Genomic DNA, 72,089 nt, shown 5'->3' on the forward strand with positions numbered 1-72,089 from the left:
TTGAGCTTTAATGCTGAATTAAAGAGCTGCCAGGTTTCCCCCATGGGGCTTTTACAGTCCGGGTTTTATGAATTCATTAAAATGCACACACAAACTTTTAGGGAAATAGCATTACACTGTAATAAGAGCTACAAATCGACCATATTCCTCAGAGAGATAAGTCTAATTTGAGTTGCCTAGTTGGCAAAATTGTTTTCCATCGTTTTGCATTTATTAGCAGAGGGTGTCATATTTTCCCTTGTTTCCATTTTGCTTTCTTGCTGTTGCTCGGCAAGGGACAGCATCGTGTTCAGAAATACCAAGGGGAAATGCAATTTTTTGGAAAGCAGGTGCCCTCTTGGGAAGATGTTGCATCACAGGGCTCTCCAAGGCAAGCTGGGATGCTTGGGCTGGAAGTCTGAAAGGCTCAGCAGATGCTTCTAGAACTTCAGGACCGATGGTCTCTGCCAACTTTAGTTGGAATCATCGCCAGATGAAAGAGAAGAGTGGGATAACCTAAATGACACCTGTGCAAAAAGAAGATTCTGGCTTCTTGGGAAGGATTGAAGGTAGCTGAGTGGTGGTATTGGCAATGGCTGGAAAACTGGAGGGGAAACCCTAGAAGCCATGCCCACAGTAAGGAAGTTTGTACAGGTCAGTGCCATCTGATTGCCTCTGTGTTGTACCACTGTATACATAGCAGTGATCTGTCTGATAATGAATGTTCACAGGCTTTTATTAAGTATGCTCTCTAATTGCTTTGATGACCCCAGTGACTGGAGGTCTTGACCTATCCATAAAACAAGAGGGATTCAAAGCCCGACTCCTCTGTGTTGCTTCCTAGCATGGCTTGGCTCTGCCTTCTGATGGATGAGGGAGTCTCTAGGGCATCTACAGGGAAGGCACAGTGGATGTCATTTGGGAAGCTGATTTTTTGCAATGGGGACACGAATGCCTGTGCAGGGAGACTCTACGGACAAATCTGACAGGGAGCCAACCCTCTGTCGAGTGGTAATACATAACAGCTGCTGCCAGCTCCCATTTCCAGGCTAACTTAGTGATGTGGAATGACTCCATATGCTCTTAACAGACCTGATCTCCCACTCTGATGGGTCAGGAGGACCTAAACAAGCAGAGGAAAGGGGGCACAAAGGGACCCACCCACAGCCCTTTGCTCACAAGGATGAAGAGCTTCCAGCACTTCCTCCTTTGTCGTCTGTACATTGGGCCTTCCTCCATGCAAACGTGGCCACTCTGGCCCTAGTGACAGCACACAACTTGTAGAGTAGCTTAAGGAAACGCAGATTTATGCCAAAGGCATGTGCGTTTGATGGCCTTTCTCATTTGGTTCTCTTGATGCTGAAGCAGCCAACACACCTCAGTGTTACTGCCTTGGGAAGGGCAGTGTAATAAGGATTCGTTTGTGCCATTTCCTTGGGGTTTTGCAGGGACTAAGATTTCTGTAGCTTTTCACGGAAGGTTGTGAAAAAGAACCTAGAAGATTAGTTCAACAATTACGTCAATGCATTAGATAATATATTTTCCTTTTTTTTTTTTCTTCTTCTTCTCAAATACATTTTCCTTTTCCCCAGTGGAGGTTTACATACCACCAGGAATAAAAGAAAAAGAAATAATTCAGATCTGCTGATGAGTCAGCTAAGATATTAGAAGGAGCGGGGCTCCTCTCATCCTTCTTTTCCTTTTCAGTGGATCATGCTGAGGCTTTCTAGATGAAAAGAAGGCAAGCTATCATCTCTTCACGCTTAAAGAGCTTCCAGAAGCAAAGGGAGATCAAGAGATCAAGACTAAGCACTCTTACAGTGAATCTTGGTGGACTGCAAGCCAAGAAGGAAGCATATCCTTCACCTGTATCCCAAACACTGTGAACATCCAAGTGGAAAGCTACACCCAAGCTGTCTGGAGACCCATCAGCAGCAGGACTGGGATCCATTCTTTTTAACCTGTAAATTGACACAAATGGGCAAATTACAGCCCCAGCAGGAGGGATTATGCCTGAGGCATGCAAGATGCCACTCAGGCAGAAAAAACAGAAAGAAGGGGAAGGCTCAGTGCCTCTGTTCTTTGCCCAATTCTTCCTTCCCAGGTCAAGAGTCAAAACCCATTTGATGTCGTATTTGCCTCAGCAGGGCACAACCCTTGCATCCAGCCAAGTCTTGCGGACGATGGCAGGAGCTGCACGCTGAATCAGTTTTCCTGATTCCTGATGCCAGGAGCTGCCAGCTCCAAATGTAAGGTTTTCAAGCTAGAAAATCTTAGATGCTTAACAGAGTTTTTGTATAAACAGAAAATGCCTGGTCTCTGGGGAGACCTGATAGTGGCCTTTCAGTATCTAAAGGGGGCTATAAGGAAGAAGGGGACAGACTCTTTAACAGCATCTGTTGTGATAGGACAAGAGGAAATGGTTTCAGACTAAATGAGGGGAGACTTAGATTGGATATAAGGAAGAAGAAGACAGACTGCTAGATAAACCTCAATAAGAATTGTTCTTGAAACCACACGTTCCAAAAACCCAGTCCAAAATAGAGAAATTGTGTGGGTCTAAGAAGGAAAGAAGCAAACCAACAATCTCCTCATTAATATTAACTCCTCCCCGTTAAAAGACACGTGAAAACAAAGGCTAGAAGATGTAAGAAATGCAAATGTTAGTAATGCAGATCACTGTAAACCTCCGTTTGTCTGATCCTCCTCTCAGTTCTCCTCCTCCCCCCACACACACGCACACCCCCAGACCCGCTTGTGGCTGCACTGGAGCGTAGTAATTCCTCTCCTGGGAGACTTTCTCATGGATGGGGAAGGAAAGAACAGGTGGAAAAACTTGGCAGCGTCCTAGCTATCAAAAACGCCGTGAAAAAGGGGTTGCGATTCCTGGCCGGCAGCGCTTTCTTGTTCCGGAGCGCACACCGCAGAGCACAGCCGCTCTGCCCCGGCGGTGGGACGCGGGTGACACCGTGTGGCCGCTGTGCCCGGACCGACGGCTGCAGCCACCCCCGAGGCTCTGGAGGTGGGACCTCAGTCTGCGCCCTGCGCCAATAATCGCTTTTGCCCTCCCGTCGGTGGTGCTTTCAGGAGCTCCGGGCTGGCTAACGCAGCCCAGTTAATATTAACACCAGAGGATATCATTGCTGGTGAGGCTGCCAGCTGTGTTCGGAGGGCTGAATGGTTTGGGTGAACTCTGAGGAGTCACCTTGAACTTTCCTGAGCCACCACAAAGTGCAGGAGAACCAGTTGGCTTCTAATCCAAACCCAGACTTTCGGAGCCGTTTTATTGTAGCTCGTTATGTGTAGTGAAAGCAGTGTGATAGAGATCCCAGGTCACTAATCCAAAGCACTCCAAGGCTCACCAGCAGCCAGACCTGCATGCAGAAGTTTGGATGGAGGGCTCCCTCATCTTAAACCCAAGCCCCAACTGTGTATCTCACCATGAAATCATACCTGGATTTATGGCTTTATTATCATCTTTTTTATCACAAGGTCATGATGCAATGGTATCTGATTCCCTACACAGAGGCTGCCACTGCTTAATTCTAAGGGAGCAGAGCATCTTGGTTTGCTGCTAAGAGAAGGAATATCTCATACAGGAGGAAGAGAAACCCCACACTGTGATCACATAGTTGCCGTTCTACTTGTCTGGATCAAGCATTGTTTTGTTCGAAATGTCAAATTCTGGGTGTCTGTGTTTCAGCAATCCAGAGAGGAGTTTGCTTGAAAATCATCCTTCTGTCACTGAATTTCCAAATTACAAGCGAAAAAAGCAAGTGAAAGGAGCTCTGCCATTAGGTTTGCAACCTCCTTCCCTTTCAGCAGCAGATCACAAGTTTCACTGCCCCCAGGCCAATTAGGTATCTAGGATTTTAGGCTTTTCTGTGGTAGGAGAGAGAAAGTGATGAATCCTTCTGTTAGTGATGGGTGGGAGGAGAGATTGCAGTGTGTGTCCATTCAACTGAATTCCCAGACTTTGGGGTCCCTGGATCTCCTGCTGCTCTCACAGCTTTGCTTTCTATTGGTAATTTTAGATCTTTGCATGCCTGCTAATATCCTCAGCAAAAGAAGGTGGGGGGAAATTTAGATTGCAAATTTGCATGAATTTACATATGTTTACATATATATCTGCAAATTCCTTTAGACCTACAAGCCCTCCCATTAGTAAGTGGTAGTCCAACAAAAGCAAAATGCTACCACCTTCCTGTATTTACCAATGAATGTATTTAGCAGTCCATATCCACAGCCCAGCATCTCAGTAGTGGAGCAGGTTAGCTTGAAACACAGCTTCTGAATTAATGTCATATCCCTCTGCTCTTATCTATCATAGAATCATAGAATGGCCTGGGTTGAAAAGGACCACAATGACCATCTAGTTTCAACCCCCCTGCTATGTGCAGGGTCACCAGCCACCAGACCAGGCTGCCCAGAGCCACATCCAGCCTGGCCTCGAATGCCTCCAGGGATGGGACAACAACATAGCATGTCCTAGCATAGCAAAAGCAGAGTTCTGCTGTAGGTAGTCCCAAATGAGCACTCATCCTTCTCCAACCAGATCAGTGTCTGCTGGTCCATCCGAGCTCTATGCGGATTTCCTGAACTACCACAACTCCACTTCTCATTATGTAAATGTGAGAATATGAACATGAAACCACCAGTTGGAAGCTTCAATAATCACACGTAAACCCAACCACCCAAAAAACGTGGCTCTACCGAATTCCAGTGCAATATCCCAATTCAATCATTCTCTAGCTTGAGAGTAAAGACAAATTGCACTTTTAGGGTCCAATCCTAAGTTCAGCATTGATCTTGAAGCGTGATGGATCAAGTTCTCATTTTCTATGGAGTCAGAAGGCCTGTCCTTCTCAACAGAAAATAAACCAACACACCACCTTTCTAACTCTTCAAGATGTTAAAATTGCTTTCTGAATGTAAATAGCTTCAGTAATTAAGATTGTTGAATATACAGTGCTGGGGAATGTGTGGTTCATGATTTTTTCAATGAGGACATATTAAATTATGCTTTTTGATATCTCTTTCCATAATGCAGAATTATCAAATTTTCATGTGCTGGCTGTGTGTGCTGACTCTGTCCATACATAGCAAATGCACTTAAAATAGTAACGTTTCCTCATAATAGCTCAATTGATGAGATTTTGCTTTAAAAAGGGGGAAGAAGAGGGAAATCAGATAAAAGAAGTTGGCTTGGAGACTTTTGAGAGGAATATTTGTGAGCCTCTATTCACTCAGCTTCCAAATGATCCAGAAAATGATTGAGTGCTTTCTGAGCAATCAAGAAATAAAACTTGTTGCTGTGGGGATGTCTTTCACCTGTTGTAAAGTGCCACAGTTGCAACAACTTGAGTGAAACCGCTGCTTTACAACAGGTGAGATTTAAGCCCTGTGTTAAGAAAGGCAGGAACAGAGGAAGCAGAGGTCCCCGTAATTCCTCTGTGCTCAGCTTCAGATCCATCATCCTTCAGCCATGAACAGCCAGAGGGAGGCAGGCAGATCTCTGCTTTGCAACAGGGGCTGGAAGATGAGCCAAGCCATCCCAAGCATAAATCCAGCACCGCCACGTCTTTCCCTGCAGCTATGTGCTGTCTCCCACGTGATTTTAGGCAGCGTTTTCCAATCCACTGTCTGAAATACCGCCATCTAGTAGCACTTAGGACACTGTCCCAGTAATAACCCACACAAAACCCCTCTTCCTGCAATTAAGTGTTTCCTTCCACCAAGAGAGCTACCAGGTTGTGGGCACATCTGCTGGCTTGTTTGTGCTTTAATGTCATCCAAGTAATAAGAGCATCAGGAAAAAGAAAACAAAATGCAGAAAACCCTCTGGTGGGGTTGGTGCTGCCATGTGTGCCTATGGAAACTACTGTGAGCATTAAGATGAAGCACTTCAAGCATGAATAATAATTAAAAAAAAAAAAAATCTAGGAGATAGATTAAAGCACTCCAGCACTTTGTAATAGTATTTGTAATGCAGATAAAGCATTGTACTCTGATTTCAGCACCACCAATGAAATAAGTAAGTATGCTTGGATTGCATTTTTCTTTCAAAAACGGTTCTAAAAATTATTCATATTGAAGGAAAACAACTTAAACTGGATTTAGAAACACAATGCAAGCAGGAAAGTTAGGTGCTGTTATCAGCATGACAAGTGCAACCTGTTCCTTTGATAAATGGTGCTGGAAGAAAGACACAAAGCTCGTCTGCTCGTGATCATTGTGTTTTAAGTTTAATTAGGTAGCGCAATAACATTTGCAAAACGCTTTGAGATCCTTCAGCAGACATTGCTCATATGAGAGCAAACTGCTCTCAGCATGAAATGCATTTGTGGAACTGAACCAACCTGTTCTAGTCTGAGAGTCAGACCTGCAGACTGCAGGGGTCTGGGAGAAGCTCCCTGCTGACTTCAAGTTTGTGAGATCGAGCCTGCAGGACACAAGTCCTGACCAATCCAATTCCCACTGAAGCATACTGGAACACTCCCACACTTGGAGCCAGGAATGTAGTTAAGGAGCTTGCTTTAGAGCATGTATTTTCGACTGCAAGTTCATGTGAAGCCTAGTGTCCTATGGGCCTCCCAGCTTCTTTAAGGCCAGGAGGATACGAGGAATCTACCATTCTTTGAAGCAGTGCTTAATCAACTTCAGATTTTTAAATGTGAACCTTTTTTCCTTATTCCTCACTTGAATTGATCTGGCCTCATCCCCCGGCCTTTGGATCCCACTGTGCTGTTCTATACCTGGAACACACTCAGAGAAGGGCAATGGAGTCGTGAGGGGTCTGGAGGGGTCTGGAGGGGTCTGGAGCATGAGCCTTATGGGGAGCAGCTGAGGGAACTGGGCTGGTTCAGTCTGGAGAAGAGGAGGCTCAGGGGAGACCTTGTTGTTCACTGAAAGGAGATAGTGGTATGGTGGGGATCAGCCTCTGCTCTTGGTTAAGAGCAATAGGACAAGAGGTGTTGACCTTAAGTTGTGCCAAGACAGGTTCAGGTTGGATATCAGGAAACATTTCTTCTCTGAAAGTGATAAGGCACTGGCACAGGCTGCTCAGGGAGGTGATGGAGTCATCATCCCTGGAGATGTTCAAGACATGTGGACATGGCATTAAGTGATGTGGTCACTGAGCATGGTGAGGATGGGTTGGGTTGGATTTGGTGATCCCAGAAGTCTTTTCCAACCTTAATGATTTTATGATTCTGTGGAAGAACCCTTTACCAAGCAGAGGATTTTCTGCAGCATCACTCACTATATAACATTACAAAGGCTTGGGGTGAAAGATCACTGCTTGGGATCTGAATGGAATTGAAAAAAAAATAACATTATTCTACAGGACTCCCAGTGCATTAGCTCTGGTACAGAGATTTCTTCTGTGCTCCAGAGATTTAACAGCATAGGAAGATAAAACCAGTTAAGTGAAGGAAGAGTAAGTCTAGAGACATGACATTGAGCAAGCATCTCCTTAGTTCTGTTTTGTTGCCATTTATTTGCACAGAGAATTCTACATCTACCTCCTTTTCTGGCCATTCATAGCCCATGCCTTGGCAACACCCAGCTCCCAGCAGGTGCAGAATAAGGACTCTTTCATGGCAGCAAATCTGGACCCCAGCAAGGCCGAAATTCCACCAGATTTCCCAGCCAGCACAGAAGTGATCCATGGAGACATGGACAATTCTGGGCCAGCTTGGCTGTAGGACTCCTACCAGAGGAACTTGCAGGCGAAGGAGACGAGAACTGCATTTGGCCCATCATGCTGGCAGGCAGATGAAGCACATTGTGGGGACCTGTTGGAAGTGAGGAGCTGGATACAAACCCAAACCTCTAAACTGAACACACTCAGAAAGCCATATGCCGCCAACCCAGGCAGTACAGAGAAGCCGTCTGTTTGCTCAGAGCCCAGTGCAACTCCCACACGTGGCAACAGGGATGCAGCGAGATTGGGCCCCTAGAAAGTAGCTCGTTTTTTATTTTATGATCATCTCTGGGTTCTCCTCATAAAGCCTCCAGTTCAAAAGAGCAGAGAGGCAGTGAAGAGCCAGGAGACCGCACAGCATCCAACATTCTTGTGTTCAGGATGCAGAGCTGCTCCACATCTCATCAGCAGCATCGCCCAGCCCCGGCGCCAGGGCTTCGTTTGCTTTCCTGTTGGCTTGGTAACAGCTGCTGTTACTGTTCGGGGTGGCGGGAGGGCAAGAAAGTGCTTATTGCTTCAGAGCTCTTCAGGAAAGCCTCGTGGCATCTTTGGCAGAGTGTAATAGCAGGCACTCCCCGGGGCAGCCTCCCAGCGATGCACTCGGGTGATGCTCTGTGTGCCCCTGCAACCTCTGCACAACGCCAGGGCCAGAGGGCAGGGACCAGGGCCAGGCTACGGCTCAGACAGCAGCCTCTGGGAACAGACAAATCCTGACACTTTAATTGTACATAGCAGCACAGCAACACGCAGCTCCGCCACATCCTGACCTGCAAGCAGTAGGGATGAAGCAGGCATTGCTCCAGCAGTTCCTGGAAAAAAGTCTCTGGGGCTTTCTGCACTCCAGTGAGGCAGGTGATAGGAGACCCATCCCAAGTGCCTCTGCCTTCCCTCTCAGCTCATCAGCCAGAAGGAATGTCTGGAAGGAAATCTGGGCTCCACCTTCTGATTTCACCGCAGCTCTGTGTAATGCAGTGTGTAATGCAATTTACTGCCCACGTTTTAAAAATGTTTTAACATGAGGGGTGTGAGTTGTAATAAATTCCGGTCTGAGTCCTGCTTTTACTTAGTTTTGGACTCTTTTTACCTGCAGTTGTCAATGGTGTAGTGGAGAGAGTGGACACAAAACCCTGCTGCAGAGTTGCAGGGCTTCTTGGTTGGGTGTCAGTCCAAAGCACCATGGACTTTCATGAGGTAAATGTGATGGAAGCTGGTGATTTTGGATGGAAGAGCTGGGCAGAGCCCTAGGCCTAAGCAGCACAGTGAAAACTGCAAAATGCAGGTGGCCAGAGCTGCCATGGCACATATCTCAGTGGCAGATGAGGACGAAGGACAGTTTAGGACACATTAGGAAATGCAAAATTAAAACAGCTGGAAATCCAAGATGCTTAGCTACGTTTACCCCCAGGTTCCTAATGGTGATGAGCCACAAAAATGCTCCACAGGATGGAACACCTCTCTACGAGAACAGGCTGAGAGAGCTGGGGCTGTTCTGCATGGAGGAGAGAAGGCTCTGGGGAGACCTGAGGGCAGCCTTTCAGTATCTATATGGGGGCTGTAAGAAACAAATTGTTTTCCACTTACAGGGAAGAGTTAGACTAGATATAAGGAAGAAGTTTTTTACAATAAGGGCAGTGAGGCACTGGCACAGGCTGCTCAGAGAGGTGGTGGTGCCCCATCCCTGCAGACAGCCAAGGTCAGGCTGGATGGGCTCTGAGCACCTGATGGACTGTGGGTGTCCCTCTTCATTGCAGGCGGTTGGACCAGATGGCTTCAAAGGTCTCTTCCAACTCAAACAATTCCACAATTCTATGATTCTAAGCCAGAGCTCACTGTCTTCGAGTTCCTAAACTACCTGGAGCTCTGACAAACCTTTGAGGAGAAGTTCTCTGCACAGAACACTGTAGGACAGGAACAGGCAGAAACTCAATGACAAGTTCATAAAGATGCAAGAGCTGCTGAACATCACCTTTCTGCCCGTGATGGTAGGAGAAGATGGAGCTATATCTTCAACCACATCTGAAAGTCTTGAACCTCAGCCTTGCAAAACCACATTCGGTTCAGCTGACACAAATACTCCAAAAAGAGAAATCTATTTTTTTTTTTCTGAGCAAGGGCTTTTTAACGCCCTTACTGCTTGCTTCCATCAGGACACTGCCAACATTTCCAGACTATTATTTTAAATTTTCTTCTCTCTTCCCTCTGGCTCTCCAGCTCCCTTGACCTGCTACCATGATGCGCTCGTGGGGAGAAGCAGTTGTGGGAACTCTCGGCCTCTCTGCATTGTGAGGGACAGGGCTATCTGCGGGCTGCCATTCATTCCATCAGCCACCGCTCGGGGAAAGCACAATTTGCTGCAAGCTGATAGCAGCACGCTGACACTTAGCGGGACGGAAACGTGCTCCAGCCTGACAAGGAACAATCACACATTGCATTAAGGGAAGAAAGGGGACGGGGGGGAGAAGGGAAAAGAGGTAGAGGAGAGAAGGGGGGAACAAGAAAAAAGGAATGGTTAGCTATTCAGGAGATGCCCTGTAATTTGAGTGTCAGTAATAAAACGTTAGGTCAGATGTTTTGATTGGATGTCAGAAGGAATTGTATGCCGAGGAGTCATGCTCCCCACTTTACTGGCAGGGTGAACTAATGGGAAAATATTCCAGAGTGGCTGATTTTGGTGCCAAGACTTTCACTGACGTCTCAAGCACAGGAAATGCCACGGCATGCATACATATATTTTACCCATGTATTTAAATAAGTAAAAAGTAAACTCAAATTCAGCGAAAAGCACAGCCGAGTCCCTGCAGCCCACTGGCAAGAGCTGACAAGTCCATAAAAGAAGCAAATCCTTTATTTTTTTTAATTCTCCTAGTGAGATCAACTTGATCTTCCCTCTGCAGCCTGTGTGCCTTCAGAAGAACAGCGCTGCTAATTTGTTCTCTCACATGACTGGATGTAATACAGTTCTATAACCTTTTAACATTTTGCTGCTTGCATGGCATACCTGTGTCTTACTTATTGTTCATCAAATTATGCAGGGAAATCAAAGCCCTGCTAAGATGTTTTAAATACGTCTGCATCAAAAATACACTTCTATAATGCAGGCAGCACAAAATCATTATCACAGCCTCATCTGCATATTAGGATTCATTCTGTCAGCTTGAGAAGCTGGGACTGAAATAGCCAAGCGTAAAACAGAGGGAGAATTTTCCTCAGGTGGCGTCTTGTAAATCATCAGTTCCTAATTTATGGATTTTTTTTTTTTTCCTCTGGATCTCCATCTATTTATTTATTTATTGCTTTCCCAAATACAGAGTAATTAATATTATCTTCTCCTCAAGCAGGAAAATAATAGCAATAAAAGAAGATACACTGTTGAAGCTCCACACTGTGAGTTAGTGCAAATGGGGAGGGCTGTGGACCAGGATGATGTGGTTGAGGTGTTGGCCAAGGACCTGTGGGCACTGGACACAGCTCCTACCTCTGCTCCATGGGCCATGGGTGACATGGGAAAATCATCAGACTTTCAAGATACCTTGAATGCTGCTGGCTGTCATTGGGACTTATTCCACAACCTGGGCAATGGGAGCAGGGCTCCTAAATTTAGGTGGTTGGTTTGGAAGGCTTTGCTCACCTCTGAGTTCTCTCAGGGCATAGACAGTGTTCCTCACGATATGCCTGTGTGGTCTTACGATGACAGGCTTTCCATCAGAGCCAATAAATTTCACTGAATAAATAAAAGTAGGAGGCATGCAAGTTCAGAGTTTGGTAGCTGGAAGGAAACATTATTTTTCTCTCAACCCACTGATGTTTTTCAGTGCCTCTACATACGGGTATCCCACCTGAGACAAGTTAAAGTGACCCAATTTAGAGAGATTAGATTCTCAGCACTTTCAGTGTTGCTGAAGGCCAAAAAATCAGTGGTGGTGGTTGAAAATGTAAGCCAAAGCTTTTTTACTTGCAAATCTCCAGTTCAATTCTGGCTCAGGGAAGCAGGCACTGGAAGTTGTTCCTGTCTGACAGTTGCATGGATGGCATCTGGAAAATGAGCTGCTAACTTTCAGCTTAATTTCTAGTGAATACATTACTAAAAAACCATTCAGTGCAAACATCCTGGTACCTACCAAGCGCAATTGCCTATGAATCATCCAGGATGCATTTCTACAAATGAAGCCACCACAGAAACAAATGGTAGTGACTGAATCATTCTATATTCAGCACAGAAATCAGACACTAAATCAGAAAGGCCATTCTGCTTCTTGAGGCCAAGAGCACAGAAGGAGTGGAAACAGGCCCAAATTTTGGTATCCAGAGCCAGATAGGTTAGGGTAGCCTACAAGCTGCTCCTAAATATTGCTGCTAGATGTTTTGTGGGCTGACAGAGCAAACGGCCTCAGGGAGGGAAAGGAGAGCAAATTAATTACAGTGTCAGAGTTATCCTGCAACAAAAGCAAGAAGAGGGAGTCACAACTGTGCACCCAGTGAACCTCTCTAAAGCAGGAATTTTACAGCAATTAATAGGACTGTGCCCTGATAAAGGTTACCTTGTCACTGCTAACAGTATGTGATTTTCCCTCCATACCATATCTATATTGTTTGTCAGGAATGAACTTTAATAAGATTATGCTGTCAGAACTCATCACCAAAGTGACCACACACAGTAGATGCGGTGCAAAGATCCACTTTGATTTTGTCCTCTGAGGTACCAACCTTCTTTCAAATGTGTGTTAGAGCATCAAGAGAAGTCCTGCAACACCACACCAGGATGGTCTCTGGGCAGAACAAAATCAGTAGCCACACAGATGGTTATGGCATTGGAGTTGGCACTGGCATAGGCGTAGGCACAGGCACTGACATGACAAGTCTGCTCTGTTGCTCACTTCTTCTCCACTATAACCAGATTCCTAGGACCTCTTCCCACCTCCTCCTTCATGCATTCTGAGCTCCTGCAGGGAGGAGAGGACCAGCACTGAGTGCTCAGCACTTCAGTGACAAGAAGTTTTATGAGAATCAGGCATTGGAGCCTCCAAAGGATTTGTGCATTGCAGTGGCAGAGGAAGTGATAACATCATCTGGATGACACTTATTTGTTAACCATTTTGTAATCACAACACATGCAATTACAGTTTGACGTGGCACTACCAGTGTGACCAACATCTGGAAGCACACAGAGGTCTTCAAAATGTATAGTTTTATTTCCATTATTACTTGCTTCTGCTGAGAGTGGCAGTAAACTGTAGTTAATAAAGGAAAGCCAGCTTTTATGGGCTAGGAAGACAGTAAATATATGCAAAATGGTTTGTTGAATCTAGCAGTGGGGTGCCATAAGAGGCTTCATAAAGCAGAGACAGAGTTTAGCATCATTCTTCTAGGGCTGGGAGTAATACAAAATAAATCTTTCCTGAGTCTACGCACTGACTGGCCCAGTTCAGATCATGTATATGAAGTCAGTGCTTCTTCCTCTGCAGAGTTCCTGTTAATCATTGTTAATGCCAGTCATCAGATCACTAATCATTTGAAACAAGAAGCTGCAGATATTACAGATAGAGATTCGGGATGAGATAAATAGCACGAACTTCCCCAGGGGAGGAGGAAGGTCTGAGCCCCCCAGCCACCGACGCTGCCTGGCACAGCATGATCTTTTTGCCTTCCTAATCTTTATAATGTCAGGAGCTACTCCACCTTGACAAAGACAGAAATGCAGAAACCTTGAGTATCAGAACTGTAGGGTTTGGAAGGGACCTCTGGAGATCACCTAGTCCAACTCCCTGCTAAAGCAGGTTCCCTATAGTAGGTTACATAGGAAAGTGTCCAGGTGGGTCTTGAATATTTCCAGAGAATCCTTCATATGGACACAGGGATGGACATGGCCAGACCCTAACAATGCTCCTCTGCCCCATATGGGAAGTGAACAATAAGTAAGCCTGATGGCCATGCCCTGCCTGTCCTGAAGCACATGGGTACAGTACTAGTTTGATCACTGAGATACAAGTGCCCATAGCCACATACTGAATCATTTGAGCAGCTTCAGTGGGAAGCCAGGACTTCCCAAGTTGTTTATCACTCTTCTAGCCCAATCTGGTTCTTTCTACTCACTACACAAACATATGAGCTGAAACAACACCATTTTCTTTTGCCACTGGGGAGGGTTTAAGAGCACTGTGGTTCTGCTGATGGTCGATTCTGTCTGAGTTTACCATTTGCAGTCCTGGGAACATGCCCTGAGTTGTCTAAAACAATCCACTTTTTTTGCTCAGAGCAAAGGCAATGAAAAGGTTATGACACTGTGGTGCAAGTTTTCCTTGTAAATCTGATCCAGAAGTCAATGCCTGGCAGCCACTTTCTGTGATGTACTTAAGATCCTGAGCCAAAGGCATGTGCCTGCAGATGTCAGAGTGCGGATTTTACACGGCAAACTTGGATGTAGGTCTCTGGCTGAATTTGCATGTACTACCTATGTCAGCTTCATTTCATCTGATGATGGCATTCGGAATCCTTGGCAAAAGACATTTTACAATAAGGATATGCTATCTGAACACAGGCTCTCCTGGGTGGTTTGGGAGTGGGGCAGACAGCAGTATGATTTCAGTGCCCAGTGACTCTTCAGGGCAGGACTTCACTTGCAACAAGCAACAAAACTGGATGTGCAAGGGAGGAGGAGGGGAGGAAGGAGCATAGAGTCATGGCTTGATCTTGCCCAGAGCTGATTTCAACAGACTCCATGGGAGCTAGGACTATTCCTTACTTAACAGTGGGAGCTCAGGTAATTGTGAGATTGAATAGTATAGGAGACCACGGCTTGCCAAAAGGAAAGTCAAATAACATCAAAGCAATCAAAGGAATTCTTCAGGAATTACTGAGTGAAATACTCTGGCTCAAACAGGACTGCAGGCTAGGTTAATTACAATCGGCACATCTAGATCTAACATCTGTAAATATCACATATCATGTCCATTTCCATTTTGTTCTTGCTTCCACAACTTTACCTTAAGTAAAACAAACAACAAAGAAAGGAGGAAGATCATCATCAGGGGATTTTCAGGAGGGCTGCTGTAAGACAGAGGATGCAAATGTCTTTGAGTTAGGTGGGTGAAAACTAAGTGCTCCTTTTGTTCAGGCAATAAATGGGCACAGAAGCACGCAGTGCTGGGATGGTTCCATGAAGCCAGGGTGTAAATAACATTGGAGATACCTGTGTAAAACATCTGCTCAGGGAAATTCCTTAGCACAGCTCAGAGACCCAACAGAACCACCAGTGGGTCTGGTTCCAGACCAGTCTCTGCAACACCAACACAGTGACATCATTGTAATAAAACACTTATCTCACCGATCACACAACAACTGAGTTCCTCCTGGGTCTCACCATCAGATTACGCCCCAAGCAGGAGGCAGTTGAGAAATCCCACAGCACTGCAAGCATTTGTTTTCCTTGTAAGGAAGAAAGGTGGGCCCATCACAGGATCACTAAGGCTGGAAGAAAACACTAAGATCATCTAGTCTAACAGTTAACACAACCATGCCCACTCCTTACAAGACAGCAAGATTCAGATCTTGCCTTGAAGCATCAACCGCTTTTAAGTCCTATCAGAGCTGAGGAACCTCTGTTCTTGTTCCAGGGATCTCTTTGAGCTGTGTTGGTAAATGCTTCGTTGGATTGGTAATGATTCAATAAATTGTTTAATGTTCCTCAATCGATTCACAGAGAAAAGAATGAGACAGCTGATTCATTTTTTCTCTCCTTTATCTCTCAGTGTCTCTACAAGTCAGACTCTCTCTCTCCCCTCTACTCATCTGCAGGAGCAAGGTGTTAACAGCCTGCATGGTCTTGGTGAAGCTAATATGCACAGCTTGCATGTCTTTAGCTTACTGTGAACATTTTTACAACGAAATCCAAATGCATGCAAATAAGATAATCTGCATTTCTTCATTTCAGAAGCAGAAGGCTGAAGGAAGCTCTCTAAAGCCTCGCTTAGGAGCCTAATGAAGTGGTCTGACTTCCAGGAGTGCTGAGTACCTGGCATGTCTGATGTAAATCAAGAGCTAGAAATCACACTCATTAGATAGAGTATGATTCTTATAAGACCTATGAAGAGGATTATTCAGCCTGTCATGGCAATGGTGAAGCCAAATTTGCACTCCAAGCTTTGGCATAACATCAACATTGATTTCAACATCTTCATCAATGACCTTGATGAGGGGACAGTGGCCACCCTCAGCAAGTTTGCTGATGATACGAAGTTGGGAGGATTGGCTGACACGCCTGAAGGCTGTGCTGCCATTCAGCGAGACCTGGACCGGCTGGAGAGCTGGGCAGTAAGAAACCGGATGAGGTTCAACAAAAGCAAGTGTAGGGTCTTACACCTAGGGAGGAATAATTGCATGCACCAATACAGGCTGGGGGATGAGCTGCTGGAGAGGAGCTCTGCAGAGAGGGACCTGGGCGTCCTGGTGGACGACAGGTTGGCCATGAGCCAGCAGTGTGCCCTCGTGGCCAAAAAGGCCAATGGCATTCTGGGGTGCATTAAGAAGAGCGTGTCCAGCAGGTCGAGGGAGGTGATCCTCTCCCTCTACTCTGCCCTGGTAAGGCCTCATCTGGAGTACTGTGTCCAGTTCTGGGCTCCCCAGTACAAAAAAGACAGGGATCTCTTGGAAAGAGTCCAGCAGAGGGCCACAAAGATGGTGAAGGGCCTGGAGCATCTCCCCTATGAAGAAAGGCTAAGTGAACTGGGTCTGTTTAGCCTTGAGAAAAGACGACTGAGAGGGGACCTGATCCAGGTTTATAAATATCTGAGGTGTGGCGGCCATAGCGGTGAGGCCAGTCTCCTTTCAGTGGTACGTGGAGACAGGACGAGGGGAAACGGACATAAGCTGCAGCATAGGAAGTTTCGCACGAATGTGCGTAAGAACTTCTTCACGGTGAGGGTGACAGAGCACTGGAACAGGCTGCCCAGGGAGGTTGTGGAGTCTCCTTCTCTGGAGATATTCAAGTCTCGCCTGGACGCCTACCTGTGCGACCTGGTGTAGGGAACCTGCTTTGGCAGGGGGTTGGTCTCGATGATCTCTAGAGGTCCCTTCCAAGTCCCTTCCAACCCCTACAATTCTGTGATTCTGTGATTCTGTGATAACGCTTCCATGTGCCAACATTCACTCGTATCAGATCCACTGTTTAGACTTAGCCTTCTTCCAGAATCTACACACAAACATAACATCCGTAGGTAAATAAAGAAACAGTCTGCTGGGAAAATACTTATCATAATTTACTCTTCTAGGAGAGCAAAGAATTTTCCTTCAGCCTGAGCTATTAGAGAATTGGCCTAATGAAACTACTAATTAAGCTAGTCTTCTTTCTCTGAATCATCAGCTGTATTGTAATTGCTACCAGACAAAAGGGTCTTGTGGTTGATCTGGTGAGGCTAGAGAAAGGATATTGCAAATTATTGTTGTGATTTCATGACAGCCTCTATCCTCCATCCTGTTTGACCCCTTATATTCTCCCCGATTCCCTTCCTTCTTCTTCTATTTCACTTACAGATTCAAAGAGTGTTTCCCATCTTAAAGTTGTTTTCTGAAGAGGAAAGACTATGCTATAAGTAAAACAAGACATACAAAACTGAGGAATTATGCATATTAGAATTACCAGCACCATCATTGTAGAGGTTATTACAGTTGACTTGCATTACATATGTCCTCCTAGCATTTCCCCTCTGGTAGAACAAGCAAAGATTCTTTAGGTCCCCATCTTAGAGAGACACATAGCATATTTATGATGAATGAGCTTTCAAGAGCTCAGATATTTAATTTGCAGCTACCCGGGTTAGTGATGATTAAGTTCCTCTTGTTTTTACAGTGTTTCTTAAATAAAGTGTAAACACATCCTGTCCAATTCTGCTAAACAGTGAGACACATGGGAATGCTGATGGAATTGCTAAGATAATGAAACCGGCCATGCACAGGCATAAATACACATGATCACACACAGATACCACTATGCATGCAGCCGTACTTGTATATAAGAAAAAAAAAGCATGCTTACACAGATACAGATATAGAGAGATTTATATGTATTCCTTTTGTCAGGCGTTGATTGCAAGTAGGCTTAATGCCTAGGGATTTCCACTAAAACACCAGCTTGATTTCCCACCAGGAAACATGGGGAAATTAAATCAACCTGTCTGGGTACTCGGTGAATATAATTCCCTATTCACAATTGATGAATCAAACAGATAGGCCTAACCAAACAGTACTTGTGGAGATGTCACAAGAGAGAAGAGGAACTGAATAATAGGGAAGAAGAAACCCCAGTTCACAGATAACCCCTTCCCAACACATCCCCCCAAAGGGCCAGCTGGGTTTGCTCCTCCTGAAATTGCACTGCAGAGAACTTCTGTGAGCTGTGGGTGCTGTAGGTAAATCCCACTGCACTGAGGCTGAAGCAGGTGTCTTCCCATTTCCAGCTGTGAATCCAGTCATTGTGCCATCAGCCACTCCTTTTAGCTGTTTCCCCACCATTTCCATTCCTCAGGAGGAGCAGTGACGATGCTTATCAGAAATCTCAGAAGTTTACTATAATTGTGCTTTTCCTCCATCCTTGGCTTACGGCTTCTGTTGCCCAAGTTTGCAAGCTGCAGGATCACAGGAAGATTTCCCCAGGCTTTTCATAATGCAACTTTATATTCTGTATTGCCTTCACTGCACAACATGGTTGATTTTAGCAGAAATTGCCCCAAAATGTTGCAGACCATGAAATGTGAATTCACCCTGTGAAGTTACTTTCTATTCAGTCTCCTCACTTCTCACCAGACATTAAAGGATATTTTTACCCTTCTTGTTTTCTGCCCAAGTGCTCTCCAGATGCAGCTGATTTTTTCCTCTAGGCTTCAGTCCACCAGGCAAATATCTATATGTATTTACACACATACCCATATATGTATATACAGTTGTAAGAATTAGCAAATAACTAAATAAACAGAAAAACATGTTACACGCTACAACTGCTTCATGAATTTATAACATATGGTGGCAAAGCACTATAAAAACTGTAAACTATAAAGAGGGTTACACAGTCCCATTCATTTATCATGTTACAATGAGTAATTTGTGCACCAGGCAAGAAAGAGAAAACCCACATAGTTGGAGAGTGCATATGTATTTCTGAGGCTCACACTGGAGAGCCTTTTATAAAACATACACATGATTTGAATTCCAAAGCAAAAGCACTGATAGGTAGAGCATGGGCTAATATTGTTATAATGATGTGCACAGAGCTGAGAGGAAAGGGCAATGGCTGGCATCCTTCACTGATAAGAGGACTTCCAAACAGGCTGCATTTCTGCCTCTGTCCACTTAGGAGCTGAGTTCGTGGTAGGTGGACAGGTGGACTAGAGAATCCTAGAGGTCTTTTTTAACCTTAATGATTCGATGATTCCAGTCTACAGCTATAAAATCTCTCCTTAGTGCTGTTACAGAAGTGGCAGGGAGCTCTGGTGCATACAAAAGATAATATATCTGGCTGTTCCTCTGGTTTCACTCTGTTTTACCTCCTTCACTTGTCTGGTTTTACCTCCTTCACTTCAGTCTGATGCTGACCACATTCCAAGGTGGGTGCATGTTCTTACAGTCCATCTGCGTTACACACAAATCCACATACTATGTAGAGACAAAACAAGAAAGGTGGATGGCTTATGTTGGAGGGAGCATTAAGGATCATCTAGTTCCAACCCTCTTGCCATAAACTGGATTGCCAACCACCAGATCAGGCTGCCCAGGATCCTTTTCAAGGCCAGATTGGATGGGGCCCTGGGCAGCCTGATCTAGTGCCTGATGTATCAGCTGGCAATCCTGCTGATGGCAGGGGGTTGGAACTAGATGATCTTTAAGGTCCCTTCCAACATAAGCCACTCTGTGATTCTGTGATTTACATCCACTCTATATTTCTGTATAGAGTTTCTTGCCAGAGTAATGTCTCACAAAACATATTATTAAATCACCTGGATTCTCCAGTTTGCACAGAACCCCATCATTCACAACTACCTTCTCCTGATTTGACTTTCCTTTTTTTTTCCCAATTGACAAAGAGCTTTTATGAAACACATAGCACATGTCTCATGCTCTGTCCTGGAAATGGATTACTTTTCCCAAAGGAGAAAGCGAATGATGTAGGCTGCGTCCTGGTTGTCATGTCCCAGTGCAAATGGTTAAGATCTTCTTTTTGTCTCAGCAAATGCCCCGTGGAACGCTTGAGCTAGGTTTAGGCCCTTGGGTCATTGCTAAGCAGTTTCTCTTTCATCCTTTTTAGCACCAGCAGACGCAGCTTGAAACGTGTATACAAGATGCCGCTTTACAGCATCCCTTATTCACTGGTACCTTGGAGACTCCAGTTCATTGAAAGTAATAAAACCAGATCATCAAAAAGAATTCTTTTGAACAGGCTTTGGGCTCTGCTGTGCTACTTGGTTACGGATATTCATCTTCCTGGAAACTGAACTGTTTGATACAGCACAGAGGCATGAAAGCATCAGCTGCCTCCCCGGTGCATTAACCCCTCGAGTGTTGAAATCACAGTCCTTGAATAGCAAAGTAGCTATCACTCATAATTGCTTGAGGGAGGAAGCAGATATTATCCTCCCAGGTGCAGGGAAGGCAGCACGCTGGGGTCGGAGGGTTTCCTTGTCCTCATCCCACTCCAGTGATGGGCAAAGGAGAGGGAGAGATGAGGAGCAGCCTCTGCAGGTTACAGCTACAGATAGTCTGCAGGGTGACTCCTATATCAGGGGTGCCATAGCAGTTAATATGAAATGAAAACACAGATGTGCTGAAAGCACAGGCATTCTGGTACTTGGGGCTCTAACCGTCTGTTATCCTTAGTTATCTTGTTATTCTGTGTATGCTGTAGAGCCCTGTCTAGAGTCCTAGAGTCCTGAAAGTTAGGACTTTCACCCATTCCCTTTGACTTGCCAGGGGAGAGTTGTAGGTTGTGTCAGAGTTTGGTGATTTATTCATCACACCCAAACCCTCCTTTCTTCCATCGGTGTCAGGTAGAAAACATGAGAGCCAACATCAGCACCGTGAGTGTAGCCCTATAGTCCCAACTCTCATTTCTCTAAATGAGGACAAGAGTGGGGATGGTCCAGTGAGGCTGATTCCTCCAGAGTTTCCTGCTGGAGAGATCTGCATACTCTTTGCATGCTGGGTTTGTAGCATAGAGAAGATCACAGTGTCAACTTCTGGTCTCGTCTCACAGTGCCGCCCTAAGGTTGGTCTCCATAGCACTGCCCTAAGATATCCTTGTTTTTTTTCTAGCTTCACAACAGAGCAGCAAAGCTAGCATGCTTGCAGTAGTGCCCAGTATTAGCAAATACGCCTGTCTCAGGGCTGTGCCTTGAACTGCAGCTTGTCAGCTGCCAGACAGAAGTAGCAGAAAAGGCAACCATTCACCTGACTAGATGGATATCTGGTTGACCTCATATAGACATCCATACAGGTCCTCTGCAGAACAGCTCGTAAGCTCCTGCAGTGTTAGTTAAGCAAGTAACATTTCTTTATAAAATAAGCCCTACATCAAAAACAGTACACGCAAACGCTGAACCCTTTGGCTTCTGCAGGATTATGCAGTTGTGAAACATGTTATCCTTGCCCTGGTGAAACTCTTGTGCTCACTGAGGACAGGCGAAGAGATCATTACCCTCCTAAGACCTTGCTGCATATCCCTTCCCTTCCTCCGACAGCAAGAAAACATATGGTGAATTTTACTCACGGAAATTAAAGGAAAAGGATAAAAGAAAAGAAAGAGAGAATGATGAAGTACCCTTTTGATTCTCCCTCTCTGTTCCCTGTCTGATCCCAGGCCAAGTCTGCCCAGCTCCATGGCCCCACAGGGGCTGTCTCAGACTTTAGACCGAAGTGCACACCAACAGAGCCCATTCTGCTCCCAGGCTGTGCCAGGAACAATGCGAGAAGGAAAATGGCTGAAGTCTCAGATCAGCTGAGAAGGAATCAATGCAGGAGCCCCGGGAGGTCATTTTTACAGAATCGCTCTTTACGAGAATGGGAAGCAGAGGAGCAGGAGAGTAGTAGCTGGCATTGATCATACCTGATTACTATTAAAGGTTATCAGGAAAGATGGTGAAGGAAAAAAACAGGAGAAACATCTTTTATCACTCAACTAGAAGGGTTTGGGGGAGAAGGGAGAGGATAATGGTTCAAAATGGACTCCTACCACATTCTCTTACATTAGAACCTCATGTTTTTTCCTTGGATTTCATCACTAACGGAGGAATTCTGGACTAATTTGAATCTACCAGCTGAGAGAGCTCCAAAAAGTCAGGGTAGAAGGAATAATATTTTCATGAAGAGATTACATGAAGAGATACTGTAAAAAAAAAAAAAAAAAAAAAAAAAAGATTCAATTCAATTATATCCATACCTTTTTACCTGCACATTTCCATATAGGCACAAGGATCTTCATATGTACCTGAGGACAGGCAGTTGTCTCTGCATATACCAGCATGTGTTTGCACATATACATGGATTTGCCATTTCAAGGTATGGTCTACCTTCATATGATAGTTTAAGTATAGTAACTGCTTGTATGTTCTGGGGGCATGTCTGGCCTTAGGCCAGCATGTCTCCATCTATTCTACGCATGTGCATGTCCTAACAGCCCTCAGAGTAGTATGGGTTCATACACAGCCTAAAGGAAACAGGTCCTCTGCAGAACAGCTTGTAAGCTCCTGCAGTGTTAGTTAAGCAAGTAACATTTCTTTATAAAATAAGCCCTACATCAAAAACAGTACACGCAAACTCTGAACCCTTTGGCTTCTGCAGGATTATGCAGTTGTGAAACATGTTATCCTTGCCTATCTGCCTATGCTCATTCCAGAAGCCCAGACTCTCAACTACAGAGCTAAAAAGTTGAGCTTGCAGATTTTCCCAGAAAGGCAGCAAGTGGAGGTCCAAGTTCCTCCTGCAGAGAGAATCTGATGGGATTATATGAGATGCCTTGTTTGCCATAATAATGGCTCAGCAGAGAATTTGCTCCCTCAAAAACCACTGTTAGAGGAAGATCTACTGTGTTTGGTGGCAGGAAGAGAAAGAAAGCTAAGAATTACAGGACCCCTGTGGATGAGTCATTGCATTGCCAAAAAGGCACAGGGTGCTGACACCATCCATCAGAGGTCTAGCAGCAGAGATTACTTCTAAGCAATAAAAAAGCAAGATACACTAATTTCCAATAGCAGCCTATGGATGGATTAGCATCCATCCATAGCAGTCACATCAAATTCAGCCTCCAGTTGCTGTTTCTGGTGAGTCAATCAAGCTGCTAAATGGATCATCTTTTGGTTGTTATCTCTGGGACTCAGCAGGGATGAGAGAAGAGGGCCGGGCTGCTCCCTGGACAGCACTACGTTGCCATCACGCATCATCCTGCAGTGAGGTCATGGCAGAGAGGGGCTATGTGCAAAAACTCATCCATGGGATCACCTCTGCAAAGCGTGATGTTTGTGCCTCCATCTTTAGGCACTAACAGACCCAACCAACCCAATGTTCTGCCACATTGGCCCGTCCTTTCTGTCTTTATACATGGGTAGTCTTGGCTGTCCATCTATCTCCACCCCTATCTTGTATTCTTCCCAGCAATCTCTGGAAAGGGCTGAGATCTCCAGGGAAAATGAAGTGATGTGAATTAGCTTGTCGGCAGCTTAACCAAAGGAGAAGCCAAAGCAAAGCTGCCAGCACAGCTAATTTCACTTCACTTCACTGGGTGCTGGGTGCTCGAAGTGCAAGAAAATGGAAGTGTCCCGTGGGTCTCAGCAGCCAGTCTGTGGCTGACATTAGAGATGGTCGGAGTGTGCTGTGGTAAAAGGAGATTCAAAGTGACACCATCCCATAGATCCATCTTATGATAGATCCCAAATTCAGAGAATGAAGGTGTTGTGTTGTCCCCAGCAACCAGTCAGGATCCTCCAGACAGCATGAGAAAGCATGAGACAAAAATAAAACATTTTTCCATGGACAGTAATGATAATTACAGGGTTAAATTGCCAACCAGAGCAGTTGCTCACACCAGTGGCTTAGGTGGCTTTTTTCTTCTGTTGGCCACTCCTACACGTTTCCTGCAGCCTCTCCTAGGCCTTGTGTCACTACAAACCTGAAGGCCAACGTCCTTGGCGTGGGAACCAAGGAGTGCAACTACTGCTTTTAAAGAAGTGATGAAGTCCCTGGCCTCGTACAATATGCCTGCCGGTGCTTAGATGTCACTGTTGTTCCTTATGGGGTACAACTGCACTGCTTGCAGTCATTTTATACTTCTCTTGCTGGAGATTTACAGGAAAACCGCAGAGTCTGTGCTTATTGAGAAGCAATGGGAATGGCCTGAGTGCTTCCAGAGCTGAGAAGTTTGTGTTACCATGACTGTGCCTGTAAGCAAGTGCAGCTGACCACTATGACCCGTCTGTTCTGGTGACCTTGGGTTCAGCCTAACCAACGAGCCAGCTAATAAGTTTTAGCTAACATAAGCAGAGGCAGTGGTGGTGGCAGTCAGAAGAGACATCAGAAAAGAAACCTGAGAAAAGAAATTAGAGTGAGAGAATTCATTAATTTCCTCTTTGCAATGACACATGCTTTCTACCCACTTTTTTAAAATGACATTTTACCTGCTATTAGTTTACTGTGAGCATCTCCAGCGCTGCCTTCACTCCTCCGCAGCCAGTTCCCTCAAGAACAAAATTAAATTTAAGCTACTAAAGTCGGACCTTTCTGAAGCAAAAAGAATCTTTAAAAATGGATTTTTTTAAAGGTCATTTTGAACTTTATCTGAACACACATGGAGACACGGGCCATTCAGCTAAATAATGCCATCTGACCACCTCCTGTCACCGTTATGAGGAAAAGAACATCATTTATGTGAGGGGGAGAGATTTTCCACTTGTTCCTTTTATTCTTCTTCTAATTCTTGGAGATTTTAATGGTGCTCATTTTTATGGCTGCTTCTTCACTTCTCAAGTCTCTTGATAATCTATGAGAAAGGGCATGAAGCTGCACTGAATTTGGATGTCCTGCCTGTGACCCCAAACAGGTCAGACCAATTCCTTGCTCCCCAGAGATCAAACTGCATTTGCCAGGGCTCCTTACCTGTCATGTTAGCAGTTCATCAACAACCCAAAGCAATCTGTCCTCCTCTTAGGCTATCTTTTTCTCGCTCAGTAATCCAAGCTTTGCACTGTCAGCCCACAGTCTGAACAAACAAGGCCTCCTAAAGCCATGGACGCTGTTTCCAGTAGCATCAGATTCACTTTCCTGCCACCAGCTGAAGGCATGGGGTTTGCACACAGCTTGCTGTGCGCTGAGCCATGCTGCAAAGCACATTGCTGTGAAAGCACTGAGTGTTATTTACTGCATCCAGCCTCCTCAAGTCATGTCCTAAACTAGTCTGTATTCATTGAAAACAGTCTTAAGAAATGTCCCACTGAGTGCTTTGTGTAAGTGCGGACTTTCCTCAGATGAAATTTTAGCACTCCACCTCTTTCCATGACTGCATCTGTGTCCCAGTTCACAGCTGCCCGGTCTCCTTGAACAAGCTTCCCTTTAACAAAGCTCAAATATTTAATTTGCTGAGTGCCATGGGAATCCCAAAGGTTTGGAAGAACTATCTATTATAAATGACAAAACACGACATTATTGCAGGTAGCCTGCGTACTTGATATCATCTGTGTTCTACGCTGCTTCTTTAATGAGGCTGTCTTTCTGATCCTGTACGTAATAGGAAAATATCCCGTGGCTAGCACTTCCCAGGTATTCTAAAAATTAAAACAGTCAAGTCCTTATAGCATTAAAAAAGACTGCCTTCTAAGCCCTAAAGCCCTCATGCTCAGAGGAAGTGCTTTTAATATTCTGTTATTTAGCTGTGCAGGCGTTCGGACTGAGGCTACTCCCAGTCACCCGGATTAGCTCAGGAAATGTTCCCCTGAAACCTAACAACACACTGCCCTCTGCTGCATTTTTCTCTGACAGATTAAAAGGGGGGGAAAAAGCCCTGCTGTGCTTTTCAGCCTATCCTCTGGCTCCAATTGAGATAAGCAGATGGTTTGTTAGCACTTATCAATGACTCAGTAACATCCAAGGTACTACATAAAACACTCTAGCCAGAAAGAAGACAATGAAATGGATTCCATATGATGGAGAAGAAAAGCTATTGAAAAATCAAGGAGTGAGCGCAGAAGCACCCACAGCTCCACGCCCTTGCCTGGCTGTCCCTTCACTCCAAGCAGAGCTACAAAAGCAATTATTTAAGTTAAATAACTGGTTACTATTGTGCCTCCTTTGCTTCATCCTTCCCGTTGCCCTTAGCCAATCCACCACAGCCTCCTGTGACAAAACACTTGTAAGAACTACATAAACAGATCCAAGGATATCCAAGATTTTTTCACTGAGAGGGTGGTAAGGCACTGGCACAGGCTGCCCAGAGAAGCTGTTGGTGCCCCATCCCTGGAGCTGTTCAAGGCCAGGTTGGATGGGCCCCTGGGCAGCCTGATCCAGCGTCTGACTGAGTGGCTGGTAACCCTGCTTGTGGCAGGGAGTTGGAACCGGGTGATCTTTGAGGTGCCTTCCAACCCAAGCCTTTATGTGATTCTGTGAAGACGGGCAAGACCAAAGGCGTTGGTATCCATAGCATCCCAATGCTGCATTGCATGCAGTACCTAGAGCTGGCAAGCAGGCACTGCACAGGGAGAGCAATGGGCTTGGACAAAGTAATTTCTGTTCTACTCTTGACATTGACTGCAATGCTAGGTGTTGACATTCGAGGGGACAGGGATTTGTGGATTCCTGTAGAAGGACAAACACAAGGCAGCCTAGGGAAACTCCAAGGCCAACAGCAGCACTTCAGCAATTCTTACTTTGAGCTACTATCACTTTGGGTTCAGTTAATTAAAATCAATAAACGCATTTGCTCTGATTTGGATTTTAGACCTTCACTGAACAGCATTAAGGCTTTCCTCCACAGATTCACCAATCATAAAGTCAATAATTTAAAATTAGCTAGACAAACTGTGAATATTGTCTCAGCAAAGCAAGGTTCCTCTGAATACAGAGAGTCCAACGAGTGCACTGGCATTAGGATTTTAAAGTAGCACCCTGCTGGTAGCTGAAGCACAAAACGATTTTAGATACTTCAAAAGATAATATTCAGGTCTGGCACACATCAGAGTTTGGGCATGTTTTATTCTGGTTTCTGGGTTAAGCTGCTAGAAAAATAGGGACAATCCACAAACAGGATCAAGAGTCAATCAGATCACAGACTCTAACGAGTTGAGTGCTGAGCCTTGCCACCAAAGCACATAAAAATCATCAGTTTGGCTCTGAAACTGTGCCATTAAGAATTCTTTGCATAGTCAGAATGATCTTTGAGATGATCAAACCCATGTTTCCAAGCCATCATTTGCAACAAAAGCTAAAAGGAAGGTTGAGTTTCCCTTCCCATCACTGTTTTAAGCAAAACAAAATTTGAGAGAACTGTCTTAAAATGCAGACAATAGTCTGGTTTGTGTCTAGGTTTTGCTGTTATCTAGCAGAGCCATGAAAACTACTTCTGCAATTAGTTTTATTTCACCCTTCTCTGAAATTTGAGCTTCACCAGTCTATAAATCTTTGGCAAATGCAGGTTCTTCTACCTTTTTTTCTTTCCATAATACCTTCCCTTGTGCTGCCTGCACCTTCGTGGGCCCCAGACAGGCCTGGAAGCATCAAATAACCACAAGAAAGATTGCTGTTCGAGATCACCACCCAGGAGCAGAAAACATTAGGAGCCTCTTGGGCGGGACTGTATTGAAGGAACCGCCCTTAGCAAAGTGAAACCTTGAATAGATCAAAATTTAACCAATAGATTGTCCTCGTCAGCATTAGAATCATCTCATTGACTGTACATAAGGAAATTTTTTTTTTTACAGTAAGGACGGTGAGGCACTGGCACAGGCTGCCCAGAGAGGTGGTGGTGCCCCATCCCTGCAGACAGCCAAGGTCAAGCTGGACTGACTCTGAGCTCCTGATGGAGCTATGGGTGTCCCTCTTCATTGCAGGGGGGTTGGACCAGATGGCCTTTAAGGGTCCCTTCCAACTCAAACAATTCTATGGTTCCAATGAAGCAGAGGAAGTCCTAAAAGGATGGCTTTCAACAATAATCAAGAATGTGACAACCAACAACACCCTTCTGCACACTGGAAGAAAAAAACAACCAGAGAGCAACTACAAACTGGGTGGGAATCTGGATACAGAAGGAGATCTTTCTCTGATACAACTTCCCCAGGGGTGAAAAACTGGAAGAATCCTTACTCTCTGCAGCACAGTATTTAATTACCTAAAGGAAAAACCATGTAAATAGACTTTAAGAGACACACTTGATAATAAATCTATGACAAAAGGCAATGTAGAAATCTGTGCTTTTGAATTTATTATCTGACCTCCCTGCTGAGCATTCCTGTGCAGCTGCAGGATAAAATAAATTGATCTGGCTAAAGAGGTTGCAGGAAACATCTGAATATTCCCTGTTTTGAAATATTAACCTCTGATGCTTCTGACCATCTATTTCTCAAGTGCAGAATAGTGCAGTATCAGTGGGCAGCTCTAGATCCCAGAATTTGCACTGGAGGAATGCAGAGGGAAATGGATCTCCAGCCAAGATCCTTGCATTGCAAGTGCGAAAGAGCTGTCCTGCTAAAGCTGGCTAGAATTAAAAAAGAAAAAACCTTTCATTAAAATACTCTCCTGGGAAATGTGTAGCATGCAACTTCTTAAAGGAACTGGTTTTGCTTAGAAATACAGCCAAGTTTCCATATTTCTAAAAGATTAAAGACTTTTCTATCCCTTCTCTCTTCGTTTCTTTTCTTTTCCTTTTTCTTTTAAGAAGACCTTGTAAGAAATTTAGCACGGAGAGGTGACTTCGGTGCACAGGAGATGGACACCATGCTGTTCATTAAAGCAGGCAAATAAAGGGCGCAAAGTAGCTGAGCACTGACACTTTCTGTTAGCTCTAGAAAAGCTTTTGGCTTGCAGCATTAAACACAATTGAATGGTGGAAGCCATTTTTTCTGCAGGTTTAGATTCAGACTGAGTCTTTCTGACTTCATTAAAGCTTCAGCTGGCCAAAGGAAGAGCCTGGTCTGCATAAATCCTTGGAATTTGACAGCCTCGTTGTTTCCCCTTTTGCTGCAGCTACCCAAAGAAGAAAACCCGGCACTTGACATAAAGCTGTTTATTATAAAATATGTAACTCTTCATAAACTGTGCTCTTATGCCCTACACCTATGGGAGGAGACATTCCCTGAGCCAAAATACTGGCAATCTAATTACGATGCATTCAGAAAGTCTCGTGCTCACCTTAGTATATTATAAAAATGATGTTAATTGTTATCATTATTAATGAATGATTAATTGTTGTTCAAAGAACACTAGCCATGCATTTCAAGCTGATAGTGTGACAGATAAGATTAAATGTGATACGTTCAGCAGGGCCAAATTCTGAAACACAGGACCACCAGCGTAACATCTGCAGAGGAGCAGGAGCACAGCCACCTCTCATTTGCAGGTACAAACCAGCAGATAGTTTGAAAAATGAGGAAAGTAAACTTACAGAACCCACTGTGACTATTACAACTTTACAAGAATGAGCACTGCATGGAAAAAAATATGTATACATCATTAACGACTGCAGGTCCCAACACTTCCACCTCAATTATTTCATTTTAACTGCCTTGTTTCAGACATCCCTTGAAAAGGAGCACAAAGGCTTCTCACTGTCTGCTCAAGATCTTGATGAAAAATAATTCCTGGTGTGCCTTGAGCTCCCCCCATTGACTTGCCAATAGCAGTTAACATCCAGACCTCATTTCTATGCTCCACCACTGTCTCCAGGGTGGGATGTTGAATCTCTACAACAATGAAGATGTGATTGCCCTCTGCTGTGTCTAGCTCTCTGTATTTTAGTACTGCCGCTGCTCACAGAAGTTACTGCTATGCCCAGACCATCCTGGAGAGCGCTGATTCTCGGCTGAAGAGCTTATTTTCCTTTCTTCAGTGAAGGAAGAACAACCATTCCCCCTCCCTCTCTGGCTGAAGTCTCTTCTGATCCAAAGGTTCTCCCATCTCAGACTTGAAGAACAGGGTTATTACACAGCCTGTATTTTGTGCCCTCCAACCAGCCCTCCAACAGGCTGATGGTAATGTGCTTAATGGTGCCAAAATCCATGAATGCGCCAGAAGGCTTTTGACATCATTTGCCATCAACACTAATTCATAAATCCTGAGCTGCAGGCAATCTGCATGTCACCCAAGTGACTGGCTATCGAATCAGGTTTTCAGCAGCCTCCAGCATGGCTGAGTGTCTCCATTGTTAATGTTGACAAAGGGTGGAACCACGCTCGTGGCCAAGGATTTTGTCTGTCTCCTGGCTTAAGACTGATGTCTTTAGTAATGCTTGAAGCTCAAGGCAGATTTGGAGCTCCTTGTGCAAACCAGGAAATGTGGTTCTAAAATACAGTACATTTATTCTTGTCCTGGTGCAGAGGGTGAATTCCCAGGAGGTCAGAGAAGGCACTGGCATAATGTGAGAAAACATTAGACCATAGTTCAGGGCTTTTGTCACCCTCTTGATGTTAAGGCGCAGTCTCTATTCATTCTTAGCTGTGTTAGAGCATTCTGGGTATATTAGATAGGAAGCAACCTCAGTAAATATCATCTCATGGACAGATTCCCAGTGGAATATGAAGCTGGAGATAGGCCGTGATCTTTCCTTTTCTGTCCTGGCCAATGAGTATTGAATTGGAGAACAAAGAGGTGTGACTGGGAGCTCTCTGTCTGTTCTTCACTCTGTTCAGCAGCATAAAGACTCCTAGCTATTTGAATGTCCCTTAGGAACAGGAGCAAGCCCAGGTGACACATGAATTTCATTCTAGACAAAAGGGTGGCTAAAGCCTATCACACTGTTATGTTTCAAATAGTTCCCTGGTTCTTTTCTGCCAGCCATTTGTTTCTTCTCCAAATCTCTACTTGCAAACAAGTTCATTTGGAAATGCTTCCAATGTCTGCTGTCCTCATCAATTTGCCCTTTGGAGCCTTTTTATTGCTCTTACTCCATGTTTGCAAGAATGGTGTGTAAGTTTACACTTTTAAATATGAGATCAAACCCTTGGGATGCCAAGAGCTGTCTAGTCCTGTGCAAGTGATGTGGAAATTATGTCTCTTCCCTTCCCTTCTTAAATCTCTCCTGTGTGCATTTTGCATCAGTATCTTACCATGGCACATTATGCTACATTGTTAAGGACTATTTTACAGGGTTCAGCTTTTACTAATCCTCAGATTTAGATAAGTAATTCCATAAGAGAAGACTGTCTTAGTGAGACCAGTTCTTTTTACTCTATATGTTTATACTAGAGAAGACAGACCAAGGCCTTTCATGTGGAAGGTCAGGAAGTTTACTCTTACTCTTTAGGCTGTTTCTGTAATTGATGATGGGTCAGGAGGGAGCCAGAGTTCTTGTTGAATAGAATCACACACTCCTGTCTAAAACAATCTCTTGGTTCTTTCCAAGCCACACTCCCCTTCCTCAGAATCTCCTCTCCCTAACCACTTCATTTAGAAATGTTTACCTTTCCATTGCTTAAACATTTCAGCATTGTCTGCTAGTGAGTGTAACGTGTGTCCAAAGACTGCATGCCAGCTCTAGTTAACTCCTTACACTTACAGGGAGCCATCTAAAGGGTAAAATCCTGAGGGCTGAATTTTATCTCATATTCTAAGAAACAAAGCAGAGCACAAAATATGGGGCTACGGCTTATGCTGCTAACAGTAACTAGAGCTATCAAAAGCCACTGAGTTGCATGGACAGGACTAACAACATGGTGATTGCTGACTCTATTACCGAGAACTCTTCATCTCTTTTCTTTTTCTGGATATCAGTCCTTTCTTTTTCTTTCAATCACCAACAGCAGCTACCAGCAGGGGAAGGCCAGACCTCCCTGCTCACTCCTCCACTCCAGTACTGGGGAGAGATATCCGATTTTGTCTAGGTTAATTTTATTAGTAAGAGCTGGTATAGTGCTGTGTTTTGGATTTTTGATGAAAACAGCGTCGGTAACACATCAAGTTTTATTCATTGTCAAGAAATTCTCACATTGCCTGCCAGCGAGGAGGCTGGGTGTGCACGAGGAGGTGGGAGAGGACAGACCCAGGACAGCTGACTAAAACAGGCCGAAGGGAAATTCCACACATTATGAGACCATGCAGAAAAGTAAAACTCGGGGGGGGGGGGGAAGCTGCCTACGAGGGCTGCCAGCTTTCAGCCCTGAGAATAACGAAGGACACACATCAGCACCACACCACCCAGCACAGCTCCCGCCAACAGGGCACAGCGCCACCGCCCGCGCATGCGCCCTCTCGCCACCTTCCTCCGGGCTCACTCCATTCCTCCTCTCAGCGGGGATGTGCGTCTTTACAAGAGCAAGTTTACCCACTTTCTCCCATGTTACCTTTTGAGAAATTGTAATTCTTATTACCTCAAATGGGCATATGGATTATTTGGTGATGATTCTTAGTTAGTGCATTGAAATAAAAGGCGGAAAGCTCTCTTTGGCTTTTTTCTCACCCCCTCCCTCCGTACGAATAGTTCAGCCCATCCCGTCGCCTTCCCTGCTCCGGAAGGGGCGTGGCCGCGCCGGGGTCATTGCGGGCTTCGGGCACGCGCCGCCGCTGTTGGCTGAGCGGGGCGCGCGCGGGCGGTTTCACCTCAGCGCCGCTCGCCTCAGGACGGCCTCGCCATGCCGCCGCCAGGGCAGACGCAGCTCCCGGATTGGGACGGCCTGAAGCTCCGCGTGCGGACCCTGATCGCCACGCACCGCGTCATGATCTTCAGCAAGAGCTACTGCCCCTACTGCCACCGGGTGAGGAAACGCCGCGGGGCCTCGCTTCTCCTGGGCCCTACGCAGCCTCTTCCCTTCCTCGCGGGCTGGAGCAGGCCTGTGGTGCGGCCCCCGGGCGAGGCGGGAAACTCCGGGGCAGCGCACGTGGAAAGGGGCGAGAGACCCTGCGGCACTGCGCCGCGCTCTGCCGTGCCGCGTTCTTCCCGCCCATTGGAGCCCATAGTGTTGAAGTGATGCGAGGTCCCAGCTGGGTCCTCGGCGGTTTTTTTTTTTTTTTTTTTTTTTCCTCTTTCAGGACGGATGAGTGCGTGGGAAGCGTTGCATGGTGTTTTTTGGCTGTTTTTTTTTTTTTTTTTTTTTTTTTTTCCCTCTGCCGGGCTGTTAGCTGGAGGTCGGGGTGCTGGCTGTGTTCAACTTGAGCAGAGCTGCTGCTCAGAGGGTAGGCTGAGCTTTCTGCTGGTTTTGAAGTTGGAGGGAGAAAGCTGACTGTGTTGCAAGAGTGTAAGTTCCGAATTCCAGCCATAGTGTATGTTTTACCAAAGAAAAGCTCCTAGTGATGAGTTGTGATGATTGGAGAGAACAGAAATTTTTCTAGCCCTGTTATGTGTGAATCACGCATAGCTGTAGCTGGTGAGCAAAAGTTGTTAAAGAAAAGCAGCATCTTCATTAGAATCTTAGAATACCGTCAGGCTTCATTTATACCTCTCACAGAATCTGGGTGTTTGCAGGCACTGTGAATCATGAATGTTTACAAACATTGGGTTAAGAGATGTTTAAACCTAGTAGTACTGTGCCTGATGTGGATGTAGTGAGGGAAAAATGTGAGAGGAGGTGTGGGATTGAGCTTTGATGGTCTTCAGTGGAGCGGACAACCAGGAAAAGGACCCAGAAGCTGCACTCTTGTGTGTAGTTTGGGCTTAGTCACAGCAGCTCTTGCGAGAGAGGCTATGTTGTGAGCCTGCTGTAGGAGTAGATACTGAGTATATTCTGTCTCAACTTGCAACTTAATCGAGGTTTTGGGAAGGAAAGCTTCTGTGTGTAAAACAGCAGGACAAACAAATCAGTTTCTTCTCACCAAGAATGTTTTGGCAGAAAGTTAGCATAGTAAGCAGCTATCTCCTAATGAAACTTGTTTATCTTATCAGTGGAAGTTTGAGAAAATGACTTAATAGTTGGCTGGCTATCTTGCTTAAGTGCAGTCCATCTGGCTGAAATGGTATCTTCTTTTGAGGGGATCTGCTTGTTGACTTCAGTGCTATTCTTTGAGAAGTACTTAAAGTTGTCCCTGACTGTATTATTCTTTGTGCTTTCAGTGGTTCTGGCCAGTCAACTTTTGGCATGCATGGTTGCTCAGTCCAGTGTCTTTTGAGGTCATAAAATGGCACAGTAACTTCTTAAACCTTGAAACCTATTCATTCATCTCTTTTTGGCATTGTGTTGGGACTTGACTAATACAAGGAGCTAATGAGAAAAGTAGGCTTATTGCAGTCCAGTAGTTAAATTTCAGATTAATGTCCTTTCCTGCATTCGTATGAAATTTCTCCATCAGACAGCATTAATTGCTTCTGGGAAACAGTCAGATCTGGGGAATACTGTTGTTAGTGCCACAAGGCAGGGAACATGTATCTAGAATAGGGGGAGGCCTCTCTCATGGCCCTTCCTAGGCAGGAGAGTTAAAAGACCTTATATGAGTGTTAAGTAACAGGTAGTAAATTTGAAGGGCAGGATGTGAAGCAGAAAAGAGCTGATGATGGGTTTCCTTGGTTTATGCTCTTTTTTTGAAGAGAAGAGAAAGATAATATGATGAAGAAAGCCAGTAGAAATTGTTTGTATAGTGGAGGGATGATTGGAGGAAAACTTGTGGAGGGAGAAGCCACATGGGACATCATTTGGTAAAAGAAAGAAATATTTGCAATAATATGAGTATTATCATGTCCTCCCTATGAAGACTTATAAAACAGTGAAAGGAACAAGAGAACAATGGATGATGCAGTGTTTTAATCTAGTCTGTGCAATTAATGAAGTGGATATAATTTGGAAGAGTTGTTACAGCTTGGGTATTTAGCCTATAATCACATAGTTTCAGATTGCTAAAGACAGAGATATTAATACTATGCAATATGTCTCACCATGGATGGCCGTTAGCAGTGTGTTTTTGGTAGCATTAATTGAAACACTGATGATGTTCACTGCTAGTTCACAGTGCATTCATGTTCTAAAAGATACATGGGAAGAATTCTTTGTTTCAAACACCCCATTCCTGGAGACATTCAAGGCAAGGATGAGTGGGGCCCTGGGCAACCTGAGCTCCTTGGTGGTAACCCTGACTATGGCAGGGGTTTGAACCAGGTGGTCTGTAAGGTCCTTTCCAACCCAAGCTATGTATGATTATTTGTTTCAAATGGAAGTAGCCACGCTGGAATTTTAAAATCATACTTTCCTTCAGATCTGCAAATAAATCTCTAAATGAATTAATTAGGTAGCTGTGTTTGATTGGTTTAGCTAGCAGCATGACCAGGCAATTATGCAGTTTTCTGCAAGTGCAATTCATTGTTCAGTTGTTAAGTCAGGCAGAGATGGGAAAGGGGTGGTGTTAGGATGACTTCCTCATCATAACTGAATTTGACTGTTCTTTAACTTCTTACCTCTCTGGAAAGACTAATGCTAAATAAGATGTATAAAGAAAACAAAGGGTTTTTTTTTTTAGTGTGAGAAATTGCTGGATCTGAACACTGTGATACATTAGTAAATGTTTTAAGAGTAGCTAATGTAGCTGTATAAAAACTGCCAGTTATTCCAGTTACGTGTTATGCTATTACTAAAGATCATCTGTATCCACAGGACCATTGGGTCAATTTGGCTGTAGCTATTAAATACTAGTTGATACTTGAAATGGCAGGCATGCAACATACCATGTTGCTTGAATTTACTACATGTGAGACTTAACTCCTCTAATGACAAAAAGCATCTCCAGGATGAATTTTCTTGAGTGCTAGACTGATTTCTAAGCTTTGTGCAATCTATTTCTTTATTTAGTGCTACATAAAAAATTTTCTGGAGTCTTTTTTGAAAACCTGAGAAGGCTTTGTATTTTGTAACTTCAGTTGTGCTGCTTGCCGTGGAGAATCCTTAGTATTTACCAGAAATCATTTCCTGTTTCCTTTCTCTAGACAACTCTACTGTTACTTTTCTGTTCTTCCTCTTATTCTCTTTTCCAAAGCAAGATCTAGTCTCTCCTGCCTGTATTGAAGATTTCATAACTTTGAGCATATAGTTGTCACTCTTGTTTCTGCTTCATCACCACTAATATATGCGTGATCTATTCATATAATCTATAATAACTGCTTCTAATTAGGATCCTGATATTTGTCTGGTTCTTTTTCTCTACTCTGTATCTTCAATAGAGAATAAACATCACCTAAAGGCACTGCTTTAAATTTGTCTTTTTTTCAGTTTAATCCTTTCTTGTTCTAAAAATGTCCTCTGTCCTGTCCTCCCCCTGCTGTCTGTTGTTCCACTGTTCGAGATGCATTTTTTGTATGTATTTTTTAAAGCCACTAATGAAAACTTGCCTTTTGTGTCCTGCTGTTCTGTTGCAGACTAAAACAGCAGCCAAGTGGAAAACTTCCCTTCAGAGCTGTAGTATGCCACTTTGTAGCAGCAGTCTTTTTTAAGCTTTGCTTTTTTAGATGTTTCATGGCATTCAGCTGGGGCTTATAACAGCAATTGCAGAGCAGGAATAGTTTCGCTGCAGTTTCCCACTTATTCAAAAGCCCATAGCTGTGGTCACTCCAGTAAGCAAGCCTTAGGGTAACAATGAGTTTAGAAGGAAAGTTTTTAGGGCTGTGTAGATGGTTTTAGAAGTCTGGGACATGGGATGTCTTAAGAAGAAGTTGGTTTGTTTATCCTTAAGAAGAGGATAGGAGGGATTATATTGCTTAATCACCCCTTGGTACCTGATAGGGAGAACAGCCACACTCTTCTCAGTTCTAGAGTGAAAGAACAGAGGACAATATGCACACTGTTAAACAAGGGATATTGTAATGAGATGAAAGGGAAATTCTTCCCTGGCGGTGGTCAAACATGGGAACAGCCCAGAGATTTGTGTTATCTGTCCTTGTAGGTATTCAGAACCGACATGGACAGTACTTTGCCCAAGATGATCCAACTTCATGTGTGCTCCTGTCTGAGCAGGCAGTTGCATCTGGTAACCTCTGAAAAAGTCCACTCCAACTTCATTTATTTTGTAGGTGTAAAATTAATGCTGTCATCTATACAAGCAGGGTTTATTTTAGTATGTTACTGTTTCAATATGACGTAAGGAAACTTGTATCATTAATACATAATATAAAAGCTATATCTGTCTTAATAAAGTTGAAGCCATTAGAAAGCAGAGAGCAGTGAAATACTTGGTGCTTGGCACAGCGACCACATGGATCACAATGACACAAAAGGCTTTTATCACATTTAACATTTTAAAATTTATTAAATGTGATTCAACTTACTCTTAGTGTTGTCAGTAAGTATGAGGTTCATCAGAAAGCTGGTTGTTGAAGTATTTTTATTTTCTTTCTTGAATCAACAACAGAGCACGCAAAGCTGCCATTGAGAATCCAGGCTGGCAAGGAGCATGCAGAAATTTAGCTATAGCTTTTTGCTAGAGCTGTTCTTATATCAAGACAGTTAGGATGAAAAGCAGATATTTCACCCAATGCCTTACAACATCTCTTTGCAGAGGTAAGTCTGCCAAGATACATTCTGGGAGTAAATATGCCAGCTTTAACATTACCCGTGTTATGAGGTATGTCCTTGTCAAACTGTGAGAACAGTTCACACAATTTCCATTTTGCTAGTTTTACAAATAGATGTTGCAAATAAAAAAATCTCACTTCTAAATGGCTGCTTGATTTGAATCTGGTAGTAGTGCTCTGTCCATTCAGAACTATTAGAAGAGGAAATTTCCTCCCCATGGAGGAAAAAAATAGCTCAAGTTGTCGTGCAGGGTGGCTTTTTCCTTTTCAAGGCTCATATACAGAGGTGATTGATTGTTTCCATGCTGGCCCCTGAATACCTGAAACATTTAAGATATGAGTGATTTAGATGGAAACAAAAATAAAAGGCATATAAGTTAGAACTGCTCCTGTCTGATCCTGGAGGCTGAGGCAGATGTTAAACCAGAAACCCAAAATCAGAAATAGAAAAAAAATTCCAGTCTTGTCCCAAGGCTCAGAGTAGGAGACATGATAGTTCAAACACATTTGATGTGCTCTTTGAAGTCACTCACTGATCTGGATTGTATTCCACCTGGGCAGTGTGTTTCAGTGTCTTGCTGTCAGGAAAACCTTTTCCTGCAGTCTAATAATCTCTTGAAGCAGTTCAATCCCATCAGTTATTGCTTCCACCACCACTTTGCTTCTTCCTTACAGCAGTCAGTTAATTATTTAAACACAGCTGTTTTTCCACATCTTTTCTTTTAGTTAAACTCATTGACTGCTTAGATTAATTGTTCTCCACTTGTTCTAAATATTTTCTGAAATACAGTGACCAAAAGTGCAAGACTGATACAGGGCTGGTAAGCTTGAGCTGACCTTGCTCTGTGTGCTTAGAGATTACTCTTGTGGCTTTTTATAATGGTTTTTTTGCTTAACAGTGTTTGTTTTGCAAGTTATCTTTAATCCCCATTCTTCTTTCTTTCCTTAGCACTTGGAAAATCTGACTGCTGCATTATTTTTCATGATATTTTTCTACATAGCAATTACTGTCATTGTTTTTGCCTGTTCAGGGGATGTTGATCTGCAGCTAAGCCAACTGTATAAAGAAGTTGTCTCTTAAGATCTGTTGAACTTGAAATAGGAGATTATCTGTGGTATACTTTGTCTGAACGCTGTTAAGTAGCCTGACTTTAAATGAGGACTGTGCAAAATGTAGAATTAGTGCCAAACTTTATGAAAGACATCTATGGCTATACCCTCAAAGAATTATAATGGAGTCTTAAGTCGTTATGCATTTGTATAATTGAGAATTAAAAGTCTGCATTTACCCTGAACCGTGTATTAGATCTTGTGGAAGCTTTGCCTTGGCAGTCTGCCTGGGTACAAAAACATTGTGTCCTTTTCTGTTACAGGTAAAAGAACTCTTCCGCTCGCTAGGTGTACAGTACTATGCTTTGGAACTGGATGTAACTGGTAAGTAGCAGAAAGAAAGTGTATCAGGTGTTGCTTAATGTAACTAGAACTGGGTGAATGTGCACTGCTTTAAGCTGTCTTGAGCTAAGGTAAGACTTGAGGAATCATGGAAAGGACTCGTGAGGATTGTTGAGTCTCAATTTTAAATGTATGGAGACCAAAAAGCAATTGGCTTCATTATGGATTTTAGTGTGGGGGATACATTTTTAATTTCACTAAAGGTCCTCTTTCAGTACAAGCCATCTACTGATTGTATGTACAGAGGATGTAAGATCTGGTTTCTCCTTTGGGAGTCCCGTCTTTCAGGAAGAAGCCTTTGGTAGTTTTCTCTTACCTCTGTTATGGCTTCTAGATGAATTGTTAATGTTTGATGTGGTGTAACAGTGACCTTCATAGGGAAAGCTGCTGAGTCATTGGAAAGAACGTGAATTCCACTGTCTTTACTGTTATCCATTTGAGCTTTTTCTAAAGCCTTTACTTTCACCACTCATGTAGCGTGTTATACATGTGTATATACTGCTTGTAGTTTTAAGAACAACGTTTCTAAAATTACAATGAGTTCCTCATCACACCATTAGTAAGCTGTTGATTACGGATCATCATTCGTATGATTTTATATTTTATTTTTCCTATGCATAGAAAGAAAATGTAGTTTCTAATCCTTTCTTTTCAAGCATGTTTAAGCAGTATTTGAGGGGGAAAATGTGTTAGTAATAAAAGTACCTCATCGGACTTATCTCAACTTTTATTAACGAAAAGTAAAAAATACTATAAACTAGGCATAGCCATATATATTCACAGTACAGCTCTCAGTAATTCTTTGATTTCCTGAAATTACTTGTTATTAAGAAAACGTTTCTTTTGCAGTTGTTTCAATCACTGATGGTAAATAAATCTCGGAGTATAAAGATTTTTAACCAGTGATTACTGTAAAATCTTCCCACATTTACTACTGTACAACTTTTGAGAGCTCTAAGCTGAGGCTGCCTATTGGTGCTGGTGATTCAGATGTCAGGTCAGGCAATGATGGTCTTAAAACAGGAAGATTTCAAAGAGTGTGGCAGATAGAAAAAGCTTGAAGATGCTTTGAACATGACCACGCTTATTCTTCTGATCTCCAAATTCTTGTAATTACAAAGCTGCTGGGCAAAACTGTATGCACTTAAGTGGAACAGAACTCCAAAACCAGACAATTCTACTGGGGAAAAAAAAACTGTATGATTTCTTGTGGTATCTAATATATTTTATTATATATATATATAAATTGTATTTACTTTTGTGTCTATTATTATGAATTTTTAGTAATATTTAGACTAATACAAAAAATAATATATATGTGTAAGTATATATAGAAAGATAAATATATTTAAAATTTTAAGTGTGTTACCAAATGTTACACTGTCAGAATGGGATTCTGGAAAGAATCCAGAAAACGTGGGGCTAAACTTGATTACTTCAACTACTTCAGCCCGAAGGACTTTGGCTTGCAGTACCTATTTATCCTCCATATTTTAGCCAGCCTTTTCGCAAAGTATTTTGTGTCCAATATATGTAGAAATGTGATACTTAGTAAATAATTGTTTTCTTGACAGACCTATATATGTTGCAGTCTACACCTTTAAAAAATGTCAGCTTGTATAAAAAGCCCCTTCTTGAAAATAGTTTAATATACCTTTTTCATTTGTTTTTAGATGATGGACCCAGTATTCAGCAAGTGTTAGTGGAGTTAACTAATCAGAGGACTGTGCCTAATGTTTTTGTCAATGGAAAACATATAGGTGGCTGTGATGCAACTTACAAGGTAACTTCCTTTAAAAATAACTAGGAGTAGACAAGAATGGAGGGGTGATGTTAAGTCAAGTCACTTTTCTTGTGCTTCTACCGTCTAGCTTGTTGGTGAATTAACTTAGCCTCTGCATTTCTGTTACAAATAGGCAAGTGTGCATTTTCTTGAATTTATCTGCAGACAGACTTAGAAAGTTTGTGCAGCACTCAATCCAAGCTGTAGGACTGAGGAAATAGGCCATCAAGTGTTTTTAACTTGTGTGTTCTGTGACCTAAAGTCTGTTGTGCAAATAAATGTGAACATGTTTGAATCTTTTCCAGGATCATAAACTTAACAATTGCAGAATTTTTTGGGATCCCCTTTTCAGAGCAGACTCAGCTAGATCAGATTGCTTGGAGGAGTCCTTGCCCATACAGATACAGAAATTCAGGAACAGCTGTGTTTTCTGTTACAATAATGAAGGGGAAGTAATTAGACTGAGTGGTCTAGGTCAGAAAAGGCATTGTATTTCAGTTTTTGCTTAGAAATATGTGGTGACTTGATTTTACAGGCTTATGAGAATGGAACACTGCAAAAACTTCTTGGTAATGTCAAAGATGCAGAAACCTATGATTATGACCTCATTATTATTGGTGGTGGCTCAGGCGGACTCGCTTGTTCCAAGGTATGACATGAACAAGTTGTATATGAAACTTCATCAAAAATAAGTTTCCATATTAATCACAGTAGTGATTAGTAGTGTTAGTCTTGTTAATGAATCAGGAGCAGTCTTGGTAGTTTGCTCATTCAAAGAATGACAGCCTGTTGTATGGACAACTTCCTAGACAATGACTACTCAGGTCTTGATCTAATAATAGGTTTTAGGTTCCTAGCTGAGAGTGGAACTTCTTAAGTGTTTCCTCTTTATGAGCAGTGTACAGGCACTAGAATGCTTCCAAACAGTAATCTGGAAAACTTGAAGTACTTCTGCATATTAGGATCCAGGACTACCAGTAATCTAAAACGAAGTGTTTTCAATTGTTATCTGAATGAGCTGTTTCACATTTCATTATCCCTTCTAGCTGCTTTTTCAGAAATGGTAACAGATGGTGCACCTCTTTCACAGTTAGCTGTTATTCAGAGTGCCACTAGACCTGGGATGCAGGTTCAGTTTTCTACACAAGGGATTTGAACCCATGTTTCCCACTTCTCAGCTAGCCATCTTAGCTGTTAATTTTTGTTTTGGTCACGGTGAGGTTGCTCTTGGTAACCTTGCTGACTTCTATACAACAGTATAATTAAGCATGCAGCTATAACTAGATCAACATAAGAAAGGTAGAGAAGGAGATACGCATTGTACTTTATTCTAATTTGTGGGAGAAGGTGTGAGTTCTTCCTTTCCTCCAGATTTGTGTGTATATCATAATAGTCAGTCACAGGTGGTTGATGTGGCTTCAGTGTCCTTGGACTGAAGAGGGCTTCTGGAAGGCTCTCATTTCCTGTAGTTACAGTATAATAAGCTATTAAACGTAAATCTCCCTCCACTTTATCCAACAACTCCTTCAGTAGGCTAGTTTTCAGAATGCTGCAAATCTTTCCTTAGTGCCTTCTGGGACATGAACTGTAAATTTGGTGGTAATTACCAACTTGTTCAGAGTGGAAGAGTTCATTTATTTGAAAAATAGGAAATAAGTGGGTAATTCTAAACTTGTTTGATCCAGGATCACAGCAATTGTATGCAGGAGCTCTTAAACAGATTGGATCAAACCTTTAGGTGCCCTTAAAAAAACATCTAATATTGAGTAGCTTGGTCATTCTGTGGATATAGGTTTATAGGATTATTCAGTTTGAAATGGACATCAGGTGGATATCTAATCAAAGCTTTGACTTCAAGCACGGTGAGCTAAGGTTATGCAGGGCCTTATTTATTTGGGTCTTGAAAATCTTCAAAGTCTTGGGGTACCAGTGTGTCTGGGAATCCCACTTTCCTACTTGTCTGTCTTCATGGAATTAAGTTTGTTCTTCATTATCTTATTTCAACTTAGGGACTTTTTCTTTTATCCTTCCACCACTTGCCACTGCAGTGAGCATGGCTCCAGTACTGTGACTCCTAGGCACTGGAAGGTTGCTATCTACCATAACCTTCTTTTCTTCAGACTGAAGAAGCCCAAGTTTTCTCATTATTCTCATAGGACATGAATGTTTGATAGTAGAGAAGGTAGAAGAGCTACACATGGTAATGAGACTGACTAGCATAAGAGCCTTATATTTGTGCTAAGTATATCATCAGTGCAAACGAGCAGTCATATTTCTTGGTCAAGGAAATATTTGTTAATGCTGGTTTATCTTCCTTTTTTTTTTATACAGGAAGCTGCTACCTTGGGAAAGAAAGTGATGGTATTAGATTATGTTGTGCCAACGCCCCTGGGAACCACCTGGGGTAAATATGGTGTTTGAGTACCAGTGATAAGTGTATTGATTTGTAAGATACTGTGGATTTGTATTCTTCAAAATTATGGCAGAATTCTGTAATTCTGAAACATAACAAAGGAGTTGCTTTTCTGACATGCCTGGATGGTTATTTCTGTTTTGTATATTGCTAGCTCTCTGTTCTTTGTCAAGTGTTGTTATAATTCAGTTACAAACTGTGGCCAAACGTGTGTGTGTGCGTATTCACAATCTTTTGTCTGTTTTTAATGCCTTTTTAGTTCATCTGGTTTATTTCATGAATGACTGATCTAGGTTATGTGTAAAACAGCGTGACTGTATGGCTGTGCATGCATCACCTTTTTATAATTAAACAGCTACTGTCTGACCTTATTAATGCTATTGGCAATTGAGAAATAGTAAGGAATTTCAGTGGTCAGACTGAGTTGAAGTGTGACTGTACTTTCATAGCTTTAAAGCAGATTTGTATTTCAGATTTCCACAGAATAGATAATTCTGAACTCTGGGTTTTTTCTGTCATGATTTCTTGCTGATCCAACTTACTTACAAAGCACCCTGTAAGTAGCTATCATGGATGTATATTGAAGACATCACAGTAAACCCTTCTTGGCCGGATGAGTCAAATGACTTCTTAAACTGAATACAAATTTGTAAACTTGGTGTATTCATATTTTAAAATGTCTCTAACAGCAGAATTTCATGTTAGTTTTGTTACAGTATCGTGAACTGATATACGGGTGACTATGCCAAGCATAATAGAAGCATAAATATTTTGTTCATGCAAGCAATAACATGGTTCTTCCCATCTTAGGACTTGGTGGTACATGTGTAAATGTAGGTTGTATTCCAAAGAAGCTAATGCATCAAGCAGCACTTCTGGGGCAGGCACTCAAAGATTCAAGAGCATACGGCTGGCAGTATGAAGAACAAGGTTAGTAAGAACATGGGACAGACAAGACTGTACAGATGACTCTTAGATAGTTATGCCAGTTCTATGTACTTCAGACTTAGGTAATTATTGAACTCTGCTTGTTTACCAAGTAAATCAATGATTCTTCCTCCTCGAGTCATACATAAAAAATCTTTAAGATTAGAAGCTAGTTGTGTTTTATTCCCTGTATTATCTCAAATAAATGGATGAGCTTCTTGAATGGGCTTATTTCAGATAGTTACAAGTCAGGTAAATGTATCATGGTGATTTAAGACTCTAATAGGCATCATCATTACTAATAATGATGGCTGCTTAACAAAATGTACAACGAATAAGATTTGATCTTTTAACAGTTCATTTGGTTTCTAAAATATGAAATTAATGGCTTGTTTCAGTTAAACACAACTGGGAGACCATGGTAGAAGCAGTTCAAAACTACATTGGCTCTTTAAACTGGGGCTATCGATTGTCCTTAAGAGAGAAATCTGTGACATACCAAAATTCCTATGGAGAATTTGTTGAACCACACAAAGTTAAGGTATGTCTTATGTTTAAAAGATTTTATTTAGTTGGGAGGAAAAACTTGGGCTCTTGAGCTGCCTTTTAAATTCCATCAAGGAAAAAATCTTCATTCTGACATTGTCAGCCTAAAAGAAGTTGTTCCTGAAATGAAATACCAATTCAAATTGATGTTTTGCTTTATTACATGTCACAGTGCAAGTTACTAGACTGGCAAACATAGGAGTAATGTGGATGTTGGTTAAACTGAAGTCTTGCATGTATATGGCGAAGTAGTCTCTGTGGCTAGCTTTGCTTAAGGTGAGCCAAAAAAAAAAGCACAGAAACACTTTAGCAGTAACAATATGCCACTTGGGAACTCTTCATACTAAGATACGTACTACATATTGCACAGACTGCAGAAATTAAATTTGGATTAAGCACTTGCATAATAGTGCTAGATAGAACCTTATGCTGTATCAGCATAAGAATTAAACTGTCTTGCAAGACAGAGCATGTGCTGGCAATCCTGCTATGAGTGATAGTAGTGTAGCAAGGTTAACTTAGAAGAATTGCGTTTTGAAGAAAACTATCTGGATCAGTGGCTGCAATTGTCTGTTTTCAGTATGAGCTTATGAAGGATGAAATAAATGTATTTCAAACCAAGTGATTAGTACTGAGAAGATGGTGTGCTCTACTTGCTTCATCTGCCAACTGTTTCAGTGTCTGCATGTGCAGGTTATCTGCTTAATAGTGCTCTTTTTCTATAAATAAAGTAGAACAGAAACTTTCAGTAATAGGTTTTACTTGATGAACTTCTGAGATCCCTTCCAACCTACACTATGTGATAACTTGCTGGGGAGGAAGCTTCTCTTTCTGTGTTGGTAAATAAAGAACAAGAATGAAGATTGGATTTCAGAAGAGATGCATTGGCAGGATAAAATTCCCCAAGGGCCTTTAGAGATCAAGAAAATAACTAAATCACTTTTAATTCATTTAAAATAGGGTATTAGACCCTCCTAAAGCATTTAAGTAGATTATATTTTTATTTTTCTAAATTAGCATAAGAAGTGATTGGTGTTATTCTGTAATTAGTTGGTCTTTCCTTAGAAGCAAGGGGTGGAAGAGCACCCTTCATTTGTTGTGGATTTTTATAATTTAAAGTTATCAACTACTCATGTAGATTTAATTGTTCATATGAGCAGAATTCAAGTAGTAAATGATTTTATGTGCTGTAAACTAAAAGAACAGAGTAATAGTCTGTGCTTTAAACAAGTAGTTCAGCAGTGATCTGTATGGCCTGTCTAAATGTTTGAAACTACCTGTACATAAATTCTTAAACATATCTGCAATGTTTAGGTGAAGATCGTATTTTTGTTTTTTTACTTTGTTGTAAAACCTATTCCTATGGTAAAGACTTTTGTGTTTATAAACAGGCAACTAATAGAAAAGGACAAGTAACCTATCACACAGCAGAGACTTTTGTCCTGGCAACAGGAGAAAGGCCTAGATATCTGGGTATTCCTGGAGATAAAGAATACTGTATTACAAGGTGAGATTAAAAGCATAACGAACTGAATTTTCTCTGCTCTAAAACTTGCAAAGACCATATTAAAAGAGCCATGTAACTTCTTTTCTTTTTAGTGATGACCTCTTCTCCCTGCCTTACTGCCCTGGCAAAACGCTAGTTGTGGGTGCTTCCTATGTGGCACTGGAGTGTGCAGGATTTCTTGCTGGTTTAGGTCTAGATGTCACAGTCATGGTGCGTTCCATACTCCTCCGAGGCTTTGACCAAGAGATGGCAGAAAAAATAGGTGCCCACATGGAAACACATGGTGTAACATTCATAAGAAAGTTTGTACCTACTCAGGCAAGTGCTTTCTTAGCTTCCTTCTCTTTGCGCAAAATTACCTTAAACAACACAGGTTAAAAAAAAAAAAAAAAAATGCTTTCTACTGCTTAAAAACACTCTAATCTTGCAAATCTTTGTACAGGTAGAAAGGCTGGAGGATGGCACACCGGGAAGACTAAAAGTGACAGCAAAGTGTACTGAGGGTCCAGAAATTTTTGAAGGAGAATATAACACTGTAAGCATTTCTGGATTTGAAGTAACTAAATATAGCAGTGCTGTGAAAATATATTAAAATACTTTAAAAGCTGTTCAGGATAAGGCAAAGAGAAGAATTATTTGCCAAGAAAGACAAGTAGTTTCCTGGCAGGAAAAAAAATGGAATTGAATAATCATCTCCAGTTGCACCTTGTCAGCAGAAGAAGTGAAATTTCAATGAGTGGAATTTAGGTTTTGTGCACAATGTTTTTGTTTTGTTTTGTAGCTGATGTTGCATTTCTGAAATAAGCTGCACATGAGGGAGGCTGAACTGGGGACTCCTCTTCATAAAATTTTTTTGAGAAGTCACTTCAATTATGAATGCTTTAAAGCCGTTTCAGAGAAGAGTAAAACCTAATCAGCTTTACACTTCTTTAAAGTTACTGTATGTAATTTTTTTAGGTTTTGTTAGCCATTGGTCGGGATGCTTGTACCAGAAATATTGGCTTACAGACAATTGGTGTCAAAATCAATGAGAAGTAAGTATTGCTCAGCTCCTATAAGCCACTGATTTATTTTACCTTTTTAATAATATCTAATGATACTGATATTTTTTTAACCTCATTCTTTTTTTAAGCCAAGCAGTTATATGAATCTTTGACATCTTATCTGTCCTGGATTTCAGTACAATTTCTCAAACTTCATTTCCATAAAAGATCTATTGTAGTACCTACTTGTTGGCTGCTGCACTCCTGCAATACACTTAATATTTACTTAATTTGTTCAGAAACTACAGTCTAGTACTCTCTTAACTTACGAGGGGAGGCCTGCTAAAAATAAAAAAGTAAATAAAAAATAAAAAATAAAGTATTCTTGTTTCAGCATTTCTTGATAGCTGTTCCACATATGAGCTTAAACTGTAGATCTACAGGAATCTTAGTATATTTGTGATGTGTTTCTTATCTTTTTTGTAGTAGGCTTTTAAGTCTTCAAGTAGTGCTGTAGTCCTGGATCTTATTTGGCAAGTCAGTCTGAGGATTTAAAGAAGTAAACTTCACACTCCTTACAGATTTTGTTTGTTTTCTCTCTAGAGTCTGTTGCAAAACCTGGTACAAAGGAAGAGGCAGGATTATATAGATCAGAGAGAGAATAATTAGTCAGCTTCCAGCAGCTAGAAATTTATTAAACAAGCTTATTCAGGCTCTTGGTGGTGCATAGTAATAGGACAAGAACTTGAACATAAGAAGTTCTGTACTAACATGTGGAAGAACTCCTTTAGGTAAGGATGACAGAGCACTGGAACAGGTTGTCCAGGGAGGTTGTGGAGTCTCTTTCAATGGAGATATTCAAGACCCAAGTGGGTGCCTACCTGTGCAACCTATTCTAGGGAACCTACTTTAGCAGAGGGCTTGAACTCAATGATCTCTTGAGGTCCCTTGCATTGTAATTCTGCGATTTAAACATGTGAGTGATGCAACTTTTTCCCCATAGGGGAAAATGAAAATTGCAAGCTGTATGGCATTCAAGTAAAAAATCAAACATCCAAAGATTTCTGACCAACTTAAATGTCATCAGATTTGTGTTGAAAACTGACTTCAACCATGTAGAGTTAAAGGTAACTGATGCTTTGAAGAGCTTGCAAATGAAGTGGAAAAGAAGTGTACTTACTTTAAGTACTAAGCATGTTTTCTTAACATCTTTGTGGCAGAACATCTCCCTGCTATTGAGTATATAGTTTTTGGAGGCCTCTGAGGAAGGTTGTGATATTGAACTCTGTTCTGTTTTTTTTTTTTTTAAAGGAATGGGAAAGTACCTGTAAATGATGAAGAACAAACCAACGTGCCTTATGTTTATGCTATTGGAGATATCTTGGACGGAAAGCTTGAACTTACTCCTGTTGCCATTCAGGCAGGGAAACTCTTGGCCCGCAGGCTCTATGGTGGTAGTTCCACAAAGGTAAATCTGTAAGAACACAATTTTAACTTCAATACTTTTTGCCTCAGACTTTCAGTGACACCAGGTTGATTTGTATGTGTGACTGTGGGGACTGTGAGCATTTGGCAAAAAAGGAAAGGCTCATAAATTTTCTTATGAATTACTGATTGCACAGTCTAAATATATATTTTGCTTTTTCAGTGTGACTATATCAACGTACCAACGACAGTGTTTACTCCTTTAGAGTATGGCAGCTGTGGGCTAGCTGAAGAGAAAGCCAAAGAAGAATATGGAGAACAAAATTTGGAGGTGAGAGCACTCAATATTTGATTAACCTGGAGCTTGATGTTTTTTGTCTGTAGAGGTTACTTCAACAAGTCTTTGATCATGAAAGTGTCATACGATGACGAAGTTACTGGACTCCTAGAAATTCACGACTTGGTAACACTAGAGTTGTGCATAGCTATTTGCATGCTGCTGAGAAATGTTTGATTTCAGGAGGCCAAAATCAGGTTGCAAAGCTGTGGGTAGCTTTTTTTTGTTGTAAGAATGTAAATACTATTAATGCTGAAGTATACCAGACTCTTGAGACTGCCAATTTTGTATGTGTTCTTTGTACCTAAATTGGGTATAAATTTCTTCCTGATCTTTTTTTTAGACTTTAGGAGTGTTGGCTGTAATTTGTTTTAACATAATTTCTGGCTTCAATGATTCTCTGAAGAAGACAATGCTATTAAAAAATGCTAAAGTTAGAGCTGTTTGTATGCTTTCTATTTAACTCCTTATGTCCTTCAAATAAACTTTGAGTTATTTAGCATCTGCTTTAATTGTTTTGCACAGTAGGGTTAAGTATAGAGAAACTAGATATTAAATTTATACTAATTTAAAAACTTTTCTCTCTGCAATTACAATCATAAGCTGTAGCTGTATTAAATTGAGTGTTTAAGTTAGAGCATGTGTTTTTAACCAAGTGTTCCTCTAACTTTTGGAAGATGGACTGGGTGGGAGTGGGGGTAGTGGGGAGAAAGAAGAAAACACTGTATTGTTTAACAAATAATCAAAATGTAGTGGGTTAAATGTCAAATCACCTATCTGCAAATACAGTTTGAAAAAATAAACCTTGATTGAATTCATCAGACAATTATGTCCTGTCTTGTCTTCCTTAGGTTTATCACAGTTTGTTCTGGCCACTTGAATGGACAATACCAGGTAGAGATAACAACACTTGTTATGCAAAGATTATCTGCAATAAACTTGACAGTGTAAGTAGTAAGCCAAAATGTGTGTGTTCAGTGTATTCATGATAACTTGTTTGGACCAGCCAAATGTTTAATATTTTCTGTCTTGACTTAGGCCAACTCTATCTGTTCTGTTAATGTAAGCATAGTTTTAATAGATTTAGTCACTTTGGAAAGATCAGATTCTTTGATGTGTATTGTGTGGTGGTTTTTTCTTTGTAACAGCTGTTTCAGCAAATAATAGTTTATGGATTATGAAACTTCATCCTGAATTTCTATTTAAGGATGGATTCATTGAAGAAATTCTCCAGAGTTTTTCTTTTTTAATTGCTGGCTTACGCTTCTGGATTTTTGTGGGGTTGGGTTTTTTTGCTATGTGCTCTTTGCAGTGTTCAAATGTTTGTGTGTTTAGCAGAAACCTGTAAAATATCTTGATCCTAGAACCTCAGTGATAAGAATTTCTAGTGGTTGGTGGGTTTTCTTGCAAAAAAGAAGTGTCAGTGCTGTCTAGTATCTGTGTGGAAAACTGTCTGATACAAAGAAAGACTTTGTTTAAAAATGACTTCGGAGAGAAGGAATTATATGATGAAATAGCTTATTTCCTCTTATCTTAGCCATGCTTACTCTTCCTTATTTACCTATGCCATTCTCAAAGGCTGCATTTATTGAAGGCAAAAAATGCCAAATGAAAACACTGGAGGTGAGATTTGCCTTACAGAACCTTTTTTTTTTTTCCTAGTATGGTGAATGTCGGAAATGTAAATAAGGAATGTGTTGTTTCTTGCAAATTATGGTCAGACCTGGTCTAGAGCTCCTCTGACGGCATTGTGGAACGCTTTAGGAAAATGTTTTAAGCCAAATTTTGTATTCCTCTTGGTAAATCAATTAATCAAGCAAACTGAAACAGGCCACAGTAATTTTTATCTTATTTCTGTAGGCTACAGCCACAACTGTAGATCTGTAGATCTTTCTACAGAGACAGCTTGCTCAAAATACAAACCTAGTATGTTTTGAAGGAAATTCTTAATAGTTTAGGGGAAGAGAACAGCCAGTGAATCTGTTCAGTATCAGATGTTTTTAAGACAACATAAGCAGCTCCTTCATTTGAATTTATTGTAGATCTGAACATACTGCTTACCTACAAAATAATAGATGATGATTTTGTCAACTGCAGTTGATTAGTTTTAATATCTTTAGAGTTTTTTTGAGTGCTGTTCAAGAATAATAAAACTCATGTTAAAGCCTGTTTTCTTCTGATATAATGGTATGGAAGGCTGAAATAAGCCATAGAACTATCTTCAGAGTGGTTTGTGGGTTTTTTCTTCTCCTCCCAAGATGATGCTATTGACCTGCTTGCATAGCATATACATTTAGGTGTGGTAGGAGTTTGTAGTGCTGAAACTGTGTTAAACGTTACCTATTTCACTAATTCTTGTTTTTTTTTTACCTCAAAGAACCGTGTGGTAGGATTTCATGTTCTTGGGCCTAATGCTGGTGAAGTTACCCAAGGTTTTGCAGCTGCAATAAAATGTGGTCTCACCAAAGAACTCCTTGATGAGACAATTGGTATCCATCCAACATGTGCAGAGGTAAGGGCCAAAAGAGCTTTATTTAAAACCTACTTGTGAAGGTGGTTACTTAGATGCAAGAAATGAATACTGAAGTGCATTTTATACTGAGTGTTGTTTAGCATTTGCTTAACTTCTGACTACAAGATACTGAGATGCGATAGGAGGCGTTAAGTGTGCACTGCAACTTTTTCCATTGTAGCAATTTAAAGAACTCTAGCATTGTTATTTCGCAAGAAGAGCCTGATAGCCATGTGGATTATGATACAGAGCAATAGTAAATAAGCAATTGTTTTGATTTCTTGCAGGTGTTCACTACAATGGATATTACAAAATCTTCAGGACAAGACATCACTCAACGGGGCTGCTGAGGTTAAACCTGCTGTCTTACTTGCTTTCATACTGTTCACACTTAGTTCTGTGGAAGTCCTTTACATCAAACTGTTGTGCGATAAAATAGACATCTGCATCAGTACCGTTGTATGTAGTGCAGTGGGGAGTGGTGCTTTAGTAAGGCTTCCTCAGTAAATAGTGTTGCAAATGGAAGCAGTAATACAGCAGGGAAATCTTGAACAGAAAATCCTGACTTTGCTTGGAATTGGCACTAATGTGCTTTTTTGACGTTCTGGCTCAAAACCTTACTGTGAGGTGAGCTGTAACTGATGGCTGCCATGCAAGGTTGGGAGATATTTTCATCCAGTCAGATGACTGAACTTCTCCTGAAGGAAATCCTCAAGTTGCACAAATTAAAGCTGACACTTCTAAGCTCCAGAGTCTTGTCTAAATGCCTGAAGTAGAAGACAAATATATAACTGAATGAATCTTACCAGCAGTTTAAAGTTATCTAATTTCATTAATGCATTTTGTTTTATTTGTGTGTCTAGTTGAGGCAAGATGGGCACAAATTGGATGCAGTGGATGAATAGTGCAGTTAAAGTATTAGTATCTCCTTTCAACCAGTCTAAAACTTCAAAACTTCGAAGACATTGCTGCTGTTACATTCTTAGTTTGACCTCAGGTGGCATTATGTCTTTAAGAGAAATTGAATTGTAGGAATTTTGTATGTCAGGGTTGAAGAGCATAAGTGCAGGACCTTGTCAATTCGCTATTGCTATTTATGGCTGTACTTAGTGCTAATAGTCTCAAATCTAGCTTCAGCTCTACTGTAAAACATCACAGAACCCAGAAATGTTACATCTGTATTCTTCTGTGCAGTATTGAAGTTTGAAAGAGAAGAATCTCAGAATAATCTGCCCTGTTAATATAGTAGATGCCTGTCATGATGGTAACATGTATTGCATAGAATGTCTCTTTGGAGCATGTGTTGCAGCAGAGAACAATGACTTGGTATGCTGTCACACTTTGTGTAGTGTTGTGTACAGTCATTACTCTGAAGTTTTCTTCCACCCCAGCCTTCTATTCTGGGGGAATGATGCTTGAATTTGGCTCTTAGTTTTGTTCAAAGAGATGCTTTGAAAGGCTGTTTTGAACATTGTATTATAATAAACAAATAATTTTTAACTATTTAATCTGATGTAATATGGCATTTGAAGTTCAATAAATAACACAACGTTTTGTTGTCTGACCTCATTATTTGCATTAATGCATACATAATAAGTCTTATTTGTGCTGAAATTATATTGTTTCATATGCAGTACTAATGCTTCCATAGACTTGTGCATTCTGTGATCTCTTAAACGGAGAAGGAAATTCTCTTGTCAAGTCTGGGGGCTTGCTCCAGAAATCTAACATGCTTCTACTTCTGTATACAGATTTTGCTGTTCAAGCTGAGAGGCCAACTTTATATCAGTCTGTATAATTCAGAATGTCTTGCATATATGCATGTTAGTCTTTTATCACCACACCTGCAGGTATTCTACTGTTTAGTAACGTTAAGGTTTTGGGGTTTTGCTATGGATGCCTAGCAGTTCTCCAGAGTACTTAAACTTTACTGTTTAAAAAGTGAGTAGAGATTAGGATGAACTACAACAGATAATATTTTGTGGACTTTGCACAATATAAGTAGCTGAGATGGAACTTGGGAAACCATAAGTCAATCAGGTGGCTTTGTGCTGTAAGAAACTGACTTGCAATGACAAAGTTTGACTTGGGTAGCCATATTATACAGGAGACTGGAAAAGGAAACAAATTTTAAGGCAAAGAATAATGTCTTCCTGGAATTTGTATTAGGTAAACAGGCACTAATTGAGTTTGATTTCATACTTGGATTTGATTAGCAGGTTCAGATTAATTGATTGATAATTACCACTTGCGTATCTGTAATGTTATACTAATGGTGGATGTTCCTTATGTCAAGGACTTGCCTGGGCTGTCAGCGATTTTTTTTTTTTAAATACTTTTCACACATTGAGACCTTTGGACAGCTAGTCTCTTAAGCCTAAAACTCTCAGTTGTAACATACAAAATTTATTGAACTCTACAGAAGCAGTATTTGAAGTGAAGCGAGCTGCTACATGGTGAACATGCTCATGTTTTGGTAGGCTGGTGTGTAAAGTCAAAGGTGATGTGACAAGAGGCATGGCTAAAAGCCAAGATGTTATGCTTGACAGCAGATGTTAGAATCTGAGAAGTAAAAATCTAACCAAGCTAAACATTCTACATTCAAGAGGTTTTCTCAGTTGTTTTGGTTTGATTGCAACAGAGTTAAATAAGTAGAACAGCTTCCTGCTTCAGTCTTTTCTAAAGCATCTCTTCAAGGAATCTACTTCTGGAGAGGAACTCTATCAAAAATGCTCAAGTGTAGCTTTCTCAAGAGCTTTTGTTGCATTATGTTCTCAAAATGCTCTTTTGCCTGGCACTATTCAAACCAAAACATAAATTGTAGGCCCAGTATTAATGACAGAGTGTGGGGAGAATTCCCTGGTATAGTTCTGAACAGCCTGTGAGACAGCTCGTGCCTCTTTCATTATGTTGCAATTTCTGTAGTTTCTGCTGGTCTGCCCTCTGACAAGAGGCTTAAGGGGAATTATGTACATTCTAGTGCAGTGAAGTGTAACAGCCAGGTTGTTAGCTTGGTAAAGTAATTGTGAGAATCTGACATTAGTTTACACAAGCTGATTAAATGGTTCTCAGTAGAACAAATAACTGCAGGTAGTAAGCACTAGCACTCTGTATATGTTTGCTTTGGTGACAACAGTAGCCACTGAAAACTACAGGAGAGTCTTTGATGTTATAGGTAGCATTTAAATGAACGTCTGCCTACGTTTGTATTCAGTATTTAAACCTGCTTTGATGGATACTTAGCAGTTGCCGTTCTAACTGGGATTACAATGCTTTGAAACTCTTTTCCCTAGCTAATGAGGAAGCAGATGCCTTGTTCTGAAACTTATTTGCTCTGAATCATTTAGAAGTTTCACTAGTACAGACATTCGGGCAGTGACATCAAAGGCAACACGGAATGTTTACATTTCTGTTGTCATAAATGTTCACCAAGTTCTAAAGGGGTGTTCTGTGTCCTTAAAACATTGATAACATTTTAAAGACTGCAGTTGAGAGTATTCAGTAGGTTACTGCATCTGCTGTTAGCTGAAGTAATGGTTTGTCTGGGTCACTGGTAATTATGGTATTCTTATCTGGACTCTAGTTCTTGAAGCAGTGAACAAACAGCAAAGCTATGTGCTTTTTGACTTATTGGTGACATTTATCCTTTCCAGGGCTAGGAGTGGTTATGATTATAGTTATGAAAACATGGAAAACACTTAATCATCAAGTTGGTGGATGGCTTTCCACAGAGCATGAATTTTAATTATATTTTGAGCGTTGTAATTGGTCTTAAGTAACTCAAGCAGATAGTTGATGTGTGCAAAAATTGTTGCAAGGGGGCAACTTGTCAGAGACAAAAGAGGGAGCTGAATATTTTGCAATAAGCCTTGAAAAGCCAGAAAAAAGAAAGAATTCTTTTTCTTCCTGACGACTATTTAAGGCTTTAGATTCTCATCTCTCCCTTTGGAGTACCTTTGGACAAAGACCTGAGGTGCTTGCTTTTATTCAACATATCTCAAATATTGAAGGGAAAAAAAAATTGGAAACGTGAAACATAAGGGTTTTTGTTTGTTTGTTCGTTTTCTGCATATTGGAGTTTCTATTGTCAAATCTCCCTGGAATACTGGCAGGAGAAGAATTCCTGGATGTACCTTAGGGGTTAGGAATGGCAGAGGAAGAAAAGGTCAAGTATTTTAATTAAAAATAAACAGTGGATCTAATGAAGCAAACAGCTTTTTTTGTGGGTATGCAGTACTATATAATCTATTCTCAAGGTTGTAATTCAAGTAAATGAAGAGGCAGTTTAAGAACTCCTTAAATGACCTTTTTTAATTGACAGTACACTGCAAATAGAGTCTAATCCCAGACATCTTCACCTCCATTAAGGTATATGAGCTCACGGTTCAGAGATGACTTGCTCAATTTCCAGTGCTGCATCTAAAAATAGCAGCCATCCTTTAAGATAATTTCTTTGCATGGCAAAAACAGGAGCAATCCTGTGCTCAGAAGTGTTATAATGACAAGATGCTTGGGAGGCACCACTGATTGCTTATTAACTGTAAGGCAGGATGGCAAATACTGTTTATTTTGCAGAGCCTATGTGAGTTCTCTGTTGGTTTCTTGTGCTTCCTTTTGGACCATCAAATTTGACAATCATTTGTGTGTGCATTGTGGTGCTCTGTAAGGGGAGAAAAGATCGATTACCAAAACAAGCTGTAGATATACCTGGAGCAGATGTATTTGGATAGGGAAGAAAAGAATGTCTCATACCTAGAGATTCAACTCTAGCAGGGATAATTTTTGTTTGAACTCTAGTATTTTCAGCTAGCTTGTCACTGACTAATTTTCTACTCTGCTTGCAGTATGAACATGATTGCTTAAAAAAAAAAAAAGAAGAAGAAGAAGAAAACTTACAAGTTTACCTTCTGTTTTTAAACAGAAAAGGACGTTTTGAGTGAAGCAGAAGTGGAATGAACTTCTGGAAGATTTCATTTTTAACAAAGCGCATTTGTAATCAGTTCAGCAGTTTTATGCCTTTGTCCATCAAAAAGACAAAAATGCTATTTCTGTGCTAACTTTATAAAAATGATTGAATATTGTTTATTTTTTTCTGAAAGAGGAGAAAGTAGGAGGTTTCGTATATTTGCAATTTTCAATAAGGAGTAAGAGACAAATTTGTTGTCTCTTTTCCCCGCTGTACCATAATAACAGTCCCCAGCTTGTGATTGATTTGACCTGTTTGTTTCTGCTGCTTGGAGTAGTGTGGCTGCAAATGGTAAGTATGTGAATTAAACATAAAAGTTATGTTCTCAGTTTGTGAGTCCGAGAGATTCTAGGCAAGAAACTCCATTTAAGTAGTACTTAGTGTTGTTGCTGTTTGCTTTTAACTAAGGCTGAGAGTTGCAGGTAAAAGCTGGCGTGTTTCAGCACCTTCTTGCCTTGTAAGAAATGTGGTTCCTGGACACCTGGCACAGACTTCTTTATGTAATCTTCCTTCTGACTTGCTCTGACTTGGGCTTGTGTAGCTTGTGGGCGAAAGGTAATTTAGAGCACTGCCGGGGTCTGAGCTATTGCTGGTGGTAACTGGAAGTCATGTGCCAGTGGTATGCATTGGCAGGAAGGGAGTCTGCTGGCACAAAGGGTGGGCAGAAGAAGAAATCGGGGGATAGGTGGGAGGAAGAAAGGAAGGTTTGGTTTTGTGTGGGATTTTTCATCAGTCTCTTATGCTTCCTCTTCTCCCTCATGTTTAGCAGGAAGAAGGGTCATGGAGCCTCCAGCAAGCTGTGGTAAAACCTTATGCTGAGGCCAAGTTGGCAAAGTTTGTTGCTAGCTGGTGCATCTGCTCCATCTAGTCCATCTCTTTTTGGGTATGCCTAGTAAGCAAGTGGACTGCGAAACAAAGATTTTACTGTGTTACTCCGTATTCTGTAGGCAGAACTTCCTTCAATCTGTCCAGACAAATTTGTCTACCATGTAAAATATGAGGCCTTTGTAGCGTCTATCCACAAAATGTGTCCATACTTAACCTGGAACAAGCGCCTCCAAAACTGCCCCAGTTCTCTTTTCATTCCTCTGTCACTTTCCATATTTTCAGTTACAGCTGTTATCTCCTCACTGTATTTCTATTACTCATGAAACTTTTTTTTTTTTTCTTTGACAATCCCCGCCCTCCTCTTGGCTATGGACGAGTTTTGAAAGTATTGTTCCTCTGGAAGGTGATTAAAAGTGCTCTTTGATTGCCAGATCAATGTCTCCATAAAATTCCACATCTCTGTGGAGCCAGGAAGGTGGAGAAGAAATTTTGGGAAACAAGCCAACTGCCTCCCACATTGGATGAAGCATCACGGAACCACACCCTTCCCTTCAAGCTTCTTTGGTAAAGGAGTTGAGTTGCTAAATTAAGAAGCCTAGAATTCTGCTACTGAAATACTGCATGCAGTTTAGATCAGACTTCTCAGGAAGTTCACCTCCCTGATCCAGACCTCAGTCAACAGGAAACACGCATCTTTAAAGTGTTGATGTCTTCTACTCAGGTTTGGGTTTGGGGCAGTGACAATAAAGGTTAGAGCTGCTTTGTCTTCCTGTCAGTTACTTAACCTCTCTGTGGATAAGCATACATTGCAAGAGTGTTGAGGAGACTGGTTACTGTTTGCACAGTGTTCTAAAGTTATAAAACGGGATGTGTTAAGAACAATGTCAGTGGCAAGGAGCTTTTTGAGCTCTCTTTCTGGCTGATTACCAGCAGTTGCATTAGGTCTTTCTAGGGGCCCTACAAGAAACTAAATTTGTGGATTTACCTTTCCATATTCTTCACATTCTTATAAACTAAGAGAATTTAGAACACATACCTTCTTGTTCTTGTAGTAACTTCACTAGCAACTGATCTGAGTTTTGTTTTCAAAAACAATTAACCAGTAGATGTGAAATTGGTAAGAACAAACTTTTTTCTCCAGCTGATGCTCCACTTTTTAAAAAGAAAAGAAAAAAAAAAAAGGTTTGTAACTTGAGGCAATAATAGATTTCCATTTTCTTTCTGGACTGCTACAAATGTATCCGAGTGTTTGTAGTGTGATAAAAATCCAGTGTGTCTGAGGCTGTAGGGAAGAAGCAATGCATTAACCTATTTCATTATGATTATCTCTTACACATTGCACTTAACAATTGCTTTAGCATGCAAACACTGGCTAAACCTGTCATGGAACAAATTGCTCTCCATGCAAGTTGAAGTTGGGTTATGTATTCTGACCTTACAGGTGCCATGATTCAGTTCCCTCAGAAAAGACAAAATGTTATGTCTCTGATCTCTGCATCTGTTCTGTGGCCTGAGCCTAATGTATTTTATTTCTGCTTAATTCAACTGTAGTACTTCTGTCACGTGATTGAGGAGCCCTAAGGACAATTACCCGTTTGGGGATCCATTATCTACAGAGCATCTGAAAGAATTATTGTTCTAGATAAATATTTGCAGATAAACTTCTGAACTGAATATCTTCTGCTGAGGTGTGTTTGGAGTTTTGCTAATGCATCACATTAAAGTTAAATGTTTTTGCTCCTGTAAAATAGAATTAAGCAGTCAAAGCAAATGTGAACTTTTCAGGGGAGACCATATTTAAATCAAGCTATTTGTTTACATAATGTACTGACTTCTTTGCAGAGAGGAAACAGGATTTTCAAGGAGGTACAATAGCATTCATATTCTAGTGAAGTTTTGGATAATAAATAGTTTTTGTGACTGCTTTTAAGAGTGGAAAGCTTAGTTCAAAGGGCTTCAATTCTGATTAGATGAATTAGATGAATAATTCAATTAGTCTGATTAGATGCAACAAATGATGGGATCCAAAGTCATTGGTTCCTTTCTGTTGCCCTCAATATGAAAGAACAGAGATTAACATGAGGGGATGCTGATGCTCTTTCATGCAGCTAGCATATACTTCTGTCCAGGATGAAAATGAGATAAATATAGAACAGCTAGCTACATAAGCAAGTGCTATGAGACTAATAAAGAATGGTATGTCTATTTCATTTTTTTAGTATAATAATCCTGCTTAAAAAAAATTGCTCTGCTATTGACTGGCACATTTTTCTTGTCTTCTATGATTTTATGCAAGGCTTAACCCTAAATTAAGCAATTAGTCTTTTCATTGCTGAACTACAGCAATTTTTGTTCACTTTCTAGCCTTTGGACTCTGGCAGAAAGTTTACTAGGTAAAGCTGACATATAGCAGAAGGTAATAAAACAGCAATCTTTGTCAAAAAGGAGGTTAATAGCAATGCATAAATGAAGTAAAAAATCCAATTTGAGGGGGAATACAGTAAAATATGTGAAATAGAGTGTGTAGACAAGGTTAGCTGTGCAAATAGAAGAGGCTGCATGCTCATTTATAGAGCTGTGATTTGGGATTTAGCTGTGTGATTCTCATTCATCATGCTGCTGATTTTTCTTCTGTAGTCTCTGAAAAGAGATCATTGCACACAGGCAGTTTAAAGGAAGGTTCAGTAAGACACATGCAAAATGGAATTGGGCCACGTGCTGAGGAGCTTTAAGATGTTTCGATTTAGCATCCAGATGGTCCTGAATTCTTGTGCACTCTCCATACAGAAAATGCTGTGTCCATGACAAGCAAATCTGTGGCCTAAGTAAAGAAAGAGCTGAGGGAGGAGCTACTTAAGAAACGAAATTATGTAAAAACTGAATACAGATAGCTCTCCTTTATTGGTGTAGCAGTAAGGGGGAGGGAGTGCGTTCAGGCACTTGGATTTGCACTTTTGTCTTGAATTGCTTTTTTTTTAGTATCAGGTGCAAATAAGTAGTCAACGCTTTTGAGCTGTTAGAAAGTTGGCACTTTTCCTGTTGTCCCCCTACTGCCCTCAAAAAGGCAGGGCAGAGCACTGCTACCACAGCGTCTGTGCATTACCCCAGTGTTTCAAAAATGTAATAAGGGCTTTAACTATCCTTGCAATTCGTTCTAGTGGTATGTGACAGCAAGCATGGATTGCTCCTAAAAGTTGTGGATTGTTGAGCTTTGTGTTACTTTGTCTCAGTAAACTAGGAAGGAAGGACAGCTTTGTTGGTCAGGCTTTGAGAACTTGCCATATCTCAAAATTCAGGAAGTTCTAAAGACGAGTTCTTGAATAGTTTGAGCATGCTTTCCTTATCTTTGTTGTTCTTTTTTCCTGTTCTGCAAAAAGCAATGGGTTTCAGCACGCTTTGTTACCACTAAGTAAAATCACTACTAGTGATTTTTGTATGTACCAAAAATGAGATTAAAAAAGCACTGTCATCTTTAAACCTAACATAAGTCAGCTGAGCTAGTTGCTCACACTTGTGCATTCTGTTGTTAATGTGTTACATTGCTTCGCTTGGGGTTGGTTTTCTGGGTTTGGCTTGTTGTTTTGTTTTTGTTTTAGTTTGGCTTAGTTTGGAGATTTAATAGCTCAAGAAAACAGAAGTAAGGAAGGCAGACCATAAGGGTAAAGACTTACTGAAGTCCAGTTGTTGTCTAAAACCCTTTGTGTCTGGAAGTGAACCATACAGTGCAGTAGAGAGGGACCATCTTTATGTCTGATCAGCACTGTGGTTCTTTTCACAGCGTTAATGGAGTCAGAACCATTCAGAACCATGGATTTTTGCACACCACTGCTGCTTCTGATGAAGGTGGGCTAACCTATGGAGTGCTCACCCTCCTGCTTTTTAATTGCTTCTGTGCTGTAAGTAGATGATTAATATTCTGAAGACCAAAATCATTTTTCCAGCTAGCTCTAAAAATAGCAACATCTAGTTAAAACTAAACGATTTTCAAAGTGAAATATTAAAATGTCAGGATAATTCTTACAGTAAATTCTTGTGGCTTCCAAAGTCATCCTTTATTAGAGAAGTGGTACTTTAAATGTATTCATTAAATATTACAACATGGAAGACTGTAGCCTTTAATTTGAGGAGTTCTTACCTACCGGGGGAAAAAAACCTAAATGATAGCATCACCAATTTGTGTTACCCTGAATTCAGGATGCCAATGTGAGCTACGTACAGATTAATGCACAGAGCCTTACTTCAGCCTCAGTTGTTGCTTCTTTTTCTTGTTTTCTTAGATGAGATCAAGTAGCCATTAAAAGCAGTTTTTCTTCCCAAGGTATTTCTCTTCAGAGGTTCAGCAGTCAGTGCAGACAGTAGAATTACTCTGTTTGAAAGGCCTACCTGTCAGACCTGCAGAACACATCCTGAAGGAACGTCCTGCTCTCATGCAGTGTGTAGCACATTGTTTAAACCTTCATAGGATCTGTGCTGAATAAATAACCAATGGTTCTGATTTATGAAGCCACAGGATATCTCAAAAAGAAAGGCATAGTCTAACTTAAAGATCATAAACAGGGCACTGTTTTCTAGTGCCAGTTCCTGAGTCCTGGTTTTACTCAAAGCAAAGCAGGTGTTTACTATCTTCCCTGCTTCCAAATTATCGCATTGTCAAACCATATGTCTACAAATGCTGAAGTGAATCATATGTGCAAAACCAAAGTGCATCAGCAAACCTTTATCTCACAAGGGTCTGTTTCAGTGGCTACAGCAACAGTAATAAATCCAAATTAGCGTATGCCATAGTTCCAAACAGATGCAAAAAGGAGGACTTTGTGATAACATTTCCAAAAATGAGGAAAAGTCCTGATGGAGTACGAAATTAGAATCCTGATGGAGAGTAAGGCTTTCATTTTTTTTCTTTTCATTTTTGTGAAGGTTTCTTTAACCTGTTGGAGACATCTGTCATCTCTCTGAAGATACCACAATAGGAAAATGTCAGTCGTCTTAATTAAAATAAAAGGGGGCAAATTCATCTTTAGATATTTTACTGCTTTTTGAATGAATCCCTGTGAAAAATGGGGCAAGTTTTCCAAAGCAGAGGATAGGCTGTATTTTATAATGAGAGGTGTGGTAGGTAAAATATTATCTTTTGTACTCAGAACACAAACTTGCCAAAATTCACGAAGTAACACGTTTCAAAGCTTTTGATTTCTTAGTTAAAAAATGGTTTTCAGTGAGCACCAAATGAACAGCGAGATGCATAACGATTGAAAAATGGGACGGGTGTTTTACCCCAAGGTCACTTGCCTGAACTGCAATCTCCTTCTGTTACCTGATTGAGGTGAGTGAGTGGGCAGGGATTCCTTTTCTGTGTTGTACACTGTGAAGGTTAAAATAATTTCTAGGTGGTGGGGAAGCCTATGAATCTGGCAGATTGGACTGTATCTTCCGACCTTCAGGCAGCAGGAAGACGATACCAAATAGCTGCAGCATTTTTAATGAAAGCCTCCAGCTGATTTTGTCGTTAAGAACTAATAATTGTTTTGGGAATCAAAGCAATTAACTCGTCTTGCTGCTGTTCTGTTTCTGATCTTATGATGAAGCCTTTCTGTATTTTCATCTCTGCCAAAGCAGAGGCCCATAAAGCGAGCAAGAGGGGCAACGTGGATGACTTCTCTAAGGAAGAGCAGTGCATTTTGTCAAATGATGCATCTAAGGTTTCTCACAAAACTGCTCCTTAAAATTTGGTGGAACACATTCAGGTCCTCACGTTGAAAAAAATAAGGGTAACATGAGAGGGAAGGAAGGTCTGCTTGTCTTATCCAGTTTGGGGGTGCGAGAAGCATGCAGAAACTGTTTTCTGCACCACTGTTCATGGTGGGCTCATCTGGGCCAGCTGTATTGGATCCACTGAATATGATTAGGAATCACATCTGTCTCTACATGATCCTGGGGTGAAAACATCTCTAAACTTTCATTGTAGCAAGTAAATAGAATTGCTGCTTGTAACGTTGCAAATAGGAAATAATCTATCTGCAGTGTAAGGCTGTTTTGAACTCTCAGTAGAATGTGGGGTATTTAAAAACCATTATTTTTTAAATGACAGATATGTTGTTTACTTACACAGATAAGTTTCTACTTAGTGTTGGGCCGAGTTTAAAAGGGTACATAATATAAGTATGAAGAGATCCGCTCACTCAAAATCAGTCACTTGTGTTGGTGCTCATTGTGTTCTACCTGCTTATGATCTCATTACAAGAGAAATTAGAGTCATAAAGGTAAGAGAACACCCTGCATCTTAAGGTAACTATTTCCTCAGGCTGTCTGTGCAGAAACTGGGAGAGTTTTAGAATCAGTAGCAGAGTGGAGATGTTTATGCATGCTTTCCAGTTTTGCCTGTCAGTCCTAAAAGCTGTAATCCAGTTCTGATTACAGATCAGCCAGATATGGGAGAGTTCTCCTTATCCCATATTACACTAATAGTCTTTACATATTAAACAGATAATACTCGATCCAAAGCTATCTTTTTTGGTGCATTAAAAATGTCCAGATTTAAAATCCATTAAAATGCAACCAAGTTAATTTTATATCTTTGGGAGGTGAATGCTACCAGTGCAGGGAATTCAACGACTTGCCCTGGAAATTCCTGAGATGTAACTCTTTGAAGCATAGAATGAATGTTTAAAAGCTTTATGGCTTTCTGAGAATCATGGATTGGACTCTAGATGATTAGGGCATTTGGTTTCAAAGGCCAAGTAATAATTCTTAGATGCTTTTACGCACCACAGCTATTCTTCATGTTGTCATTTCAGCACATAGCAGTGAGTTCTGAGTTATTTGCTAGGATTTGGGAAGATGGGATAAATCACTGATAGAAGAAAGTTCTATTGCTGTTGTTAAAGGAGATCGATAAGACATTCATAATGCACTTTACGTATTTTACTGTAGCATATATGCTAATTGTAATGCAATAGGAGTACAGCCATCAACTGACATGTCTCTTTATCAAAACCAGCGCAAGTATCTTAGAAAATAACAATAAAATTCAAAATAAAATAAAATCACAGTAATCTAAAAGTTTTTACTGAGTGGTGAACTACCCAGTATTAACCTTGTAGCTTTGGTATTACTTCTAGTCTTTTCAAGATGGTATGGGCAGAGGAGCAGGTGTTGGAATTGGTCATCTTCAGTCATTTTATCTTATTTTCAAAAAATACTTGAAGCCAAAGAGACGTATGTTATTAACTTTCTACAAATATGAATTGAATCTGAATATGGTGCTAGTACATCTTCAACTCTAGCTACAAAGCAAGTCAAATTCTTCACATTTACAAATTAACATTTCATTTTCCAAAAGCTTTTTTATGGAAGGATGTCCAAGATTCATTTTCAGGGACAAACAGCAGGTTACCAAGCTTAGCTGATGAAGGCATTTGGCTGTTTGGCAACTGAACTCTGTTTGCCCCAACTCCAAGCGTGTTTGTATTTTTCAATTATTATCTCTACTCCTTATAATAAGGTGTCAGTGCTTTTAATTGCCTGTCATCTCCCATAAACTTATGCCTCTCAGAGGTCTGAGTGGAAGTGTTCCTGATAAGCTTATGCTTTGGGCAGCCCGGATTTCATCTCCACTAATAGCAATGAGTGTCTGATAGTTACTGTCAAAACCAACATTAAATACTGAAAAAATATCAAGAGTCTTTGATTTTGTTGTGATTATTATCAGGAAAAGGGAAGATCTTTCATTATTTAAAGAAAAAATAAATTGCTATGGTCTTGGGCATTTTGAAACTTCTTCATAGATTTAACAAGCCCTCTGGCTAAAAGCCAACATTACCTTCTAATCTTTCTGTCATTACAACAATTCCTTCTTTATCCTGCAAGGTGTCTGTTCTCTATTGGTGTTATCAGCAAAATGATCGGAGATGCAAGTATTCTTTATCTTCCTTGTGAGTTATTCCCAATATATAAGACTTTAAAAAAAAAAGTATTTTAAAAAGCAAAATCTTAGAAAAAAAGATCTGTTTGTGTGGGTAACAGACTTACCAGAGTTCTCACACATCTCTTTTTTAACCCAAATATTTCATTTTTGTTCATCTTTGAATCCTTGAATGGAGCATCGGTAGGCACAGTGCAGACACTTTACAAGTGTTGATGTGGAGATGAAATAGTTTGGTTGAATTTCAAGGAATTGGATGTGATTCCTTAAGGACAATGTTACTATATAAATGGTTTCTTAGAAAAAAAAATAATAAATAAGAAGAGACTTATTGTTAAGTGGATGTATATCCAAAATATTTGAGACAGTGGAAGAAAGCCTTAAATGTTTCATGTGGTAAATGCTGTTAGAACCCGTGGTCTTTCAAGCATGCTGGAGTAGCTACATTGCAAAGACTTGAAGTTGGTCCTACACCTGAATTCTATCAGTAGCTTTCTTCGGCAGGAATAGATGTGCAACACCAAAGCTGCGTGCCACCCATTTAATCAGTACCTCTGCTTTACTTACACCAAAGTTAGTTACAAAGACAGACTTGTCCCCTTCAAAGTGCTCCCCTCTCATTTGTGAATATTTGTGAATATTTGTGCCAGAAAAAAGATACATAATAGACTTCTTATTGAGAGTAACAAAAAAAATGAAGTGGAAAATATTGCATCATATTTTCAGTGCATCTTCCTTGTGCTTTAAAAAAAAAAAATTATCCTTTTCTGAAGCATATGTAATCCATGAAATCTGAAAATTGCTTTGAAGCTTTGGCCTTGTACCGAGCTGTACTGCATAATTGGTTTCTTCAAGCAAACTCTGCATCATATGCTTTGTTATAGTCTGTTATAAGTGATTTAATAGGGCATGTCATTTTTAATTACTATGGAAGAGCGTTCATAAGTCTAAAAATGCAAGTCATGTCCTCCTGGCACTACAGCTTCTGAAAGCGTTTTTATGTAACCTGCAGGAAGTAGCATGGTATTTTTTCATCCTCTAAGTGCATGATAGTTTTACATTTTGGTGATCTGCAGGATGAGTGAAGCACATGATTCAAGGTAAATTAGTTTTAACTGAGTTCTCAGGAAGAAATTGCTGCCAGTTTCTGAGCTTAAATGGCCTAAAATTAGCTCATCCAACTCCACTATACATCACTGTCTTAGCTGGGCCCTCGTTCCCTCCACCCTCTTAATATCATCTAATGCGGTATAATCTCTAACTAACAAGATGGGGAAAATGCCATACTGCTGTAATCTCCCCATCCATATCACAGCTGCCACTGATTCCAGTGGCCATCTGTAGCAAATAATTGATTTTTTTTTTCTTTTGTACTGATCCTGAGTTCTAGGCAAACCATTAGAACTTAAAAACGATGCAAGAAGTCCTTTACAGGAGAAGGTGGTTTGCTTTGAAAAAATGTCAGGTGCATTTTAACCTGCAATCTATTGCAATTAACATTAGCTACCTTTGGTCCTCACTTCATTCATTATTTTCTTTGCTGCTTCTGTGCCCTGTTCCTGTACACTGGAAGAATACTTTGGATGTACCCCATAAAGGAGAATTTGCCACACTGCTGTTCTGGCTGCAGCCTTCACGTGTTTGTAGAGTTTTACCCAACTGTGGGTTTGTCAGCAATCCAGGGTGCACAACACATAAATGTAGCAGTGCCGGGAGCCAACATGTTTGTGGATTTAATGGGAATTGCAAAACACTGAAACATCCTGTTCCAGAAAGGAGACTAATACAGGTGCGGTTTGGTTAAGCTCTGGATTTTGGGGCGAGCAGTAGGCTTGTCAAAGAAATGAAATGCCTGGGAAAGGTCTCAACCAACAAAGCTAGCTCTTACAGCTCGTCGGAAGCACGTCATCCAGCAGAGCTGGGGTTGGCCATTGGCCAGCTACATTTGGTCTTTTGTCAGCTGCAACATTTCTATCAAGGTCGGAAAGCTTCCAATATTTGAAAATGTGCAGAGTGCGTTTTGCTACCCAGTTGAGTGTGGCAGTTGAGCAAGCTAATATTAAAAATGTCCCATTTTGGTTTTTTTCTTAATTTCTTAACATAGAAGAAAACTAGAAAGATTAATTTCTAACTGAAACAAGAAGAAATGATGGTGTGGGATGAGTATATATACATTTATGAATGTGGGAATAAGCTGACTTCAACTGAAAATTATCATACTTGGTATACAGTGAGCCAAGTCTCAACAGCTGACGATGACAGAAAATTCATAGCTTTCCTTTTCCAGTGCTTGAAAAGCCCCTGCTTCTGCCATTGATTTTATTTATGTGTTTGATAGGAGCAAGAGGTTAGAAAAAGCCTCTCATGAGAAAGAAGTGACAAGTTTGAAGACGTAAGTGTGTGGCAGAAAGTGAGAAAGAACTGCAATTTCTCAGCTCTTTAGCAGTTACCTACAAGGTGCAGATGAGACATGCGAGAGCCACTTTATCCTACCTGGAACATATAAGTATAAATGTAGAGTTAAGGAGGTGAATGAATGCCTGAAAAGCAAACCAGAGCGGCTTGGTCTGCGCTGCTGTGTTTTCGTGTAAGCCCTTGTACTCGTTACCCAAACCTGCTTATTACGAATGAAGTGTTGAGTGTTGCATCAATTGAGTGCATTAGCATCCCTTTGTTATGAACATCATGTTACAGAAGAAGCTATTCTTTCAGAGCATCGACTTGGCTATAAAGAAAGCTTTGCTGTCATGGCCTCCTGTTCCCCTTCCTAACACTAATAAAAATGCATGGGCTTTGGTGTTGATACAGGCTTCCACCTTGCTAACACTGCTTTTTCAGCTGGGCTAAATAAGATACAAATATTCAATTGTAACCTCCCTGAAGATGGAAGAAACTGAAAAAGAAGTTTTCTTGAGAGTAAGAGTTGGATAATTCATTTTCATTTTAATGACTGTTAGCTCTATTCTGAATATGCGTTAAATTTCAATCCAGCACTTAAAAAGCTCATGCTATATGTAGGGCTGTATTTTCAGTGGAAGCTTATGTCCTTTGCCTTGGGAAGTGCCCCACCTGCCAAGTAGCACCCTGATAGTTGATTTATGTATGCAGAGAGGGTTGGCTGTGCATTTGCTTATTTCCATGAGTTGCTGTGGGATTTAGAAGTTTCACTAGCAGGTTGGAGTACCTTTGTATTTGTTCATGGTGATGTCAAGATGCACCAAGTGGCAACAAATAACGTGACGGAGTAATACTGATCAGAAATATATTTGCATTAGCTGCAGATGCAGGCAGGCTGTAGTCTTACCTGGTACAAAGGCTCAAGCAAACAGTTCTTAGTTTTATTTTCATTTTATTTCAATATAAAGTTTATAATATCCTTCACGATCAAGTCACGAGGAAGGAAATGGGGTAGCCTGAGGTTAACTGAAAAATAGGAAAAGCAATACTTAATTCTCCCTAGACCCCTTAGAATATTCTAATTAACAAAGGAAATACTATTTCAGATAATGACTGAATTTTAAACAGGTAGACTTACTAGATAGACCGTGTTTTTCTATTTAATAAAGTAATTCCAGTCTTTCTAAACTGTGGCTCCTTTATAATATAATAGTGACTCCAAGACGCTTCCATTTGCTTTTCAGTGGAGCTGATTACCAAAGACTTTTCTAATGTGTCCCTGGAGAATCACGGAGCGATACAGACAATTCCAGCATCTCACTTCTACCTCAGGAAGCAAAAAAGAGCTACATTTAAGATGGAAAAGGTAAACCAAATTGTTACAGCAATCACACACAATGGACTACGGGTTCCACTTTCTCTTTGTTATGTTAAAATTTCATCTCTTTTCAACAAAAAAAAAGCTTACTGCATCGCTGCTCTAGGTCTGCATTACTCCTACAGGTGTGCTCAGTGAGTAGCAAAATCTCAGCTACCAGCTTTTCTCTGTAAGCCTTGTACTTGCTACCCAAACCTGTTTATTTTACAGTGAATGAAGTGCTGAGATTATCATCAGTTGAGTGCTTTAGCATCCCTATGATGTGAGCCTTATGTTGGAGAAGCAGCTGTTTTATGAAAGCAGCATCTTGGTCACAAAGAAAGCTGCACACTTATTGCTTCATGTTCCCATTCCTGCTAGCCATGTCAGCGTATCTGTTGATAGATGTCATTCATCCACATGGCCAAGGATTAGCCTGGATTAGCCTTCCGCTGATGTTTGCCTCCAGTAACTGGGTGCCTTGGCATGCAAACACTTTGAAGCAGGAAGTAGGACTGAGGACAGCATGACGACCTCCTTTGCACACAGACCCATGCATGACGCCTTCTGTGCTTCAGGTATCAAACCTAGAGGCCAAGAGCTGGAGCTGTCTCTCAAAGTCTGGTTTTCACTTCACAAAGCTGTTCTCATCCTTTGGCAAGGCACACTCAGGTGCAGAAGAGCAGGTCATGTGTTTGGAGGATCTGACAATTCCTACTGCATCTTCTGTTCCCAAGGAACCAAAAGCAGCCTTCAAATGCACAACTTCTTTTAATTTACCATCAGAGTTAAAGAAACCTGCATCTCTTCCCAGAAGCTGTTGTCGAAGCAAACAGGGGCAGGTAGACCTGCTCTCTTGTTCTGATATGGGCTCATGAGGGACAGAATTCCTGACAAATTCCTTTTCCACAGATTTAGAGCAGGGAATGGAACGAGGTACTTGCAAGAGAAAAAAAAAAACCAAAACAACCTTCAATGGTCAGTACTATACTTGGTGGATTTCTCTAAATCTTCCCAAGTATAATTATCTCACTTTCTGGTATATTTACGATGTTATTAGACTCAGGTAGGCAATAAGATGAGGCTTAGACTGAACATTAGGAATTGAGAAGTCTGATTCAGTTTTTCTCTTGGCAGGCTTTGTAATATCACTCTTTTTCATTTGCATTTAAAAACCTGATAGCTGTAATACAAGCTCAAATCACTTCATCTACAGCAATGAGGCATAGGTAGGTGTCTGACTCCAAACCCTTGCGAGCATGGAGTTACTGACTAACATTTTAATGGTAATATTGCCTTAGGAGTGAGGTGGCACCGAGAAGCTGGGAGTTGGCTTGGAGTAGCACATTCAAAGCTTTGTTCTGCCTTCTTAGGTAAAATAAGTTACAAAGTGTTGTTATGATAAGTGAGATCTGTGCTTAGTTGTCAGGAACTATTGTAATTGATAGCTTTATTAATAAAATGTCATCCCAGCTGTTTCTCATGCATTGCTAAGGCTGACTGGTACAGCTTGCATCGGGCACTACTGAAATCCTGCTGGAAAAATCCCATGCAGTACTTTGATCAAGGTGATTCTCTCTTCAATTCACCCTTTGCCTTCAGCAATAACTGCAACACCAGCAGTCTCCAAGGGTATGTAAAGGTGTTTCAGAGGGCAATGGAGTTTGGTACTGCATCTGAAAGCTGCTTAAGGACAGTGGTGATGGGATATGAGGAATTACCAAACACAAGTTGGATTCTGTAGGAGCTGTATTGCTGCTTATACAAAACGGCTATTAAATCATCTGTTTTCACTAAAAAGATTGTAGAAGTAGATTGCAAGTACGGGGCAAATCTATTTCATTTTTTTATCGTCTCTTTTTAGTAATGGCTTATTTTAAAATGTACCGCACAGCTTCTTCTTATGAATTTCATCTTCAGGCACACCACTGATTTAAGTACTTTCTCACAGAAAATGGTGAAGAAGCTACCAGCGTAGCAATAGGAAAACAAAAACAACAGAGTCATTCTTCCTCCTTATGTATATGCTCTCAGATAGGCAGCACCCGGGTGCCCAGAGGTGCAATAATCCCTCTTTGTTGACAGAGCTTGTGTGAGAGGAGCAGTGGCCGTAGGCAGAGATTAAGGGGCAAGTGCATTGAATGACTCATTGTGTTATTTAACTTAGCTTTGTGGGATCTCTGTGGAGCCCTAAGTAATTGTTACCTGACCCTTCCCTCTGCCGGAGCCAGTATTAAATCCAGAATCAATAAAGCAAGTTGCACTGTAGCTCTGAATGAATAATGCAGTAGTTTGCAGCACTGTGGAGCTATGGAAGACCAGCAGGTTATGATTCAGTGGGTGAACAGATATTTGGGCTGTTGTTGCGTGTTGTTCTCACGTGCTTTGCTGTGTGCTCTGCTGAAGTTGGTGTAAGTCGGTACATCCTCATGATAGGAGCTGGAAAGGTTATTGCTCTGCTGACTTACGCTCAGCTCTGGAGGAATGGGTGTGACTGCTGGGCTCTTAAAGCTACTGGGAGTTGTGTTGTGCAATCTGCAGGATCACAGCATATCCAAAATTACTTTTATAGTGCTCAGACCAAGAGCTCAGACTGAACAACGCTGATTTCTCCATCAGCAAATAGTTTCTTTCCTGTGTTGAGTACTTCCAAGCTTCATTGCAGTAGCAACCTGAGGTGTGAGAAGGAAGATATGATCTATTGTCACAATTACAGACCAGCCATTTCTCTGAGAATTTTATGGAGAAGGAAAATTACTGCACCATACTGAGAAAATAGATATGCAGAAAATGAAGCGACTGCCCAAAAGTTGTTCTGAAGTTTGTGACAGAGCATAAAATGAACACACTGAGGTGGAACTAAGAAGATTTTAACTAGAGTGAGATGAACTTTTTCAACTAAATTAGTAGTCAGTGAGAGACTCAGACTTGTCACAACCTCAGTGTTCCCTAGAAGCATACCAGCTATGCTGAAATCTGTGTCAGAAAAAGTTCTGAAGTCCAGGGTGTATTTATTTATTTTTTTAATTTATTTTGTGCTCAGAAACATTTTGGTGCTCAAGATTTAATTGAGGCAATGTGAAACGCAAGTTCAGGTTTCTGCTCTTTCTCACTTGGACCAAGTGTTGAATCTGAGTTCCCCCTCCAACCAAATTGAATCACAGAATTATTAAAGGACCTCTAAGATCGTCCAGTCCAACCATCAACTCATCATGACCAAACCCACTAAATCACATCCCTGAATATTTGGGCATCTTGACCTTCTGATGTTTCTAGGCACTGCCCTCATCAGCTCTCCTTTTGCAAAGGACAATTAAGTATAAAATAGTATAAACGGGTGAACGTCCTCCTTGTTTCACAGATCCCCTCTGTTAGCAACATGCACTCCATTAAATGAATGC

The 72,089-nt window shown here is 41.2% G+C and overlaps 1 protein-coding gene across 1 annotated transcript; it reads left to right on the forward strand.

The window, feature by feature from the left end:
• Nucleotides 1-32,361: 32,361 nt before the first annotated feature.
• Nucleotides 32,362-52,788, forward strand: TXNRD3 (thioredoxin reductase 3). The gene is made up of 16 exons (XM_085235792.1): nucleotides 32,362-32,604; nucleotides 38,708-38,768; nucleotides 40,460-40,569; nucleotides 41,105-41,218; nucleotides 42,901-42,973; nucleotides 43,793-43,912; nucleotides 44,308-44,450; nucleotides 45,847-45,962; nucleotides 46,055-46,284; nucleotides 46,409-46,497; nucleotides 46,920-46,996; nucleotides 48,257-48,413; nucleotides 48,594-48,701; nucleotides 49,559-49,654; nucleotides 51,085-51,219; nucleotides 51,507-52,788. Exons 1-16 carry the CDS (start codon nucleotides 32,482-32,484, stop codon nucleotides 51,573-51,575), a joined length of 1,821 nt encoding a protein of 606 aa, XP_085091918.1. The 5' UTR covers nucleotides 32,362-32,481; the 3' UTR covers nucleotides 51,576-52,788.
• Nucleotides 52,789-72,089: the final 19,301 nt, after the last annotated feature.

This window comes from Meleagris gallopavo, chromosome 14 (assembly GCF_905368555.1).
Source record: "Meleagris gallopavo chromosome 14, MGAL_WU_HG_1.1, whole genome shotgun sequence".
Taxonomy (NCBI): domain Eukaryota; kingdom Metazoa; phylum Chordata; class Aves; order Galliformes; family Phasianidae; genus Meleagris; species Meleagris gallopavo.